Raw genomic sequence first — 72,089 nt, forward strand, 5'->3', positions numbered from 1 at the left:
TAAAGATTTCAAAGCTGACAGGGAGCACTGTTATGATCTGATGGCTCAAATGGAGGAAGGAATGCAGCAGTTGCAAAATCAACACCTTCATGACTCTCAAATATTAGAAGCCCGGAATCAGCAAATAGGGAGGTTGCTTCAGGAAAAGGGTAGAATTAGAGAGAGGATCAGAACCATCGCTGATTACATTACCATAAAGTGCTAAGCATGCGAGAACATGACTCGTACCACCTTTTTCGCTGCAGTAATGACTTTCGTCCGCCAAGTTATGAGTGATTTGGAGCGACTGCAAGGGGATCTCGCATTTAGGCCCGCGGCGAGACCGAATGACGTCCCGCGGGCACCACGAGCATTAATGTATTCTTGATTTTACTGGAGTTTGTATATTTCTTTTCTTTTGAAGTCTATTAGTTTATTTTCGATTCTATATTTTTCTTTCTATCAGAGTCTGTTAAGTCAGTTCGTGAGTCTGTATTGTCATCGTGTTAGTGGAGTCTGTTGTTTTCCTTTTTGAGTCTTTTAGTTTTGAATTGTTGTAATCCAAAGTATTTCCTTCTCATGAAAAATTGAAAATCCCAAAATATTTTGTTATTTATTTTTATATTTTATCGCCCCCAGAACTACGCTTGGTCTGATTCATGCGGGGTCATGATACGTAGGCAATCTACATAGGATTCGATCATAACCCAAAGAAAAAAAAGGAGAGAGAGAGAAGAGAAAGAATAGCCAAAAGAAGAAAAGTTGATAAAAAGAACATGCAGCCTTTGCAAAACATGTAGAAACACATTTAAATTATATAGGTGCATCACACCCCAACGTGCGACTACCTATCTGTTATTTGTTTCAAACTAACCGTTTGTTGCTATTATTCAGTCCAGGTTTTTTATAAAACGGTGGTTGGTTTTTGTGGTAACCTAGCTTCGCACCCATACTTTACTAGATCAAAGGGGAGCATCGGATTGTCTTCAGAAATGACTCTACCAACAATTCCCATCGCGGATGATAGCCCAATATTGGGCATCCCGATATCAGAATCGGCAGCTACCGAAGAGAATAGAATCCTGCGTCTTCGGGTTATGGAAATGTGGGACGCTTGGGCAAATGGAAGAGAACCACCAAGCGCAATCCCGGGATTCCCTGAACTTTTTCCTAGATTAGGTGGTACTTCCAATGTTCCAATCAGTCACCCAAATACCCCACTAGGACATCCGACTATCTCAGCTCATTTTGTGGGAACGCCTTCTGAGGTTTGCCCCCAGGTGTTCATATCTGGTGCAGCTTCAAATATCTTTACCGCTCCCCATGCTCGACCACGATACAGCCTACACTGCCTAGGCACAGTTTTGACCCCTCAGCTTTCACCTTCCAAACACCCACCTTTCAGATGGAACCTCCTCAGTTTCCCACTTATACTTATCCTCAGTCACCTCAATTTGAGTTCACTGCGGGGCAAGAAAAGACTACCAAAACTCCTGAGCAAGAAGAGATTGCGAAGAAGATGAGGAGTATAGGACAAAGCCTCAAGAACATACAAGGTTTGAGTGAGCAGAAAAGTGTGTCCTATATTAATTTATGCATGTTCCCTCATGTTCACTTACCATTGGGATTCAAATCCCCAAAATTTGAGAAGTACGATGGGCACAGTGATCCTATTGCTCATCTCAAGAAATATTGCAATCAATTGCGAGGGGTCAATGGAAAGGAAGAACTACTCATGGCCTATTTCGGAGAAAGTCTGGTTGGCATCGCCTCTGAGTGGTATATGGACCAGGATATATCCCGCTGGCACATCTGGGATGATCTTGCTAGAGATTTTGTCAGGCAGTTCCAGTACAACATTGATATTGCTCCAGATAGGAACTCATTGACAAAGTTGAAAAAGAAATCCTCGGAAAGCTTCCGGGAGTACGCAGTTAAATGGCGTGAGCAGGCATCTAGGGTAAAGCCTCCGATAGATGAGGTCGAAATGGTCACAGTTTTCCTCCAAGCTCAAGAAGCCGACTAATTCCAAAATATGATGTCTGCTATGGGTAAACCGTTCGCTGAAGCCATCAAGATTGGCGAAATAGTTGAAAATGGGTTGAAAATGGGCCGAATTCTAAGCCAATCCACCATCAGAGCTACCTCCCAAGCCATTAAGGGTGGGTCTGGAGGAGTGGCGAAGGGCAAAAAAAAGGAAGAAACATCTATGGCAGTGTCGGGTGCAAGAAAACACCGTATTCCCAGATCCTTTTTCTCATAAAGGACCCCGCAACACTATTACCCCCACCAAGACATGGCTTATGCTCCTCACTCATACACGGTCATGAATGCTCAACCTTATGTCCGTCCACAGTAGCAAGCCAACCATAACCAAGCTCTATTTACTAGAAACCAGCCTCCTTACCAAAACCACTACAACCCCCGTCCTCCACAAAACAATTTTCCCCCTCGTGAACCACCTAAAAGGCCAAATTTCACACCAATCGGCGAATCCTACTCCAGTCTATTTCTAGCGCTTGTCCAAATGGGTCTGCTACAGCTGGTTCCTCAAACTAGGCAAAACCTAACATCACCCTCTTACAGAGCTGGTGCCCCATGTGCCTATCACTCAGGGGTAGAAGGGCACGACACTAATGATTGCTGGACTCTGAAGAGAGTAGTGGAGAATTTGATAGAACAAAGGAAGATAGTGCTAAGGGATGAGGATGTCCCCAATGTGACTAATAACCTACTGTCAGCCCACAACAACGGGCCGGTAATCGGAATGATTTGTGAGGATAAGGAATTTGACCCGGGATTGAAGGCCATCATTGCCATTGCTGACGTAAAAAAGAAACCAAAAGATGCCCCGAAGCAAGACAAAGGGGAGAAAAAGAACAAAACCACCCCTCCAAAATCAGAGAAGAAAGTTGAAGTGGGGACTAGGGCAACGCCTCCCAAAGATGTTGTTCTCTATGTCCCTCGGAGCCGCAAAGAAAAGCAGATGACTTTGAGTCCTCCTAGGAGATTTGAGCTGAACAAGGCAGCCCAAATGTATGTGCCCAAGGGAGCTTATGTGATGCGGGGGCCAATTAATCCACCAAGGCTGAGTGAGCCCGTGGTTATTGGATGCGTGCCATAGAAGCCCATGACAGATCCTACCGATGTGCCCTGGAACTACAACAAAATGGTGGTGACCTATAAGGGCAAAGAAATCTTAGGAGAAGTTCAAAAAAATAACCCCGCTGAAAGGTATTCTAATTTGGAAGAGGTGAACAATGCCACTAGAAAACGCTTCCCATCTAAGAAGCCCGTGAGTGCCGAAGAAGCGGAGACCTTCTTTCAAAAGATGAAAATGGTGGATTATGAGGTGATCGACCAGCTTCGAAAATTTCCCGAACAAGTCTCTTTGTTGGCTTTGATGATGAACTCCACCGAACATCAGAAGGTATTGACCAAGACCCTTAACGAAGCATATGTGCCAGTTGAGACTTCTGTAGAATAGTTGGAGAGGATGGCAGAAAGGTTTTTTTGCAATTAACCATATTTCCTTCAGCAAAAATGACTTGCCCCCCGAAAGGGCCGCACATAACAAAGCCCTGCACCTGACAGTCAAATGCGAAGGGTACTATGTGAAAAGGGTTATGTTGGACGGAGGCTCTGGGGTAGACATCTTCCCACTCTCAACTCTACAGCGTATGGAAATCGGGATCGAAAGAATTCGACCCAACAATGTCTGTGTACGGGCTTTCGATGGTATAAAGAGGGACACAAATGGAGAGATCGATCTGATTCTGACCATAGGCCCAGTAGATTTTAAAGTAACCTTCCAAGTTCTGGACATGGACACATCCTACAATTTTATTTTGGGGAGGCCATGGATTCATGCAGCGGGGGTTGTACATTCTACCCTTCATCAGATGGTAAAATTTGAGCATGAAGATCAAGAGATTGTGGTCCACGGGGAAGTCCCATGTCTTGAGCGAGAGAAGGGAGTGAGCACATAGTTTATCAGGCCTTTGAAATTGTGGTCGCTGACTAGTACGAAGAGGGAAACTCTTGCCCCCAACCCTTTCTTTCTAATGCATCAATAATGGTGGCCAAAGAAATGATCAGACATGGCTTCAAACTAGGGAAGGATCTCGAGAAATCATTTCAAGGAATAACTGAACCTGTCACCCTGACCGCCAGTGAAAAGTTCTTTGGGATAGGCTTCCGACCCACTCTAGCTAATATAAGATGGGAAAATGATAGAAAGAATGATGGTTGGGTCTTGCCTCAGCCGGTGCCGCATCTGTACAGAATATTTGTCAAGCCGAAATACCATGAGGAAGAAGAAGATGAGGCCTTCACAGCCGAAGAGATTGAAGAGATCTGTGGGGCAATGAGGAAGATACTATATAAAACCCACATGGTCCAGCCAGGGGAGGGCTCAAGCATAGCTGAGGTGCTGTATATGGGACCTAACGCCAAGCTACAAAATTGGAAGGCTACGCCGTTCCCAATCAGGCGGGAGACTCGGTAGACCTGTCCTGCCACCTTTTCTGCATCACGAGTTATTTTAGGGTGTAACTCGGATGTTTTCTTTAGTTTCTTGTCTTTTAATTTTCCAATGTAAACCCTGTTATCTTCAAATTCCAAGAAATGAAATCAATATTTCATCGTTCATCTTTCTTCTTTCTGATTTTGTTATTTTTCTCTTTTATTTCTTCTTTCAGTTCTAATAATGCGGCTTTAAATAGCATGACATGCTTGCGGACTTCATGCCTAGATCCAAACACGCTGTATAACTGTGAAATAATGAACCAAGAACCGGAGTACGATGAAGAGGAGGCTTTTAGGGAAATAAATCGAGAATTGGAAAAATTTGAGAATAAACCTAAGTCGAACTTAAATGATACCGAGCCGGTTAATTTGGGTAGTTCTGAAGAAGTCATGGAAACCAAGATAAGCATTCACGCAGATGAGAAAACCCGGGACGCAATGATCCAACTCTTGTTTGAATTCAAAGATGTATTTGCTTGGTCATATGATGACATGGGAGGACTGAGTATTGATTTGGTGGTTCACAAGTTTCCCACATACCCAGATTGTCCCCCAGTCCAGCAAAACCAAAGAAAATTTAAAATTGATATCAGTGATAAGTTCAAAGAAGAGGTCTCGAAACAGTTAAAAGCGGGAGTGATCCGAGTGGTCCGGTACACCACATGGTTAGCTAATGTAGTCCCAGTGCCAAAGAAAGACGGGAAGACCCGGGTATGTGTGGATTATAGAGATTTAAACAAGGCAAGTCCTAAAGATAACTTCCCTTTGCCGAACATCCACATCCTTATTGATAACTGCGCCAAGCATGAGATACAGTCCTTCGTGGATTGTTACGCAGGATATCACCAGGTGTTGATGGATGAAGAAGATGCGGAGAAGACAGCTTTTACCACATCTTGGGGTACATACTATTACAAAGTCATGCCATTTGGTCTGAAGAATGCCGGGGCAACCTATATGAGGGCCATGACTACCATTTTTCACGATATGATGCACCAAGAGATAAAGGTGTATGTGGATGATGTAATCATCAAATCCAAAACCTAGGACGACCATGTTCGAGGCTTGATAAAGTTCTTTGAGCGGCTACGCAAATATGATTTGAAGCTGAACCCAGCCAAATGTGCATTTGGGGTACCATCCGGCAAACTCCTAGGATTCATCGTTAGTCGGAGGGGCATCGAGTTATACCCAACAAAGATAAAGTCTATTCGAGATTTGCCTCCTCCGAAAACCAAGAAGGATGTTATGAGTTTGTTGGGTATATTGAACTACATCAGCCGGTTCATTGCCCAGTTGACATCCACATGTGAACCCATATTCAAATTGCTGATGAATGACGTGGTAGTTAAGTGGACAGAGGAATGTCAAGAAGCTTTTGATAAAATCAAGGAATATTTGTCAAACCCGCCAGTCTTGGTCCCACCTGAGCCAGGGAGGCCTTTGTTCTTGTACCTGACAGTCTTAGAAAATTCTTTCGGCTGCGTCCTCGGGCAACATGATGTGACCGGAAAGAGAGAGCATGCCATTTACTATCTGAGCAAGAAATTCACTAGTTATGAAGCCAAGTACACTTTGTTGGAAAGAACTTGCTGCACTTTGACTAGGGTCGCTCAGAAGCTGAGGCATTATTTGCAAGCCTACACCACTTACCTCATAACCAGGTTGGATCCTTTAAAATACATATTCCAGAAGCCAATGCCCATTGGGAGGCTAGCAAAATGGCAGATCCTGCTTATTGAATTCGACATAGTATGTGTCACTCGCACGGCAATGAAAGCCCAGGCGTTAGCAGATCACTTGGCTGAAAATCCGGTCGATGATGAATACCAACCTTTGAATACTTACTTCCCGGATGAAGAGGTAAACTCAGTTGAGGCAATATCCGAAGACATCAATGCTTGGACAATGTTCTTCTATGGAGCGGTAAATGCAAAAGGTGTTGGAATTGGGGCAATCTTGATCTTGCCCACTGGCCAGCATTACCCGGCCACTGCTAGGCTTCGGTTTTTCTACACAAACAACACTGCCGAGTACGAAGCTTGCATTATAGGTATGAACATGGCAATCGACCTAGATGTCAAAGAACTGTTAATCATGAGAGATATTTGATTATCCGACAAGCTTAAGAAGAATGGGAAACCCGAGACGTCAAGTTTATTCTTTATAGGAAACATGTGAAAGAACTTGGCAAGCGATTCAAGTCAATAGAGTTCAGGTACACTCCTCGTTGCCACAATGAACTAGTTGATGCACTTGCCACTTTAGCCTCAATGCTGCCATACCCAGGCAATGCCCACATTAATCCCTTGGAAATCCAAATCCGGGAAAGGCATGGTTATTGTAATACGATTGAAACAACACCAAATACCCAACCATGGTATCATGACATCAAAAGGTTTTTGAAAATGCAAGAATACCCCGAGCAAGCCAGTGGAGACCAGAAGAGAACCATTAGGCGGCACGTAAGTGGTTTCTTTTTGAGTGATGATGTCTTGTACAAGAGAACTCCGGACCTCAACTTGTTAAGATGTGTTGATGTAGAAGAGGCTGGAAGAATCGTGCATGAGGTACACACGGGAGTATGCGGACCCCATATGAACGGGTATGTTTTAGCAAAGAAAATCCTTCGAGCGGGCTATTACTGGATAACCATGGAAAAGGACTGTTTTAGCTTTGTCCGGAAGTGTCATCAGTGTCAGGTTCATGGTGAATTGATTCATGCACCTCCCACAGAACTGCATCCCATGTCAGCACCTTGGCCATTTGTTGCTTGGGGTATGGATGTCATTGGGCCAATCGAGCCGAAAGCCTCAAATGGGCACAAATTCATACTAGTTGCCATTGACTACTTCACGAAATGGGTTGAAGCCATCACTCTCAAATCCGTCACCAAGAAAGTTGTGGTAGATTTCGTGCACTCCAATCTTATCTGCCGTTTTGGCATTCCTGCAACTATTATCACAGACAATGCTGCAAACTTGAATAGTCATTTGATGGGAGAGATATGTGAGCAATTCAAGATAATGCACCGGAACTCTACTCCTTATCGGCCCAAAGCCAATGGTGCCGTCGAAACAGCAAACAAAAACATCAAAAAGATTCTGAGAAAGATGATTCAAAGTTCCAGGAAGTGGCATGAAAAGCTGTCGTTTGCATTGTTGGGATATCGCACTACTGTGCGCACGTCAATTGGAGCCACTCCGAATCTTTTGGTTTATAGCACTGAAGTTGTAATACCCGCAGAGGTTGAAATCCCCTCTCTCCGGATCATCGTTGAAGCTAAAATTGAAAACAGTGAGTGGGTTAAAACCCGTCTGGAACAGTTAACCTTGATCAATGAAAAGCAAATGGCCGCGGTCTGCCACGGGCAGTTGTACCAACAAAGAATGGCCCGTGCCTACAACAAGAAAGTGCTGCCTAGAAATTTTGAAGTGGGGCAACTCGTTTTAAGGCGTATTCTTCCCCATCACCAGGAAGCAAAAGGAAAATTTGCTCCTAATTGGAAGGGCCCATACATCATCAGAAAGATATTGCCAAAAGGGGCATTGTATCTGGGCGATATCGAAGGGAATGATCCCGAAGCAGCTGTAAATGTGGATGCAGTCAAAAGGTACTATGTTTAGGTTTTCTGCACCGACAACCTTGTCCGATTAGGATGACGAAGGCTTTCATTCTCACTACCCAAACACTATCCACCCTTTGCAAACCCATTTTAGCCGGCTACTCTTCTTTGATTACCCTCTTTGGAACCGTAAAGTGTTATAAAAAAAAACAAAAACAACAACAACAACAACAACAACAACAAAACAGAATGCTTCCCTGAACTACGTTCGACTTGATTCCGAAAGGATACATAGGCAGCCTCTCTCTGGGGTTCAGTCACACCAAAACAAAATCCCAGTTTCCCCTAAAAAGTGAAACTGGGGCAAATGTCATAATGGTTCGGAAATCAGACCACCAGAACGGTTCTAAAGTTGTAATTCCATCCAGATTCTTTTACCCAAACTTGTCCAAGTCCTTCTGATCAATTGGCAAAGGCATCGGAATTAGAAAACACCGTTGTTGGGATCTGATATAATCAAACTGAGAGAAATAAAATGAGAGAGTCTTATCGGTGAAAACCTATGGGCACCATAAGGCGACGGTGAGTAGAGAAATTGAAAACGAGAGAGCTCATTTAGTGAAAACTCGTAAAGAGAATTATCGGACGACGGTGAGAAGAGAAATGAGAGAGGTCGATTGGCGAAAACCCGCAAAGGGCGTCGTCGGTCGAAAAGAAGACGCCTCTCACCACTGAAAGAGTCCTGGCAAGATTTCCTGGTTTTGAAACACTGGTCATAATGAGTTTATGAGAAGTTGGAAAAGTTTATGCAGGTCGGGCATCCAGTCCAAGAAGCATGTCATGTCTATTTGAAGCCTGCGTGCACCCCAGATAAGTCCTTCCTTCCTTCCCGAAAGAGACACTTCTCTTTAAATTCATTTTTCTTGCCTTTTGTTTACTTTTTCCTTGAATCCCTTTCGGTCTAACTCTGTTTCCGAAACTAATACAAAGAAAAGGTGGCAAGATTGGCTTTACAGGGCTCTGCCTTACAAAAGCTAAAGAAAAGTACACAGCCTCAGCGGGTGCATCAAGTAGATCCCGACTGGCCATGATGGTTGATACCTTGAAATCAAAATTATTGAAAAAAAAAAGAAAGTCAAAGGCAAAAGTCCTAAAGACGGAATAAAGTGAAAGGGTCGAAGCCCCATGCGGGCGAGTCGTCATGAAATCTTAAAAGTTGAGTCCCTCGGTTTGAAATAGTGATCAAGCTTCAGAAAACCAGCAAGCATCAGAGGTTCTCACCAAAAGTTGGGCCGAGATCGAGTGATCAAAACCATCAAGGCCACAAAACCAACCACCGTTTCAAAACTAACAATTGTTGTTTGTTTGAAAAAATTGAAACAGGTGCAACCCAAGGCAACCATGCAAAAGCAGGTGCAACCAAAGGAAAACTTGCGCAAAAGCTAAAAACAGCTTCGCAGTAACAATCAACACAAAAGGAAAGTTTTCCTCCAAAATTCTTTCCTGCATTTTATTGAAATAAAATGAAATGAAAAAAAAGGAAAATAAAAAAAATAAAAAAAAGAAGCAAATCCAAACAAAATGATAGCTTAGATTCCCAACCTCAATCTGTTACTCTTCTACCAACATTTAGGGCTCCAATCCCTGAGTTGAGCCTCTTTAGACATAGGGCCTCCGTTCCCTAGTCACCATTTTGCCAACCTTAGGGCTCCAATCCCTAAGTTGAGACTTTTTAGACATAGGGTCTTCATTTCCTAGTCGCCTTTTTGACAGCCTTAAGGCTCCAATCCCTGAGTTGAGCCTTTTTAGACATAGGGCCTCCATTTCCTAGTCTCCTTTTGCCAACATTAGGGCTCCAATCCCTGAGTTGAGCCTTTTTAGACATAGGGCCTCCATTCCCTAGTCGTCGTTTTGCCAACATTAGGGCTCCAATCCCTATGTTGAGCCTTTTTAGACATAGGGCCTCCATTCCCTAGTCACCTTTTTGCCAACATTAGGGCTCCAATCCCTGAGTTGAGCCTTTTTAGACATAGGGCATCCATTCCCTAGTCGCCTCTTTTGCCAACATTAGGGCTCCAATCCCTAAGTTGAACCTTTTTAGACATAGGGCCTCCATTCCCTAGTCGCCTTTCACCAACATTAGGCTTCCAATCCCTGAGTTGAGACTTTTAGACATAGGGCATCCATTCCCTAATCGCCTTTTTGCCAACATTAGGGCTCCAATCCCTGAGTTGAGCCTTTTTAGACATAGGGTCTCCATTCCCTAATCGCCTTTTTGCCAATATTAGGGCTCCAATCCTTAAGTTGAGCCTTTTAGACATAGGGCATATATTCCCTAGTTGCCTTTTCGCCAACATCAGGCTTCAATTCCTGAGTTGACATTTTAGATATAGGGCTCCATCCCCTGAACTTTTCCCTTCTAGATAGATGCAATCCTTAAAAAAAAGGGAATAGTTTAGATTTTGTTGCAAATAACTCACGAAAGTTTCCTAGTGAAAACTGGGGTAGAAAAATTTCGTTCGTTTGTTTGTTTTGGTGTCTGAGCAGGTGTTACATCGAGACACAGGGTTCGAGATGACCAAAAGAATGAGGCTCAATCCAAAATAAAGAAAAGAACAAAAAGAAGTGAATTCAAATGCCGAAGCGGACAAAGATGAGGACTGCTCATGATGTGATGAAGTCACAGGCTTCGTATGACCCGTTTTGATCCAAAAGCTGAAGAGAGAACTAGCACACGCAGCTGACGAGCATCAAGATTCAGATCGGAGTCCACAGCAAAGTCAGCTAAGACTCAAGATCAAGCTTCAAGAGATTTATAGATAGGAATCTAGTAACTTGTAGTTGATAGGCCTAGCTAGCTTAGCTTTTGATTTTTCTTTTTGGTGTAATAAGGAGGTCAACAAGCAGTAGCGGCAGCAGCAGCAGTAAAATCACAGCTCCCGGTAGTCTCAGCTACCAAAACTTTCAGAACTACACTGACCTGATTCTTTTATAGCCAAGGATATGTAGGCAACCTCTGAAGCAAGCTTCGGTCAGACATTTTTCAAAAATACTTCTCATGGAGTGCCAAGCAGGCAAAAATCTCTCATAATTGCTCATTTTATCTTTGCCCGAAAATCCTTTGTGTCTTCGAGCAAAGAGGGGCAGCTGTGAGCACGTGATTTTTGCCTCGCATGATTTGCTCCTACAAAATTCCCAAAATTGGGATTTTTCTTTTAATTAATTATTTGATTTTTAGGAATTAATTGCATGATTTTGTGTTTGTTTGCATTTTTGTGTGCATATTTAATTTAGGTAATTCATGAAAAATACAAAAATATATTGCATTTGCATTTAAGATCCAATTTTCTATTTTTAGGATAATTAGTTATTTAATATTACAAAAATGAAAGAAAATCACAAAAATAGTTCATTTTGCATTTTTTTTAACTTTTAATTTTCGAATTCGTCATAGTTTTCTTTTGAATTAGGACTTAATTAATTTTTGAGAAAAACAATTAGTTTAGTTTTGGATTTAAATCAGATTTTGTTTTTATTTTTAATTTTGTTTTTTTAAACAAAAATGTGAAAATGAAATTAAAAAGGGAAGAAAAAGAAAAGAAATTGAAGTTCTTAATAAAAGATCCGAATTTGGGCCGGCCCAAACCAAACCCACCAAAGACCAGGTCAAAATACCCAAAATCACCCTAACCCAGTCTGGTTTCCCCCATCGACTCTAAATGACCCTGTTTTTCCCCATTTAATCTCAACTGTCGAGGTTTGTTGATCTGACGGTTCAGAAGTGGGGAGGGCTTTATATAAATATGTCCAAACGCCCCCACCCCATCTCTCATCTCTCTTACACCCCTCAGAGACCCCGAAACCCTAGCCATCCGCCTCAAATCCTCCGCCATATCTGGTGGCGGCACCACCTCCGTTCAAACCCAAACCAACACCAAATCATCTCCTCAACTCCCTCTTTCCAAATCCCTGATCACCTTCCCTCGAATCCCTTTGAAACCCCTCGAATTTCAAATCAAAGCGTAGAACCTTAGCGCCGCCCTAACATTCTCTGGTGGCAGCGCCACCACCAACCACCACCAAATTAACACCCTGAAATCCCCTGCCTCCCCTCATTCCAAATATCCAATTACTTTCCTTCGAATCCCCCTCAAACTTCTCGAATATCAAATCAGAGAACTCAGCCTTAATTCCAAATTCAAAATTCAACGGGCCTGTGAGAATTTTAGACATATTGAACCATAGTCATGTGTTTTCACACGAAAACACAAGATTAAGGTCTAATCTGGTCGAAAAATCGAAGGATTTCTTCAAGTGTATTCAAGTCCATTCTAAGCCCCACGGGTATTTCTTTTTCAGTTTTCTTCTGTTAAATTTTCTTTACTTTTCTTGTCATTTTTAACTTGCATTGTCATCTGCTTCTCCCTCTTCTTTTAGATTCTTTTGCTATTCCAGTTGTAGAGTTGTTCTTTACATGCATGCTAGTTTTAAGAGGCTTTTCTTTCTGTAATTAGTATAAATAGTCTACTATTAGTTTAGTTTCAATTTCATTAAATGTTTGCTCGTTAGTCGAATTTCCAAAATTTGCTCGAATTGCCTCTGCCTCTTTATTTTGTTTTCTTTTGTTAAGTTTGATGTTGTTTGGGTTTGAGTCTCATACCCTGAAGTTCAGGCTTGGGCAGGACTTCTAAATGGGTCAGCCCAGGGTCAACTTGACCCATAATATGTCTAAGGTTCTGGGGGTAAAAACAGGGAAGCAAAGGGGTAATTGGGGTAACTCAGTTAGGGAATCTTTTGGGTAACAGATTAAGAAGCTTCTCAGGAGCTGCAAACAGAATAGCTTGGCTAGCAAGTCAGAAAATAAGGGACTAAATAGCAAAAAGGAAAATTAAGAAAGGTCTAAAGGGCAATACCTAGCTTATATTTGCTGCCCTAGTAACTTGCATATAAAGGCTACTTGAGGCTCAAAAGAAAGAAAGAAAAAAAGTGAAGAAACTCAGAAAAAGAAAACGGCTAAGAATTGAAGAAAAATCACTGTTTCATTGAAACTCTTTGGTGACTTCTTAATTTTTTATTCTTTGAAAAGATTTTCTGGTTCATATAGTTCAAAAATGGATTGAAATTGGTTTTTGGAGGTTTGGTTTTGAAGTCTGTTCTGGTATTTGCTCGGGTGAGGCTGCCTTCTGTTATTTCTGCATTCGATTTGGTTGAGCTGTATTGCGGCTGATGTTGATTGATGTTCTACTCTACTGGTACTCATTTTCTTTCCTTGTTTCAATCTTCAGGTATTCACTTCACCTCCTAATGTATGAGAATGGGTGAACTTGAAGTTGGCTTATTCAAGTTGGGATTTGTCGTTGAGCAGTGATTTAAACGATGAATTTGTACCTTTCAAGCTAGTTAATCTGTGTATTTGATTCGGTTTCAATATGTATAAATAATGTGTTTTTATTTTCGTTGTTTAATTCCTCATGATGTTTTTAAGATTTTGAGTAGTATGTTAGTATGGATATTCTGTATTAAAAAGGACATGGACATTATTTGGACATCAGATCTTGTGTTCTGTATCTATGAGTATTGAGGGGTCAAAGTGATTCTCATAAATGTTGTATTATTGTATGCTTGTTAATTCTCTCGTGGAATGTGGTAGTCAAAAAGGATTATGGGTAAAAGCAGCATGAAGCTTATTCGTTAGTTTTTCTTTACTTTAGCCATGGCTAATAACAACTCTGTTTCCTTGTAGTTTGCATAGTCTGAAGCATATTGGTTGTATTTTGCATAGTTTTGAGTTTGAAGGTCAAAAAATAAGTTTTGCTTGCTGGTAGTTGATAAATTAGACTGTTAATCGATTGCAAACCAAATCATTGTTGAAATGTCTTATAATTGCCCATCAAGGAGTAAAAAATGATTCCAAAGTTCATTTGCACATGTATTGTTCTCTATGTTTGGCTTTTTGAATTCGCGTCCAAATATTTGTCACTTCAGGCGCTCATTTGTGCATCGTGGAGACTCGTCGTTGAGTCTGTCACTTAGAACCGGCAAGTTTGTGAGTTTGGGCTCAATCTTGGGCCCAGACGTGATAGTCTCTTTCTAAAGGGACTCGGATCACTTCCTTCTTGTTGGGCCACTGGTTCGCTTGTGTTGGGGTCGAACTCCTTTGTTTAAAATAATTAACTTTTCCTCATGTGAGCTTCTAGGTAGTTTGGGTGAAACTTTTAAATACATTTAGTGTTTCGCAAATTAAGCCCATTAATTAGATTAGAGGTGGGCCGTATTAGACAATACAAAATAGTTACGGCCCTCCGAATTTTAGTTTGAATATCCTTAAAAAATGGATTTGAGGCGTGCCGCGCCAAATAAAATCCCAAATGTGTGGCCCTCACTTACCTATTTCTTTTAAAATCCTTAGAACTCGAGGCATGCCATCTAGAAAATTTCCATGGTCCTCGCAAAGTTAAAAACGCGTAGTTGCTTTAGGTGCGTTATTTTAATAACATTATCTTCCTAAACTCGGGTGTGCATTTCATGTGACTCAAATCCAAATTTTAATAACGTTGAATAAAATATGTTTCAGATTGCGGGTGCATTTCACGTGGCGCGGTCCAAAGACATGTTTTAAATGACGCTAAATCTTCTTTAAAATAAATAAAAGCGATTTTTAAAGTTAAAATACCATAGGCTAAAACATGTATTAAAATCAGATAATAGGCCAATTATAATAGTTTAAGCGATCGTGCTAGAACCACGGAATCCAAGGGTGCCTAACACCTTCCCTCGGGTTAACAGAATTCCTTATTCAGAATTTCTGGTTCGCAGACTTCAAAAGGAAAGTCGAAATTTCCTCGATTTGGGATTTAAAATAAACCGGTGACTTGGGACACCAATTAAAATATTCCAAGTGGAAACTCTGAATAAAATTGAATAAATAATCTCATTTCAAATAATGTCACTTAAATTGGAAAAACTCCCTTGTACTACCCTCGCTTGTGTAAAAAAGGAGGTGTGACACCAAGCGTGGGAGGAATTCGTCCTTCGAAACGGTTATCGTTCAAGTCGAAATACTTTCCTTAGAAGGCAATCTCTTTTAGTATTTTGTATCGATCATAGTATGTTCACACAAAGTCTTGCATATCAACAGCGCATTAACACAAAAATCTTAGAAAATTTTCAACACAGAGAAGCAAAATCCTTTAAGCCTTCATCAGAAAGTAGCTTACAATTCCCGCAAAAAGGATTAGGTGCACGTATTGAAAGAAAGTCCTTCTAAGAATGTGGAAATGCAAATTAGAGGCTCATTTGTGCTACTGATCTATTCCAAAATATATCAAATAAATCAGATTCCGCTGAAAAAGATTAATAACTAAATAAATAGAAAGAAGATACAAAATATCATAAGTGGAAGACTGTCACGACCCGGATTTCCCACCATCGGGTGTCGTGATGGCGCCTACTATCGGAGCTAGGCAAGCCAAATATTTAAAACACCTTTCCTGCTTTCTTTCAAACAATATAATAAACGAGACAAAATTTAAGCGGAAGACTTTAAATCTAAAGCAACTGAAAATCAAAAGTGCGGAAGTTTAACACACATCACTACCCAAGGTCTGGTGTCACTAGCTCACGGACTACTACAGAATACTACAAACAATGTCTGAAAGGAATACATCATGTATGTCTGATACAAGATGAACAAACGAAAAACATGGAAAGGGACGTCGCCCTGTGAACGCCAGCTAGGCTACCTCGAGAGTCCCTGGACTGAAGACAGCTCCCAGAAATCCTACTGCTGCGGTCCGTAAGCTGCTCCCTGATCTGTGCACCAAAAATGCACAGAGTGTAGCATCAGCACAACCGACCCCATGTGCTGGTAAGTGCCTGGCCTAACCCCGGCGAAGTAGTGACGAGGCTAGACAGTACCTACCACAATTAACCTGTACAGATATATATATACAACAAGTGCAAGAAAACAATAACAAGATAATACAAAGTAAAACTGGGAGGGGACATGCTATCGGGGAGTAACAGATAAAAATGAAATATCGGAAATAAGCAGAAGAGACTCCGGTTCCCATGATATATATATCATATATAAGTGGACGGCGTGCCACACGATCCCATAATATCATATATAAGTGGACGGCGTGCCACACGATCCCATAATATCATATATAAGTGGACGGCGTGCCACACGATCCCATAATATCATATATAAGTGGACGGCGTGCCACACGATCCCATAATATCATATATAAGTGGACGGCATGCCACACGATCCCATAATATCATATATAAGTGGACGGCGTGCCACACGATCCCATAATATCATTTATAAGTGGACGGCGTGCCACACGATCCCATAATATCATTTATAAGTGGACGGCGTGCCACACGATCCCATAATATAGTTCATAATATCTGACTTCATACAGTAGACCCCTTCAGGGGAGAATAACAACTCAATACCTTTAACCCGGCAAGGGTACAGTTAACAGCCCAAAATATCCCGACAAGGGAGAATATATATATCAGTATACACATCCCGGCATCCCGGCAAGGGAGTATTCACAACACATTCTCCTTTTAAATCATTCTTCCTCAACCGTTCACATTATATGAAACTTATCAAATAAACAAGGAGCTTGTGTCACATTATTCGAATTAAAAGAAATCAAGACTCACGGTCATGCTAGACTCCGGTGCATAGATAACCGTCACCATGCCTATACACCGTACTCCACATTAGCAAGTAGCAAATATCATCCTACTCCTATTCCCTCAAGCCAAAGTTAGAACAAACACTTACCTCGAATGCTCCAAACTCAACTCACGCTTCTAGTACAGCTTTACCTCTTGATTCCACCACCAATCCGCTCGAATCTAGTCATAAGTTACTTAATCACATTAATAATTACTAAATGAATCATCCCCAATGCATGAAAATAGATTTTTCAAGGTTTTTCCCAAAAAGGTCAAAAATACCCCCGGACCCACGTGGTTGAAACTCGAGGTTCAGACCAAAACCCGGTTACTCATTCCCCCATGAATCCAAATATATGTTTTGTTTTTAAATCGGACCCCAAATTGAGGTCCAACTTCTCAATTTGTAGAAAACCTAGGTTCTACCTAAAACACCCAATTTTCCCCATGAAAATCTTTGATTTGAAGTTGAAATTATGTTAAAAGATATTAAGGAATAAAGAAATTAAGTTAGAAATCACTTACCAATCGTTTTGAAGAATAAAAATTGTTTGGAAAATCGCCTCTTAGGTTTTGGGTTTTTGAAAAGTGGAAAAATGACTAAAAATCCCGAATTTATACATTTTTCTGGGGGCTGGCGCGGACCGCACAGAAATGCACCGCGGCCGCGCCGAGGAAGGGGAAAAGTGGGCTCTCTCTGAACCCACCCAGCGCGGACCGCACTGATTTGGTGCGCGGCCGCGCTGGTCGACCCTCTAAACCCCACCACGCGGACCGCACAAAAAAGCACCGCAGCCGCGTGGCTGCCAGCGCGGACCGCGCGGAAATGGCCGTGGCCGCGCTGAGCCTGCAACATCTGAACCTGTATATTTTTTTTCTAAGTCTAAGACCTCCCGGGCCCCATTCAAAACTCACCCGAGCCCTCGGGGATCCAAACCAAACATGCACACAACCTTAAAAACATCTTACGGACTTACTCGTGCGATCAAATCGCCAAAATAACATCATATACATAGGATCAAGCCTCAAATACATGATTTTCTTTCTTCAACTTTCATAACTCAAATTCTCTATTTTTAGTCCGAAACACGTCATATGACGTCCGTTTTTAGCCAAACTTTACAGATAGTGCTTAACACATATTTAAGACTTTAACCGGGCGTCAGAACCAAAATACGAGCCCGATACCTATATTTTCTAACCCCTTTTTCATTTCAAATTTTCATATCAAATTTCAGAAAAACAATTTCTTTCAGAAATTCATTTCTCGGGCTTGGGACCTCAGAATTTGATTCCGGGCACACGCCCAAGTCCCATATTTTTCTACGGACCCTCCGGGACCGTCGAATCACAGGTCCGGGTCCGTTTACCCAAAATGTTGACCGAAGTCAACATTATGCATATTAATACCAAAATTCATCAAATGTTTCACACAATTCACATATTCTAACATCAAAACTTTTTGGCTACGCGCCCGAACTGCGCATGCTAATCGAGGCAACTAAAAGTGAGGTTTTCAAGGCCTTGAAAGCGCGGAACAAGGAAGAACTACGGTGATGACCCTTCGGGTCGTCACATTCTCCACCTCTAAAAGAACCGTTCGTCCTCTAACGGACAAAAGAAAGAAGTACCTGAGTCGGGAAATAAATGAGGATAACAGCTCCGCATATCGGACTCGGATTCCCAGGTCGATGCCTCAGTAGGCTGACCTCTCCACTGAACACGCACCGAAGGAAAACTCTTTGACCTCAATTGTCGAACCTGCCGGTCTAGAATAGCCACCGGCTCCTCCTCATATGACAGATCCTTGTTCAATTGGACAGTGCTGAAATCTAACACGTGCGATGGATCTCCGCGATACTTCCGGAGCATAGATACATGAAACACGGGATGCACAGCTGACAAGCTAGGTGGCAAGGCAAGTCTATAAGCCACCTCTCCCACACGATCAAGAATCTCAAATGGACCGATGAACCTAGGGCTGAGCTTGCCCTTCTTCCCAAATCTCATCACGCCCTTCATAGGCGATACACGGAGCAATACCCGCTCACCAACCATGAAGGCAACATCTCTGACCTTGCGGTCTACGTAACTCTTCTGTTTGGACTGAGCTGTACGAAGTCTATCCTAAATAATCCTGACCTTGTCCAAGGCTTCCTGAACCAGATCCGTACCCAATAATCGAGCCTTCCCGGCTCAAACCATCCAACTGGAGACCGACATCGCCTACCATACAACGCTTCATACGGAGCCATCTGAATGCTGGACTGGTAGCTGTTGTTGTAGGCAAACTCTGCTAAAGGCAAAAACTGGTCCCACAAGCCTCCAAAATCAATGACACATGCTCGAAGCATGTCCTCAAGAATCTAAATAGTCCTCTCGGACTGACCGTCCGTCTGGGGATGAAATGATGTACTCAACTCAACCTGGGTGCCCAACTCTCGCTGAACCGCTCTCCAGAAATGCGAGGTAAACTGCATACCCCGATCCGAAATGATAGATAGCGGCACCCCATGAAGGCGAACAATCTCCCTGATATAAATCTCGGCTAACCTTTCGGACGAATAGGTGGCTGCAACAGGAACAAAATGCGCTGACTTGGTCAGCCTATCAACAATGACCCAAACTGCATCAAACTTTTTCCGAGTCATCGGAAGTCCAGTAACGAAATCCATCATAATCCTCTCCCACTTCCACTCGGGAAGTGCAATCCTCTAAAATAGACCACCAGGTCTTTGATGCTCGTACTTAACCTGCTGACAATTCAAACACCGAGCCACATGCACAACGATGTATTTCTTCATCTTACGCCACCAATAGTGCTGCCTCGGATCCTGATACATCTTCGCGGCGCCCGGGTGAATGGAATACCGAGAACTGTGGGCCTCCGCTAAGATCAACTCTCAAATCCCATCAACATTGGGCACACAAACTTGCCCCTGCAATCTCAATACGCCAACATCATCTAAGGTTACTTTCTTGGCACCTCCACGTTGCACCGTGTCTCTCAAGACACACAAATGGGGATCATCGAATTGCCGATCATGGATACGCTCCAATAACGAAGAACGAGCGACTGTGCAAGCTAATACTCGACTAGGCTCAGAAATGTCCAACCTCACAAACTGATTGGCCAAAAGCCTGAACGTCCAAAGCAAGCGGTCTCTCACCGACCGGAATATAAGCAAGACTGTCCATACTGGCTGACTTCCTACTCAAGGCATCGGCCACCACGTTGGCCTTTCCCGAGTGATATAAGATAGTGATGTCATAATCTTTTAGCAACTCTAGCCACCTCCTCTGCCTCAAATTCAACTCTTTCTGCTTGAACAGATACTGAAGACTCTTATGATCCGTGAACACCTCACACGCCACACCATACAGATAGTGCCTCCAAATCTTCAATGCGTGAACAATGGCTGCCAACTCCAAATCATGCACTGGATAGTTCTTCTCATGAACCTTCAACTGCCTCGAAGCATAGGCAATGACTTTGTCTTCCTGCATCAACACTGCACCAAGCCCAATACGAGACGCATCACAATAGACCGTATATTGCCCTGAACCTGTGGGTAAAACCAATACTGGTGCCGTTGTCAGAGCCGTCTTGAGCTTTTGAAAGCTCACCTCACACTCGTCCGACCACCTGAACTGGACACCCTTCTGGGTCAATCTGGTCATAGGGGATGCAATGGATGAAAACCCCTCCACGAACCGACAGTAGTAACCTGCTAACCCCAGGAAACTTCGAATATCCGTAGCTGAAGCTGGTCGAGGCCAGTTCTTGACTGCCTCTATCTTCTTCGGGTCTACCTGAATACCTGCTGCTGATACGACATGACCCAGGAATGCGACCGAACTTAACCAAAACTCGCACTTTGAGAACTTAGCATACAACTGACTATCCTTTAGGGTCTGAAGGACCACTCTGAGGTACTGCTCATGCTCCTCCTGACTGCGGGAGTATATAAGAATATCGTCAACGAAGACTATCACGAACAAGTCCAAATAAGGTCTGAACACTCGGTTCATCAACTCCATGAACGTTGTTGGGGCATTAGTCAATCCAAATGACATGACCAAAAACTCATAGTGCCCATACCGAGTGCGAAATGCTGTCTTGGGGACATCACACGCCCTAATCCTCAGTTGATGATAACCAGATCTCAAATCTATCTTCGAGAACACCCTCGCACCCTGAAGCTGGTCGAATAAATCATCAATCCTCAGCAGTGGATACTTATTCTTAATTGTAACCTTGTTCAATTGCCGGTAATCGATGCACATTCTCATCGAACCATCCTTTTTCTTAAGAAACAACACCGGCGCACCCCAAGGTGAAACACTGGGTCTAATGAAACCTTTCTCAAGCAAATCCTGCAGCTGTTCCTTTAACTCTTTCAACTCCGGCAGGGTCATACGATATGGCGGGATAGAAATGGGCTGAGTGCCCGGGGCCAAATCAATACAAAAGTCGATATCCCTGTCGGGCGGCATACCCGGCAAGTCTGAAGGGAAAACCTCAGGAAACTCCGGAACAACGGGCACAAAATTAATAGAAGGGGCCTCCGCGCTAGAATCGCGAACATATGCCAAGTAGGCCAAACATCCCTTCTCGACCATACGCCGAGCTTTCACATACGAGATAACATTGCGGGTACAATGACCAGAAGTCCCTCTCCACTCTAAACGGGGTAAATCCGGTAAGGCTAAGGTCACGGTCTTGGCATGGCAATCCAAGATAGCATGGTACGGGGATAACCAATCCATCCCCAATATAACATCAAAGTCGGCCATGTCCAAAAGCAACAAATCAACACGGGTCTCAAGACCCCCAAACACTATGATACAAGAACGATGAACTTGGTCGACCATAATAGAATCACCCACCGGTGTTGACACATAAACAGGAATACTCAATGAGTCACTATACTCAACGAGTCACTAGGCATAACCAAATAGGGTGCAAAATAGGACGACACATATGAATACGTAGATCCGGGATCAAATAGCACAGAAGCATCCCTATCACAGACCAGAATAGTACCTGTAATCACAGCATCTGATGACTCAGCCTCTGGCCTGGCTGGCAAAGCATAACAACGGGGTTGGGCCCCACCTCCCTGAATCATATCCCTGGGACGATCTGCTGTTGGTTGACCCCTACCTCTAGCGGTCTGAGCTCCACCTCTAAGACCTCTACCTCCACCTCTATGTCCTCTACCCCCGCCTCTAGCTGGCTGGGCAGGCTGTGGGGAAACTGGTGCCTGGATCATCGGGCGAGGACCCTGCTGCTGCGAGCTGCTGGAAGCTCGAGGGCAGTATTTGGCAATGTGACTCACATCGCCGCAAGTATAACAAGCCCTCGTACTCCAGAGCCGGTAGCTCCTCAGGCTCAGATTCTAGCAGTTCAGCCAGCTGTGGCAGCCCAGCCAGGTATTGCGGCTCAGTCCAGTGATGGTGCGGCTATGTCCGCGGATGCTTTGTGGAGGCTTGATCGTTTCACCAAGATCTTCACTACTACATATAGTGGCACTCCCTCAGAGGATGCTCAAGATTTCATATTCAGCTGTCATGAGGTTCTACGGACTATGGGCATTGTAGAGACCAATGGGGTCAATTTCGCCACTTTTAGCCTGGCAGGATCTGCCAAGACTTGGTGGAGGGATTTCTGTTTAGCCAGGCCAGTAGAGTCGCCATCATTAACCTGGGAGCTAGGCAAGCCAAATATTTAAAACACCTTTCCTACTTTCTTTCAAACAATATAATAAACAAGACAAAACTTAAGCGGAAGACTTTAAATCTAAAGCAACTGAAAACCAAAAGTGCGGAAGTTTAATACACATTACTACCCAAGGTCTGGTGTCACTAGCTCACGGACTACTACAGAATACTACAAACAATGTCTGAAAGGAAATACATCATGTTTGTCTGATACAAGATGAACAAACGAAAAACATGGAAAGGGACTTCGGCCTGCGAACGCCAGCTAGGCTACCTCGAGAGTCCCTGGACTGAAGACAGCTCCCAGAAATCCTATTGTTGCGGTCTGTAAGCTGCTCCCTGATCTGTGCACCAAAAATGCACAGAGTGTAGCATCAGCACAACCGACCTCATGTGCTGGTAAGTGTCTGGCCTAACCCCGGCGAAGTAGTGATGAGGCTAGACAGGCTAGACAGTACCTACCACAATTAACCTGTACAGATATATATACAACAAGTGCAAGAAAACAATAACAAGATAATACAAAGTAAAACTGGGAGGGGACATGCTATCGGGGAGTAACAGATAAAAATGAAATATCGGAAATAAGCAGAAGAGACTCCGGTTCCCATGATATATATAAGTGGACGGCGTGCCACACGATCCCATAATATTATATTTAAGTGGACGGCGTGCCACACGATCCCATAATATCATATATAAGTGGACGGCGTGCCACACGATCCCATAATATCATATATAAGTGGACGGTGTGCCACACGATCCCATAATATCATATATAAGTGGACGGCGTGCCACACGATCCCATAATATCATATATAAGTGGACGGCGTGCCACACGATCCCATAATATCATATATAAGTGGACGGCGTGCCACACGATCCCATAATATCATTTATAAGTGGACGGCGTGCCACACGATCCCATAATATCATTTATAAGTGGACGGCATGCCACACGATCCCATAATATCATATATAAGTGGACGGCGTGCCACACGATCCCATAATATCATATATAAGTGGATGGCGTGCCACACGATCCCATAATATCATTTATAAGTGGACGGCGTGCCACACGATCCCATAACATCATTTATAAGTGGACGGCGTGCCACACGATCCCATAATATAGTTCATAATATCTGACTTAATATAGTAGACCCCTTCAGGGGAGAATAACAACTCAATACTTTTAACCCAGCAAGGGTACAGCTAACAGCCCAAAATATCCCGACAAGGGAGAATATATATATCAGTCTACACATCCCGGCATCCCGGCAAGGGAGTATTCACAACACATTCTCCTTTTAAATCATTCTTCCTCAACCGTTCACATTATATGAAACTTATCAAATAAACAAGGAGCTTGTGTCACATTATTCAAATTAAAAGCAATCAAGACTCACGGTCATGCTAGACTCCGGTGCATAGATAACCGTCACCATGCCTATACACCGTATTCCACATTAGCAAGTAGCAAATATCATCCTACTCCTTTTCCCTTAAGCCAAAGTTAGAACAAACACTTACCTTGAATGCTCCAAACTCAACACACGCTTCTAGTACAGCTTTACCTCTTGATTCCACCACCAATCCGCTCGAATCTAGTCATAAGTTACTTAATCACATTAATAATTACTAAATGAATCATCCCCAATGCATGAAAATAGATTTTTCAAGGTTTTTCCCAAAAAGGTCAAAAATACCCCAGGACCCACGTGGTCGAAACTCGAGGTTCGGACCAAAATCCGGTTACTCATTCCCCCATGAATCCAAATATATGATTTGTTTTTAAATCGGACCCCAAATTGAGGCACGACTTCTCAATTTGTAGAAAACCTAGGTTCTACCCAAAACACCCAATTTACCCCATGAAAATCTTTGATTTGAAGTTGAAATTATGTTAAAAGATATTAAGGAATAAAGAAATTAAGTTAGAAATAACTTACCAATCGTTTTGAAGAAGAAAAGTTGTTTGGAAAATCGCCTCTTAGGTTTTGGGTTTTTGAAAAGTGGAAAAATGACTAAAAATCCCGAATTTATACATTTTTCTGGGGGCTGGAGCGGACTGCACAGAAATGCACTGCGGCCATGCCGAGGGAGGGGAGAAGTGGGCTCTCTCTGAACCCACCCAGTGCGGACAGCACTGATTTGGTGCGCGGTCGCGCTGGTCGACCCTCTGAACCCCACCACGCGGACCGCACAGAAAAGCATCGCGGCCGCGTGGCTGCCAGCGCGGACCGCGCGGAAATGGCCGCGGCCACGTGGCTGCCAGCGCGGACCGTGCGGAAATGGCCGTGGCCACGCTGGGCCTGCAACATCTGAACCTGTATATTTTTTTTCTAAGTCTAAGACCTCCCGGGCCCCATTCAAAACTCACCCGAGCCCTCGGGGCTCCAAACCAAACATGCACACAACCTTAAAAACATCATACGGACTTACTCGTGCGATCAAATCGCCAAAATAACATCATATACATAGGATCAAGCCTCAAACACATGATTTTCTTTCTTTAACTTTCATAACTCAAATTCTCCATTTTTAGTCCGAAACACGTCATATGACGTCCGTTTTTAGCCAAACATTATAGATAGTGCTTAACACATATTTAAGACTTGTACCGGGCATCGGAACCAAAATACAAGCCCGATACCTATATTTTCTAACCCCTTTTTCATTTCAAATTTTCATATCAAATTTCAGAAAAATAATTTCTTTCAAAAATTCATTTCTCGGGCTTGGGACCTCAGAATTTGATTCCGGGCACACGCCCAAGTTCCATATTTTTCTACGGATCCTTCGGGACCGTCGAATCACAGGTTCGGGTCCGTTTACCCAAAATATTGACCGAAGTCAACATTATGCATATTAATACCAAAATTCATCAAATGTTTCACATAATTCACATATTCTAACATCAAAACTTTCCAGCTACGCGATAGAACTGAGCACGCCAATCGAGGCAACTAAAAGCGAGTTTTTCAAGGCCTCGAAAGCGCGGAACAAGGAAGAACTACGGTGATGACCCTTCGGGTCGTCACAAAGACACCTCTTCAAGTTTTTATGACAGATCTTGCAACATACAGCAAAATTTCCAAGTCCATTAGATCTAAGTTGAAGACATTCTAATTGGTAAGTCAATAAAGTGGTGAATTCTTATTTGAGCTTCAAGAATCTATTCATTAACTCAATAATTTATCAAAAGAATCAATATGTTCAGTCACCATGTACATATATCCAGATACTGCATTAGCCAATAACATAATCAAAGAGACTCATGACTGCTAGACTCCTATTTTGACGGCATACAACCAAGAAAAGTTATACTTTATGCATGCAAGGATCATCTATTCAGTTTTTAAAACATATTAAGTAATGTAACCTTTTCATTGTGAAAGTACCCATGAATAAGATATAACTATACTTTAGGTCAGCATCATAGAGCAAAAATTGCATTTTCATGTCCATTTTTATCATTTCTTGCAAGTAGTGTTTCATATATGACTGTTTCAGAGTGTCTCTCGAGGTGGGACTTGTTTGAACCATTTAGAAAGCGTCTCTATCTCCACAAATTTCAAATTCTCAGACATATTGAATGTGAAGATCAAAATGCAAGTAACTGCAATCATGTAGAAAAGTCGCTCTCAAATGATAATATTAGGAAGACTCGACAAAGAAAAAATTGAGTCGTTGTAATATTTTTTAAATCTTCTAGTAGAGAAAACATATACACATAATAAACGAAAAAGATTAAATTAAAATCCCATAACATATAAATAAGTACGGAGAAGATAAACAGATAAATTTCCTCAATTAGTAAAATTAGACATCTCTTTGGATCTAGTATTTTTGGCGAATCTTGTTTTAAACATAAAGTTTTACCCTTCGTGTTTCCTTCTGGCTCCCACGACACTGAATGCAATATTTTTAAGAAGAAACTTAAAAAAGGGAAGTCTTTAGTATCTTGAAAGAAGAAATACAAAAATGAAAGTTTCAATTGAAAATACCTTAACAACTTTGGATGGTTAAGGACCAAAAGCAAAAGGAACATCATTTTTTGGTTAGATACATCCACGGAAAGCTAAGATGATCTTCCTAGAACCACTAATAATTGGTGAGACTAATCTAGTGTTCGTCTACTAAATACAGGAAATAATGATCCTTAATCAGTAGATCTGAATGATAAAAAGAATTATGTTGTTAATATCACGAAATCTTAAACATTCAAAAGGATGCGAGGCTAGTAATGGAAGGTCAATCATGGTAATATATGAAGAATCATCTTTGGTTCCTTAAAGAGCTGCAGCAAGATATGTAAGACTATGCTCCGCACAAGTTTGCATATTTAAAACTACTTTCAAGTAGGCATATAACTGAAACATTACTTTGTCGAGAATTATTTGCTCCTTATATATCCATTACTTGAGATCAATTTCTAGTTAACAACTAAAAAAAGCTCAATTTCTAATTAAGCTTCGATCTAGTATAGAATATCAACTCTATATAGGATAGAATGCAAGAGACGAATGTGTCGTACGGAGTATAGCAATTAGTTAGAAACAGAGAGTACCTAATTAAATTCAACTTGAGCTCTAAATAACTACCTGTTTGTTTTTCTTATACCAAAAATTCAATTTGTAACCTCATCAATCTAATCACAACTTTGAGATTAATGATATGGAGCATACATGTGTTGATACATTTGATTTCTTGTTATGATCCAGAAAATTCAGTCCCAAGGAAGCATTTCAACTCTCCTAGATCTTTTATCTTGAAATTTTGGTACAACACCTCTTAACTTCTTCAAACCATCTTATCATGTTCACGTTATCAGTAAGTTATTGACATATATAAGGACACAAGTTCATGACCATGTTATTGGCATGCCTTTTAGTGAACAAGGAACAGTATAAAAAGTAGATTATTTTTACGACGATATTTCCATAACTAAGATGACAATTTAAGTAATTAACTCCTCCATCCATGTAAAAAAATCAATGAGTATAACAATGTTTTCCATTAAAGCAACAGAGGATTAATTAAACTTTGGCATATTTAAATTGAACAAAAGATAAACATCCATTTTAAATTCACATTCTTTTATAATCCTTTAAAATTACAAACCATACTATGCCACAAAACAGTACAATGAAAAGTTCCAATCTCTGCTTGGGAAAATAAAGAACACAGGTTGCTCATAGGTTTCAACTGTAAGTCCAAATAGTTAAATCGAAACTTATTCCATCATTAAGTGATTAACATAGGCGTTTGTAGTTTGTTTTGTCACCATAAAAGAATAGCAGCCATAGAAATTAATCCATAAAAATGAAATCGTTAAGAGATCTTAAAATAAAGGAAAAAATAAGACAGGAAAAATAAAGATGATTTGAGAAAAATTTAAGAGAACCATACTTTGAATCGTAACAGACAGATGAGAAATTACAGGAGCATAGAGTATTCCTTAATGTCCGAAAAAAGAGAACTGAAAGGATAGTAGGATACGCCTTAGTTCTGTTGGAACCGAAGAAAGAGTTTTGAAGACACGCATTGCTAAAAGCACTTTTATGGCAGAGTATAATGACAATTCTACCCTTGGTCGACCAACTTGCCTTTTCTGTATAATAGAAATATATTTTTGTTTGTTTCTTTTCATCTTTTTTATTTTTGTTTCAAGGGAGTGGAGGGATGAGAAGTGAGTGGTAAGTTTAGGGGTCAAGAGTGATTCATCTCTTCCCTTCCATTATGTTCATGGACAATAAAATGTTTTGATGTGAGTAAACGTTGTATAATATTCTGAGCTTAACTTTATTCTTGATCTAATAGTAAAGTCAGCATCCACTCTCACACGTGTAGAATTAGAAAGATACATCTACACGTCTATTTGATTTCTTTAGAATACTCTTTTTGTAGTCTTGATGAAGTATATGAAAAATTTACTTTGCTTTTTTAGGAGTCTTTCAACAAATTATGCTTTAGGTGAGATTTGAATATGTCATATACGCCATGTTTCTATTAGTTTGGTGTAAACACGGGAGCGAATAAATTTTTATCACAAGTCAAGTCATATACACTCAAGTGAAAAGAGATGGTTGATCTTTTGCTTGGACTGTATCACGATTCTTGCTGGCAACTATTCTGGTCTTCAATGTTTTATATTCTCTCCGTTTCAATTTATGTGAACCCATTTAACTGGGCACAGAGTTTAAGAAAAGAGAGAAGACTTTTGAACTTGTGGTGTAAAATAAGGCACATATATTTTGTGTGGCTATAAATCATTACATAAACGTAAATTGTTTCCAAATAGGGAAAGGGGTCATTCTTTTTTGCACGGACTAAAAAGGAAATAAGTTCAAACAAATTAAAACGTAAGAAGTATATGTTTACGGTTTTTGATTTTTACATCGAATTATTCACTATTTTCTTGCACGAAATTTACTTGAAATTTAGTCGTCAAATTCTACTTCCAGCTAAACCATGTGTTGCAGCAGTACACCCAAGCCTCTGTCAAGGAAAGAAACTGGTCCAAGATATTATTCAGTCGAGCACGGTGTGCAATACCAATTTGCAACACTTGGAACTTAATAAGAATCAATTTTGGGCAACTGTTGAATGTTGCTTAAGCAAGAGGCAGAGCTCAAAAAGATGCAGTAAACGAGACTCTAGATTGGCTGTCTGAAGGCATTGTTGTCTTTTTTTTTATCTTTTTGTTTCTATGGAGGTATCATACGAATAAAGCTCATTTAAATACTCATGTTGTAAAGGAAACTGTTTGATTATAGTTTTCCCTACTTTTGATTTCAATAGGGGGCACTTTGTATTCTGTTATCACCTCAATTGAAAAAGAGTACCTGATATGTTTGTGCCCAGGCATCACCCCTCTAGTATAAGATACAAATATGCTATGTTATTGTATCTCACCTAGTATTTTTTTATAAACTCTGTGTTCACACATCATTGTACAAGATTCAAAGTTAATCAAAATTATAGATAAGCTAAGTTGACTTCTTTTTGTGTAAAAACGTTACCTAGATTCTTATTGATCCAAGTCTAAAATTCCTTATTTTCATGTTCATCTAATACCAAATAAAAGTTAATACTATCCTAAACTACTTCAAATAAACTCTGCCAATAACAACTCTGAAATTTCAAGAGTTCACCACGTTGAGGTCAATTTTGCACAATTATAGGGAAAAAATTACAGATTTATAGTTTATTTCAAGAGTTTCAAATACATTAATTTATCTTAAATTTGAAAAATTAACTGTAGTTACAATTTCATTGTCACGACCCGGATTTCTTACCCTCGGGAGTCGTGATAGCGCTTACTCGTGAAAGCTAGGCAAGCCGAGTGTTATAGATTCATTAACCTTTTTTACTTAGCTTTTTTAACAGTTCAATATAATAGGTGATCAACAGCGGAATAATTATAATAAACAGAAATGCGGAAGACAAAAACTAATAGTTTAACCATATACTAGTGTAGAATCCAACATACAACTCTACCCAAAATTTGGTGTTACAATGTCACGGACTATCTAGGAATACCACAAACAGTGGTCTGAAAGATAAATACAAAGCTGTCTCTGAAATACATAAAAGAAACAGAATAGAAAGATAGAAGGAGATGCCAAGGCCTGCGGACGCCTACAGGACTACCTCAGGTCACTTGATGGACTGAAGGCAGCAACCTCACTGTGGTCCAAAAGGTGCAACATCGGGATCTGCACACAGTGCAGAGTATAGTATCAGCACAACCGACTCGATGTGCTGGTAAGTGCCTAGCCTAACCTCGACAAAATAATGACGAGGCTAGGACAAGACTACCAAATAAACTTGTGCAGTTAAATCATATACAGCGAAAAAATAAAGGCAAAAATTTATAGTTAAAGATAGGAGGGAGAAAACATGTTGCGGGGGAATATCATGTGACAACAGAAAACGAATAGAGGAATTTAAAGAAAGTCATAATTCAATTATCAGCAAGAATCAAGAACTCAATAACGCGTACACGGCATCACCCTTCGTGCTTTTACTATCACCCTCACCATAAAAATTAATGGAATCGGCACGGCATCACCCTTCGTGCTTTTACCACACATAATCATAGCATGAAATTATCCTTCGTGCATTATCACTCATATCATGGCACGGCATTGTACATCGTGCGGCAGGCATTACCCTTCGTGCTTTTACCTTACAATATCGGCACGGCATCACCTTTCGTACATTAACACTCTCAAAATCATGCACGACATCACCCTTCGTGCTTTACACTCTTCCTCACCCAAGCAACAATCACAAAGCAATTTGGGCAAGAAATCAATAATATCACAATAAAATCCCGGCAAGGGAACAATAGCATAACAACAATATTCCGGCAAGGGAAACAATATCATGAGTAGTAACATCCCGACAAAGGAGATAATATCAAAAGCAATAACATCCCGGCAAATGAGACAATATCATAAACCTCTTCTCTTTTCCACAATTACTTCACAACTCAATTCTCAACTTGAGCCAACGCTCTATGATGTTTAATTACCAATAATATTTCCACAAGTCATGTTCAACAATAGAAATCATCATATAAAGCATGAACAATACGAAAAGGAATCACATCAATCATAGTATAAGACTCACGGTCATGCTTGACACCGACATATAGATACTCGTCACCACACCTATACATCGTACTCAACAATTAACACATAGCAAATAAGACACAACTCCTAATCCCTCGAGCTAAGGTTAGACCAAACACTTACCTCAATGTCACGAACACAATTTAAGCCTCAACTTACTTAACTACCGCTTTATCTCTTGTTTCCACCACCAATTCGCTTGTATTTAGCCACAACTTACTTAACGATATCAATAAATGCTAAATGAATCAATTTTAATGCATGAAAATAGGTTTTATAATATTTTCTCCAAAAAGTCAAAAATCGACCTCGGACCCACATGGTCAAAACCCGAGGTTCGAACCAAAACCCAATTACTCATTCACCCACGAGCTCAAATATATAATTTGTTTTGAAATTGGACCTCAAATCGAGGTCTAAATCCCCAAAATTTAAAAATCCTAAGTTCTACACAAACACTCAATTTCCCCCATGAAAACCCTTGATTTTAAATTGAAATCATGCGAAAAAATGTTATAGATTAAAGAAAATGAGTTAGAAATGACTTACAATCGATTTGGAGAAGAACTTTTCTTTGGAAAATCGCCCAAGAGAGCTTAGGGTTTGAGGGAGTTTGAAAAATAAAGAAAAATGCGTCTAAGTCCTAATTAACTGGTCGCAAATGTCGCAACTGCGACCTAAGTTCGCAATTGCGAATCCCTTCAGGACCTGTTGCCTTCGCATTTGTGAGGGATTAGTCGCATTTGCGACACAGCCCATTTCGCATTTGCGATAAAAGGGTCGCATTTGCGACCAAGGCCTGCCCAGGCTAGGTTCGCATTTGCGACATTTGGGTCGCAATTCCCATGGCTGAGGACTTCGCAATTGCGAAGCCTGATCTCACAATTGTGAGATCAGAGGCCTGGGCAAAAATACCAGATACCACCAACTTTTCCTAAGTCCAATTTCACTCTGTGGCTTATCCAAAATTCACCCGAGCCCTCGGGCTCCAAATCAAACATGCACGCAAGTCCAAAAACATCATGCGGACTTGCTCATGCAATCAAATCATCAAAATAACATCAACAACTATGAATTAAACCCCAAATTCATGAAATCACTCAAGAACATCAAAATTTTTATTTTCTCAAATAAAGGTCCGATTTATACTAAACGAACTCCGATTCACACCAAACTTCACAGATTCAACTTAATTATTATATAAGACATATACCAGGCTCCGGAACCAAAATACGGGTCTGATACCATCAATTTCAAACCTCTTTTCATTTCCAAAAACTCTTATAATTTCAGTTAAACAATTTCTTTCAAAAATTCATTTCTGGGGCTTGGGTACTCGGAATTCGATTCTGGGCATACGCCCAAGTCCCAAATTTTACTACGGACCCTATGAGATCGTCGGATCACGGGTCCGGGTCCGTTTACCACCAAAGTCAATTTATTCAATTTTAAAAGTCAATTTTCTTATTTTACTTAGTTTTCACATAAAAGTTTTTCGGAAACGCGCTCGAACTGCGCACGCAAATCGAGGTGAGACAAAAGAAGGTTTTTAAGGTCTCGGAACATAGAATTTTCTTTCAAAACGAGTGATGACCTTTTGAGTCATCACATTCACATAGTATGGTTGTAGCTTAATTTATTTTTTAAATTAACGTCATATTAGTTTAGACTTCTAGAAATTTATACATAAGATTAAATCAAAACTCTTAAAAAGTTAACATGAAAAAGGGGAACAATATGCATTGACGATGGATGATTCATATTTTAGGTAATCAATTATTAGTAATTTGTGGAAAAATAATAATACTATATACTTTAGAAGCTAAGAATTAAAAGAACTTTAATGGTCTCATATTAAACTCCAAAAGGAAACTTATAAAATCTGGTCAAATAAGGAAAGATAATAAAGTAAATTTTAATTGAATTTGAAATCCTAAATATTAGAATTTTCTTAAATTAAATTTTAGTTGGTGAAGTCCTAAATATTAGAAAAATAATTAAATGTCTATTTTGTCTAGTGCGAAATCAACTTTTAAAAGGGAAAAAAAGCAATGGCATTTCGATAGGGCCTTCGTGCTTTTAATATAGGGAGAAATTCAAAAATATCCAGATTTACAAGTGGTAATTGAAAAATAGCCGCAATTTCAAAAGTAATCGAATTTTAGCCACTTTTTATGTAAAGATAAATCTGAATGAAAATACTGTTCAAAATCTGGAAAAAATTTCAGCACAATATACTAGAGTTCCAGTATACTGGAGTTCCAATATAATTTTCACTATAATTATACTGGAGTTCCAGTATAATATATTGGACTTCCAGCATAATATACTGGAGTTCCGGTATAATATATTGGTCCAGCATAATATGCTGGAAGTTCATACACATGTGCTCAAATCTCCAGTATATTATGCTGGAACTTTTCGTGTGTTAGAGTTCCAGCAATATGCTGGAAGTTCATGCACGGGTGCACCAATCTCCAGTACATTATGCTGGAACTTTCCGTGTTGCAGTAAAATAGTAGCTATATTTTAATGACTTTGCAAACGCTGGCTACTTTATAATTACCAGTCCGAAAACTGGCTAGCCCATGCTATTTTCACTTTAATATAGTATAAATAGATATAAATAGAAGACATACAGACGGATAGAGAGAGATATAAATGTATGTTACTCTTCTTTTTAAGAAAAAGGTCGCATTAGTATAATTTAGTATATATCACAAAATTCAATATCTTCTTTACAATTTACATTTCATACTAAAAAAATATATGAAGGGGAGAGAGCAGAAAGGAACCTATGATTCCTTTGGAAGGATGAAATCCATATCTTGTTTTTTTGCACGCTGCTCTGTTCATGGATTTCTTTCAAAATCTTAAATAAAATAAAATGTTATATACACATTTAAATAATTAGGATAGAGGGCGAACAACTACAGAAACTAGCTACCAACTTGAATTCTGAAACTAATATGATTTCGTGCTATGTTCTCGACCGATTAAACAAAATATATGAACATAGATTCAACTACAGCAAAGGCATACACGGTTCTTTTGAAATGAGCACATCCGCGGCAAAAGGCACTGTCCGAAAACTCAGAATAGCCAAATGTAAGCCATAGTGGCTGCCAAGCTTAACTAATCTGAAAATTAAAAGGACTTTCCTGCAAGTCTAATTTGTAACTCTAAACACAAATCAAGAAAGTAAGGACATAGCCCAACCTATTGACAGCATTTTTCATAGTGATAAAAATGGATCTCTTAGAGTTTCACAGCTAAACACGTAACAAAAGATGGTACTTTTAACATCAACCGAGCTGCATCAAGAAGTTGACACAGACGAAGATATATCAGCATGCCCTCCCACCATCCTCTCTGCCTTTTCTCCCCGCTCCCCTGAAATTGTGTCCCAAGATTCTCATTGATTCAAGCTTTCATCCTCTATAAAGGAGGTGGAGTTAACAGGATAAGTCAAGATGCAGTGACAAATAAGTAGCACTTGTAATGCTCTGAAACGTGCTTACCAGTGCGAACTCTTATCACATCAGAAACGGGAACCACTGCAAAGCAAAATAAAAGAGCATATGAGTAATTCAGCATATTCTATAAATCTCCAATCATAATGACATCTAACACGTTTTCTCTTCTTTCCGACCCGCATGAAAATACAAAGACCGGAAATAACTGTATTTGTGCCTTGACAGTACGGAAGAAAAAGCCCGAAAAGATGGACAAACTTTAATACCCTGAAATAGTCTATTCATCCCATTTAAAGTTCTCTGTCAAGAGAAAAACTAGACAAGATGACTCGTGTATGATGGATTCATGAGCAGAAATTATTTACAGATCTGCAGATTATGCTTTCATTATTTCCAACTCTGGAACACTATCTACACCATGAAACAAGATATAGCTGAACATCAACAATTAAGATCAAAGAGATGTATTTTATTTCTTTTCATTTTTATTTTTTTAAGATCGAAAGGTTTAACCAACATGTATTTAATCACCTAGGCTTCGCCTGGTAGGATAACTTTGTTTTCTGATACCTGTTGTTCTGTCTCCAATAACAGTCTACTAGAATCCATGGCACACTTCACAATAAACAGTAAATCAGAGTAAAAAAGATGTATAAGCTGTGTATATGACTTTACTTCAGAGATCAACAGACATTTACTGTTAGATAATGAATGTAGACATAATTTGAATGTAGACATAATCTTATGTAATATACATAGCTAACATAATTACAGGGATTCACAGCAGATTTATAGGATTTCCTTTTTGATTCTTTCCATATATAGTTAAGGCTCTATGTACTTGTATATATACTTGTTATTTCTTGAATACAACACAAGAGAGAATTCTCTATTGTCTCTGTACTTTACATGGTATCAGAGCAGGTCTACTGCTCGCCGGAGTTGAGTCGAATCTGTTGCCGGAAATTCTTTGGCCGGAAGCTAATCAGAGGTCTTTTTGACATTTCCAGTTGACTTGTGGTGGTTCTCTGATCATAGAACCACACTTTGGGAAAGAACAACCTCAGACCAGATCTTATTCTCACTTTGTTTGGTCAGGTTTGAGTTTGGTTTATTGGTTATTCGATTTCTTTAATTCTATGGTATTTTTCTTGGTTGCCTGTGTGAGAAGCTTGCATCTTTATTTTTGACTCACTGTGGTGATCGATTAGTGACTTGATATTGTCTGTTGGGTCTTTCCTTATCAGAAACTTTGTTGGTCTCTGATTTTGTTTGAGTTGGGGACAAATTCGTTTGGTTCTCTGATTTGGTTGAGTGGATTATTAAAGTTGAATCCTTTTCAATAGATTGTTGATTTTGTATCTACCAGGATTTGTTTGAGTATTTTTTAGCTTCGGGGACCTCTGTTAGTTTAATCAGTTTGTTATTGAAAGGAAAAATGATGGTAAAGAATAATAATTCAACAACTCCTAGTCCAACAATCTTAGTTTCGGATGAGTTTCTAAAATTCCTTCAACATCATAAATCAGTTAAGGAATCTTCTTCAGTTACTGTCTTTGCTGGGTCAGATAAAACATGTCTTATCACCTCTTCCAATAAATGGGTGATCGATTCTTGTGCTATAAATCACATGACAGGTAATCCAAATATTTTTTCTAGCTTTCGCTCACATAAAGCATCCTCTCCGGTTACTGTAGCTGATGGATCAACTTGTAGCAGTGTTGGATCTGGGACTGTTAAATCAACCTCCTCTATTACCCTGTCATCTATATTAAGTCTACCAAACTTAGCCTTTAACTTGATTTTTGTTAGTAAAATTACCAAAGACCTTGTTGTGTTGTATTCTTTCCCGATCATTGTTTGTTTTTAGATCTTAAGACGATGCAGGTTATTGGTAAAGGATATATATCTGGTGATCTCTACATCCTTGATGAATGGGAGCCCATTACTATGGAATTCGCAGTTAGGTTGCCCCGGACCTTGCGGAAGTTTGATGCAGTGTGGGTCATTGTTGATAGGTTGACCAAGTCAGCACATTTTATTCCGATTGTGACTACTTACACTTCAGAGAGATTGGCTCAAATTTACATTCGGGAGATAGTCTGGTTGCATAGTGTGCCTGTTTCCATCGTATCGGATAGAGGCCCTCAGTTCACTTTCCATTTTTGGAGAGCCATTCAGAGTGAGTTGGGGACCCGTGCGAAGCTCAGCACAACATTTCATCCACATACCGATAGGCAGTCAGAGCGGATAGTTCAGATTTTGGAGGACATGCTTAGAGCATGTTGATCGACTTTGGAAGGCAGTGGGATCAGTTCTTTCCCTTGGCAGAGTTTGCTTACAACAACAACTATCAGTCCAGTATCGATATGGCTCCATTTGAGGCTTTATATGGTCGGTGATGTCGTTCTCCTATTGGGTGGTTCGAGCACAGTGAGGCTAAGTTGTACGGTACAAACTTGGTAAAAGATGCCTTGGAAAAGGTGAAGTTGATTTAGGAAAGACTTCACACAGCACAGTCCAGACAGAAGAGTTACACGGACCAGAAGGCGCGTGATCTATCATTCATGGTCTGCGAGAAGGTCCTATTGAAAGTCTTGCCGAATGAAGGGTGTCATGAGATTCTAGAAGAAGGGCAAGTTGAGCCCAAGGTTTATTGGCCCATTTGAGGTATTGAAGCGACTTGGGGAGGTTGCATATGAGCTTGTTTTACCTCCCAGCTCATCGGGAGTCCACCCAGTTTTTCATGTGTTTATGCTTCAGAGGTATCACGCTGACTAGTCTCATATGTTAGACTTCAGCACTATTCAGCTAGACAAGAGATTGGGCTACGAGGAGGAGCCAGTTGCCATTATTGATAGGCAGGAGCGCCAGTTGAGATCCAAGAGTTTTTCTGCAGTAAATGTCCTGTGGAGGGGCCAACCAGTCGAGGAGGCGACCTAGGGGTCCGACGAGGACATGCGGAGCAGATATCCGCACTTATTCAGCACTTCAGGTATGAATCTAAACCCGTTTGAGGATGAATGTTTGTTTAAGAGGTGGAGAATGTAACAACCCGACTGATCGTATTGCATTTTAGAATCATGTTCCCCTAAATAAGACTTCATGTACTTGCTTTTACTGGTTTATGACTTGCGGGAATGGTTGGTTCGGGATTTGGAAGAGTTTGGGTTGAAATCAGAACACTTGGTTCCTTAAGATTAGCTTAAAAGGCCAAGTTTGACTTCGGTCAACGTTTTGAATGACCTCAGAATCCGAATTTGAGGATTCCAATAGGTTCGTATGATGATTTCGAACTTGGCCGTACGTCCGAATCAGGTTTTGGATGACCCGGGAACGTTTTGGTGCCTAATAGTGAAAGTTGATTCCTTAAGGATTTTGAAGTTCTTAAATATTTGGTTTGGGGAGGGTTTTGTGTTATCGAGGTTTGAACGGAGTATTGAGACCCGGAATAGTTCCGTATTGTCATTAGAGACTTGCACGCAAAATTTGGTGTTAATCCGAGTAGTTTAAGTATGTCTCGTTACGTTGGAAGTAATTTGAAGAACTTGAAATTCATAAGTTTGATTCAATTGATTTTAGGGGGTGATTCTTAGATTTGGCATTGTTTCGGGCGTTCTGAGGGTTCGAGCAAGTCCGTTTTATGATTTTTAACTTGTCGGTATGTTCGGGCGGGGCCCGGAGGGCTCCGAGCGTCAATCGAACGAGGCCCGAGTTGAGTTAGGAAATTTTGGAAGGAGCTGATGCTCCGGGTTGCTGTCATAACCGCAAATGCAGTTGGTCAGCCGCAGGTGCAGCCAAACCATTGTAGAAGCGGCTACGCAGGAGCGGCCCAAGGACCGCAGAAGCGGTCCCAGCCCGCCTGGCCAATTCCGCAGATGCGGACTCCCTCTCGTAGAAGAGAGACCGCAGATGTGGTCCCCTAACCACAGGTGCAAAAATCGCTGAAGGCAGTGCCTTCATTTAATACGGGAATGTGTCATTTTTGACACATTTCCACCATTGTTTGGGCGATTTGGGAGCTTCCAAAGAGAAAGATTACACCTAGCATCTTGAGGTAAGTTTATCCTACTTATTTTGAGTTTAATACTTGAGTCTTGGGTAGATTAACACACAAAAGATTAGGAACAATCATGGGGTTAGAGCAAAACCTAGGATTTTGCAAAAAATTAGATTTAACCACGAAATTTATTATGGAATGGAGTAGAAATCATATAATATTGATCCTTAAGTTATAGATAACAACTTTCTTCGAAAAGTTTCGGAATCTAAGCACATGGGCCTGGGGTCGGATTTTAGGAAAGTTGTGTTTAGGGTTGGAAAATTACTTTAATAGTTAAAATGCAAACTCTTGAGCTTGTATTGACTAGTTTCTACCTTGTTTAATTAGTTTCGGATCGTTCGGCTCCAAATTGAGGGTTTGAGCACGTTCTTGATAATAGGAGTACGCTTTGGAGTGAGGTGAGTCTCCTTTCTAACCTTGTAAGAGAGAATTGTCCCCATATGTGAGTTAATTAATCATGTGTTGCTAATTATGGGGGCTACGTACGCATGAGGTGACGAGAGTCTGTGCGTAGCTACTATTATGTTAATTGTTTGGGTAGTTTAGGACCCGTATCATGCTATATTTGCAAATGTCTATATCCTTTCATGTTAATGAGATCACTTAGGACTTGTTAGGGGTTGGAAATAAATGTATGAGAACGCATCCACTCACTTGATAACTTGTATGAATTTATTTGACTATGATTGTGACTTATGTGCCCTCTTGATGATAGTTGATATTCGTGGATTGTATCTGGTGATCTCTACATTCTTGATGAATGGGAGCCACGGTCTGTTACATGCTCTAATATCGTGTCTCCTTTTGAAGCACATTGTCGACTCGGACATCCCTCTTTGCCTTTGTTAAAGAAGCTCTGTCCTCAGTTTCAGAATATTTCATCATTGGATTGTGAGTCATGTCGATTTGCAAAACACCATCACATCTCGTTAAGTCCAAGGGTTAATAAGCAAGCTGAGTCAGCTTTTGAGTTGGTCCATTCTGATGTATGGGGACCACGTCCGGTTGTTCTAAAACTGGGCATAAGTATTTTGTCACTTTTATAGATGATTTTTCTCGAATGACTTAGATTTACTTTATGAAGAGCCACTCTGAAGTGTTTACTCATTTTTCTGCCTTTTGCGCTGAGTCAAAACTCAATTCAATGCTTCAGTACGTACTCTAAGGAGTGATAATGCTAAAGAATACATGTCAGAGTTATTTCAGTCCTACATGAGACAACATGGTATATTACATCAGTCTTCATGTGTTGATACACCCTCTCAAAATGGAGTTGCTGAGAGGAAGAATAGGCATCTACTTGAGACAGCTCGAGCACTTTTGTTCCAAATGAAGGTTCCTAAATAGTTCTGGGCTAATACGGTTTCTACGACTTGTTTTCTGATTAATTGCATGCCATCTAGTGTACTCGATGGAAATGTGCCTTATAGTGTTCTTTTTCCGAACAAGTCATTATTTCCGGTGAAACCTAAGGTGTTTGGAAGCACATGTTATGTTCGAGATGTTCGACCATCTCTTACCAAGTTTGATCCCAAAGCTGTGAAGTGTGTTAAGGGGTATCGATGTTATTCTACTGAGCTTGGCAAATATTTAGTGTCAACTGATGTGGTATTTTCAGAGACTACACCATTCTTCTATGCACCTCCTATTTTTACAAGCTAGGGGGAGAAAGATGAGTGGCTAGTATATCAGGTTACCCGTACTTTAACAGAACAATCAGATGATACTCTTCAATCTCCCAGTTCTTTTATTGAGCATCAATCGACTATTATGCCTTCAGTACCTGCTCCAGCAAGACCTCCAATTGTTCAAGTTTATTCGCGGAGGTGAGAGACAAATGATACATGTCCCGCACCAATTCTTGCATCATCTGATTCTCCTTTGCCTGATCCTCCAGATAATCTTGATCTTCCTATTACTCTTCGCAAAGGTACACGTACTTGCAAATCAACATATGTTGTTGCTAACTTTGTTTCCTGTGACCACTTATCCTCTACGTCTAGATCTATGATTGCTTCTCTATACTCCATCTCCGTACCCAAAACAGTGAAGGAAGCTTTGAATCATCCCGGATGGTCTGATGCAATGCTTGAGGAAATACATGCTTTAGAGGACAACTACACATGGGATTTGGTAGATTTACCAAAGGGAAAGAAACCAGTGGGATGCAAGTGGGTCTTTACAGTTAACGTTAATCTAGATGGTTCTGTGGCAAGACTTAAGGCCAGACTTGTGGCGAAAGGGTATGCTCAAACTTATGGGGTGGATTATTCTGACACCTTCTCCCCGGTTGCCAAACTCACTTCTGTCCGCTTATTTATTTCTCTAACTGCGTCCGAGAATTGGCCTTTACATCAGTTGGATATCAAGAATGCGTTCCTTTATGGTGATCTTCAGGAGGAAGTGTATATGGAGCAATCATTCGGTTTTGTTGCTCAGGGGGAGTATGGGAAAGTCTGTCATTTGAAGAAGTCCTTGTATGGCTTGAAGCAGAGTCCACGAGCTTGGTTTGGCAAGTTCAGTGAGGTAGTTCAGTAGTTTGGGTTGAAAATGAGTAAGTGTGATCACTCAGTCTTCTATCGGAAATCAGTAGCTGGCAATATTCTCCTTGTTGTATATGTTGATGATATTGTTATCACAGGAAGTGACTATGCTGAGATTTCTTCCCTCAAGTCCTTTCTGCATACTAGGTTTCATAAAAAGGACTTGGGCCAGTTGAAATACTTTTTGAGAGTAGAATTATAGAAGCAAGAAGGGAATTCTTTTGTCTCAGAGAAAGTACATTCTTGACTTGCTTGCAGAAACTGGAAAGTTGGCAGCTAAACCTTGCAGTACTACAATGGTTCCTAATGTGCATCTTATGAAAGATGATGGTGATCCTTTTGACGATCCAGAGAGATACAGGAGGTTAGTTGGGAAATTAAACTACCTTACTGTGACTCGACCAGATATTGCTTTTGCGGTAAGTGTTGTTAGCTAGTTCATGTCTGCACCAACGGTCAAACATTGGGCAGCTTTGGAATAGATTTTGTGTTACTTGAAAGGAGCTCATGGACTTGGCATATTATATTGCAATCACAATCATACTCGTATTGAGTGTTTTGCAGATGCTGACTGGGCTGGATCGAAAATTGATAGAAGATCTACTACAGGTTATTGTGTCTTTGTTGGAGGAAACTTGGTATCATGGAGTAGTAAGAAGCAAAGAGTTGTATGTCGATCTAGTGCAGAATCCGAGCATAGACCTATGTCACAGTCTACATGTGAGATTATGTGGATACATCATTTGTTGACTGAAATTGGGTTAGAGCATCCAATACCAGCAAAACTCTGGTGTGACAATCAAGCTACCCTCCATATTGCGTCAAATCTGGTGTATCATGAAAGAACTAAGCATATTGAGGTTGACTGCCATTTTTTCGTGAGAAGATTCAGGAGAACTTGATCTCCACTGGCTACGTGAAGATAGGAGAGCAACCGGCTAATTTGTTCACAAAGGCGTTGAATGGAATTCGAGTTGATTACCTTTGTAACAAGTTGGGCATGATCAATATCTATGACCCAGCTTGAGGGGGAGTGTTAGATAATGAATGTAGACATAATCTTATGTAATATACATAGCTAGCATAATTATAGGGGCTCACAGGAGATTTATAAGATTTCCTTTTTGATTCTTTCCATAGTTAAGGCTCTGTGTACTTGTATATATACTTGTTACTTCTTGAATACAACACGAGAGATTTTTCTATTGTCTCTGTACTTTACATTTACCAAGTTTGACGAACTACCTATACAACACATATTTACTCACTCCTCTAGCTTGCTACAGGCCCCCTTCAATAAGGAGGCTATTGGTACTTGGTGAAGCTGCAAGCGGCTTGTATCTCTTGCAACTCCTACCAAGTTCATAACATTCTGATATTCGTTCAACAAACCACAAGCCTTAAAATATTCTACGCAGTTCTGAATTCTGATACAACAACAACAACAACAACAACAAAAAACACAGTTTGATCCCAATATGTGGGGTCTGGGGAGGGTAGTTTGTACGTGGACCCTGCCCCTACCTAATGCAGGTAGAAAGGCTATTTCCAATAGACCCTCGGTTCAGGAAGGGCAAGAAGAAGAAGAGGGAAGCAAGGAAGTAAGAAAGATGAAAGAGAAAAAAAAGGGACAGATAAAGGATAAATAGTATCAAATAATAGCAACAGGGAATACAATACCTGAGGCGAACAAAACCACATTACGTAATAAAAATCTAAGAATATGAAGGGACATGCATGCTACTAAGCCTATCGGTGAACACTATAAACTACCTACTAACCTTCTACCTTAATCCTCGACCTCCACACCCTCCCATCAAGTGTCATGTCCTCAGTGAGCTGAAGCAGTGTCATGTCCTGCCGAATCACTTCTCCCCAGTACTTCTTAGGCCTACCTCGACCCCTTCTCAAACTCTCCATGGCCAACCTCTCACACCTCCTGACAGGGGCATCAATGCTTATTCTCCTAACATGTCCAAACCATCTCAGCCGCTACTCCCACTCGATTCCTGGATAGCTTCATTCTTAATCCTATCTCGCTTGGTACACCCACACATCCATCTCAACATCCTCATCTCTGTTACTCCTATCTTCTGCATGTGGGAGTTCTTGACTGGCCAACACACAGCTCCATACAGCATAGCGGGTCGAACCACCACTCGATAAAACTTACTCTTAAGCCTTAACGGCACATTCTTGTCACATAGAACACCGGAAGCGAGCCTCAACTTCATCCACCCCACTCTGATGTAATGTATGACATCTTCATCAATCTCCCCGTTACCCTGGATAATAGACCCGAGATACTTAAAACTCACTCTCTTGGGGATAACTTGAGCATCAACCTTAACCTCTTCGTCTGCATCATGGGTCTCACTGAATTTGCACTCCAAGTATTCTGTCTTGGTTCTACTCAGTTTGAAACCTTTAGATTCCAAGGTTTGTCTCCAAACCTCCAACCTCGCGTTAACTCCACTACGCGTCTCGTTAATCAACACTATATCATCGGCAAATAGCATGCACCAAGGTACCTCCCCTTGGATGTGACACGACAGTACATCCATCGCCAAGGCAAACAAAAATGGGCTAAGAGCCAATCCCTGGTGCAACCCCATCACCACAGGGAAATGGTCCGAGTCACCACCCACAGCCCTCACCCGAGTCTTAGCGTCATCATACATATCCTTAATCACCCTAATGTACGCTACCGGAACGCCGCTAACCTCCAAACACCTCCATAGGACCTCCCTCGGAACTTTATCGTATGCCTTCTCAAGGTCAATAAACACCATATGCAAATCCTTCTTCCTCTCCCTGTACTGCTCCACTAATCTCCTTACCAGATGAATCGCTTTCGTAGTCGAACGCCCCGGCATGAATCCAAACTGATTCTCGAAAATAGACATGCACCTCCTCACCCTGGCCTCTGCCACCCTCTCCCAAACCTTCATAGTGTGACTCAATAACTTGATACCCCTATAATTATTGCAATTTTGGATATCACCCTTGTTCTTGTAAAACGGAACCATCGTACTCCATCTCCATTCTTCGGGCATCTTCTTTGTCTTAAAAATAACATTAAACAGCCCAGTGAGCCACTCCAAACCTGCTCGCCCCGCGCTCTTCCAGAATTCCACCGGGATTTCGTCTGGCCCCGTTGCTTTGCCCCTGCATATCTTACGCATCGCCCCTTCCACCTCCTCTACCGTAACCGCCTACAGTACCCAAAATCCCGCCGACTCTCGGAGTGCTACAACTTACCCAGAACAATGCGTCTATCCCCCTCCTCATTCAACAGATTATGGAAGTATGTCTGTCATCTTCTCCTAATGAGTGCCTCGTCCATCAACATTTTTCCATCCTCGTCCTTGATGCACTTGACTTGGTCTAAGTCATGGGCTTTCCTCTCCCTCACCTTGGCCAACCGGTACAACCTCTTGTCTCCGCCTTTGCCCTCGAGCTCCTCGTACAAACGAGCAAACGCTGCGTTCTTAGCCGCCGTACATAAATAAATGTGACACAATTGTTTCCATTGTAAATCCATCCTATGTTCTGGATAAGTCATCTTCTACAACTGATTTACAGAAGTATCATGTCTCTAATGCTTCATTGTCACAAGATGTTATACGGTATTATCATTTGGGACACATTTCTTATTCTAACATGAAGCATATCTCTTTTTCTTTTTTCCATGAATATGAAGCATATCTCTAATATCTCTCTATGTGAGAGTGGCAAACAGTTCCATGTGATATTTCTCCTATGGCTAGACTGTCCAAATTGCCTTTTCCCACCAGCACTAAATTGCCTTTCCCGTAAACTTGAACTTATCAACTTTGACAGTTCTAGTTGACTAATTGGTTAAGCAGGAACCCGTACAAGATCATAAGACTAATAATAGTATGATTCGCTCAGTGATAAGCACAGGTTGGAGGATATTTAGTCAACCAGACATGTTAGCAGAAGGGTCTACTACTTAACACTCCCTCCGTTTCAATTTATGTGAACCCATTTGACTGGGCACGGAGTTTAAGAAATGAGAGAAGACTTTTGAACTTGTGGCGTAAAATGAGGCACATATATTTTATGTGGCTATAAATCATTGCATAAAGGTAAATTGTTTCCAAATAAGAAAAGGGGTCATTCTTTTTGGCACGGACCAAAAAGGAAATAGGTTCACATAAATTGAAACGGAGGGAGTATTAAATTTATTGGAACTCCAGAATATCTTCTAATACAAAATTTAGAAACAATAAATATCTAGGCTAAATCTTATCATAGAAAATGCCACAATTATGACTTGAGTAACATAATTTTTAAGACTCCGCTATATAAGGGCATGTTAGGAATGACAAATTGGAGGAATCCTTGAAGTCCACAACTAGACCTGAACCAAAAGACGAAGAAAAAAGAAAAAGGCTTCCTATGTATACATATAGTTGAAATATCTAAGCCCCATATCCATGTTGTACACAAAGGTAACACCTTTATAATTGGAATATAAATCTTTGCTAGCAAAGAGCACAGAATTTAAAAGCTTTGAGTTACACCTATCCCAACAAAGACTGCAGCCTTACAAGGAAAATATGAGATACTCATTGAGCCTCATTAAAGAAACTTTAACTCTTCAATCATGGTCTCAAGCCTGGTTGGAGAAATTCCAGCACAATTACAAGCATGAGTTGGTTATCTTTGTTTTCCCCTTCCGGTCTTTCCTTTGGTGCAACATAACTGGTAATTGAATTCCAGGATTATGAAGAGAAAGACTTACAGAAGATCTTCCCATCACCAATTTCACCAGTTCTTGCCTCTTCAGTTATCTTTGCTATGACAGCTTCAACCTAATACGGCAGTACAGCAGGCTAGATCAGGACATCATTCAAAAGTATGGGAAGCTAGATGAAAAAGCATTAAATGGAGGAATCCGACTATAAACCATTAAAATTTAAGTGAAGTGAAAAAGTCATATCACCAAAATTCAGGAAGTATTCAAAACTCAAGGGTCAAAAGAACAGTTTCCCTCAACAATTTTGGGGTACAGGTTTGGAATGACCATTATTTTGGCAAAGAAGGCTCCATTCCACACAGGAAAACTGAAATGATTTTCCGAAGGATCAAAATATTTGTATGAATATACACACAAACACACACGCACACAAAAAAAATTCTTTTATGGGGGAGAGAGAGAGAGTGTGTGTGTGAGTGTGGAAGCTTGCAGGCATTTAGTCCAAAACCTGGTCTGTGCGCACAACAATCTCCATCTTAACTTTTGCAAGAAACTTGTCTTATGAGAATTCGGAGCCTGCAAAGAGCAGATACATCAAAGGCTCAAAGCTTCAGAATCTTGCACAACAATGGTCAATAAGGAGCAGCTAAAGTAACAAATATTTTCCCTACCAGCTTGTCTCTCTGTCAAGCCACCTTGAGCGCCAAACCCACGAACATCAGAAACCGTGATGCCACGAATGCCCATTTTCAATAGTGACTTCATGTTTCAGCAAGTACAAGTAAAGGCACCTTTTATCTTCGAGTAACCAGAAATATCTTACAGGAAATTCTGAAATGAATTCTAATACGTTCTTAAAAAAAATGTGGACTCTACTGTACAACGCCATATAATTGGCCTTAAGCCTGTTTCCTCTTGTATTTACTTTCAACTTATTAGTCACAAAACTTCCCACCTTCAGCAAAGGAATCACAGAATCTACAGAAGCTCAATATGTGTCAACAACGTACTAACTAAAGAACACATGCGCACTCTACTAGTCTATTTGAAGGACACATTACAAGAACCAGTAGAATTTGCATTTGCATGTAAAATATGTGAATTATGCTTGGGTTATGGGATAGATATCCATAGAAACAGGGTTAATACTGCCGTGAAGATTTATATTATTCACGTGACAAGGTTTTTGCTCTTGTTTGACTATGAACTACGAGGAAGATCAGGAAAATAAATATTAACTTAACAACAATTACTATGGCTTAGCATTACAGTACCTTCAGAACCTACTGCAAGTAGGGGCGTTCATGGTTCGGTTTGGATCGGTTTTTTCCTAAAAAGAAACCAAACCAAATAAGTCGGTTTTTCAAATATTAGAACCAAACCAAACCAATTAAGTCGGTTTTTCTCGATTCGGTTTATGTCGGTTTTTCAGTTTTTTTGGTTATTTGTCGGTTTTTTCTTATATATAAGACATACACTACCAAACACATATTCCGCCGACCACATTTTCAATGTAACACTATCAAATCAATTGCCCTTTGAGAAATCTATTATTTACCAAAATATATTGATGATAATTGAATCAAATAGTGATGAATAATTTAAGGACTCAATTAAAAATATGTTATTTTTAACACTGAATGGATTCTTACACTAAACAAAAGAAAACTACCAATCAAACTAGAATGTAAAGGTAAAGAACTATATTAAAAGTGCAAACTATTAACATTTACCATAAATTTTTTGAAACTTTGTATAACAATATACATATGTATAGGTGTAATAATAAATTAGAAATAGCTACTCTTATAGTCGGTTTGGTTCGGTTTTTTCTAATTAAAACCAAAACCAAACCAAATTTGATCGGTTTTTAAAATTCAAAACCAAAACCAAACCAAAAAGTATCGATTTTTTTGGTCGGTTTGGTTTGGTTTTCGGTTTTTCGGGTTTTTATGAACACCCCTAACTGCAAGTGTGCCTATCAAGGTACTTCGAGATAATCTCATAAACTTGTGTCATTAATGAGTCAAAGGGCAAAGGAGAACAAGTATAACCGGAAAAATGTGGAAATGCGGGTAAGAGAACAAAGGTTTGCATCTTTGACGAAGTAATAAACTTAATGGTGTTTCAGATGTAGGGTCTAAAGTATCTTGCAAATTCTTGATACAAACAAACACACAGGCAAAGCAATCAACATTCAAACACCATAAAATCTTGTTAAAGAAGATCATGCCTCGTCAGAAGCCTCTATAATGAAAGTTACAACATTAGATTTTCAGAGTCCATCTTGCATGAAAAAGCAGTAACAAAAACTACAGATATTCTACAATGTTAAGCAAATATGAAGGCTAATGTTACTTCCATCATTTTATAAACGGAATTGAAGTGCTGCTGGGAAACATATTCTCCTTCCATAATTGATAAATGTCATTTTACGACATAAATCTTCAAAAAATTTATAAATCTTTTCAGCTTCCAGATATAGGTTTTAGCCTACATTTTATATTGATTTGATCATTAGTAGTTAAAATACTAACTCTTGTCTTTCTGAGCTTTGCAAGCATAGCCGGCCCCAACCCCGATAAAGGAGTAAACCTTTAGTAGGTTGACAACTAGCATAGAAATAGTCTCACTATAACAATCCTACTGAATATCGAATGATGCTAGCCTTCTAATGCTTACATACAGCCAAAATAGAGCAGATTGATATAGACGATTCATATACTTGACCCTAACTAATTGAAAACATCTCGAATGGAGGAATTTAGGTAAAATCACATTAGGGTTTCAAGCCATTTTCTTCTCTGTATGTAACGAAAATGAGGGCAAAATATCTGATGGTTTTTCTAGATCCATTACTACATATTTATACAATGGGCCACATCTATCCGGTGCCCAATATCCAAGAGACCAACTAACATACTAACTAAGAAGGCTAAGCAGTATTACAAAAATAGCCAGAGAAAAATAAATACAACTATTACACAGCTAACCACTAATGTTACTACTTTTTATGTTTGGGACTAGAGGCTAAATACTCCATCATGCCAACCCCCCCCCTCAAGTTGGAGGGGGAGACCACCTGCAACTTGGAGAGCAAATGATGATGAAGAGTGCTTGGCAGAGGCTTAGTGAGCATATCCGCCAGCTCAATGTGCTTCGTACGCTCATAGAAGACTGGATTCTTAGCTATATGGAGGGTTGCTTGATTGTCACAAAAAACAGAAAAGGGAAGCATAACAGGCACAGCAAAATCATTCGACAACCTAGAAAACCAAGTTAACTCAGCAACCACTTTGCTCAAAGCCATGTATTCAGCTTCAGCTGAAGAGAGAGAAACAATGGGTTGTTTCTTGGACTTCCAACTAACTAGATTGTCCCCCAAAAAAATGCAAAAACCAGTGACAGACCTCCTGGTGCCAGGGCAAGCTGCCCAGTCACTATCTGAGAAAGCAGTAATAGAGAAATCATTGGAATTTGAATAAAACAAACCTAAATCCATAGTACCTTTGAGATATCTCAATACAAGTAAAGCAGCAGTCATGTGCCTTTGGAGACTTCAGAAACTGACTTAAATGCTGAACAACAAAACAAATATCAGGTCTGGTATGAGTGAGGAATAGCAATTTGCCTACCAGACTTCTATAAGACTAGGAGCAGGCAGTAAATCACCAGAATCAGCATACAATTTGGTGTTCAAATCCAAGGGACAGACCACAGGAGTGACTGCAGTGCAGGCAAACTGCTGAAGAAGATCAGAAGTAAATTTCTTTTGATTGAGAATAACCCCACCAGAAACAGAACACACTTCAATACCCAGGAAGTAATGCAAAGACTCCAGATCTTTGATTTTGAACTGAGAGTCCAAGAACTGCTTCAAAGAAGTGACTTCAACACTGTCATCCCCAGTTATAATGATGTCATCAACATACACTACCAGAAGAACCATATGCAGGACTGCCTTTGACAAACAAAGAGTAATCATTAAGGGAATGAGAGTAACCCTTAGAATATAAGGCCTGGGAAAGCTTGGCATACCATTGTCTAGAAGCCTGTCTAAGACCATAAAGGGATTTCTTCAGCTTACAAACAAGAGGAACAGAAGTAGAAGGAAAAGAAATGGACAGCCTCTGGGGTAATTTCATATAAACCTCCTCATCAAGATTCCTATGAAGAAAAGCATTATTAATATCAAGTTGAAAAAAAGGCCAATGTTTCTTAACAGCTACAGCTACTAAACATTTGACAGTAGACATTTTAATTACAGGGGAAAAGGTTTCTGTAAAGTCAACCCCTTCAACTTGAGTGTCACCCCTTATGACAAGTCTAGCTTTGTATCTCTCAACACTACCATTAGCCCTATACTTGATTTTGTACACCCATTTGCAACCTATAGGCTTCTTGCCAGCAGGAAGAGGGACAACATCCCAAGTCTGATTGGAATCCAAGGCTTCAAACTCCTTCCTCATGGCATCCTGCCAAGCTGGGAATAAGGCAGCCTGAGAGTAACTAGTAGGTTTAGATTCTAAAGGGTGGGAAGAGGAATGGGCCGCAGAGAAAGAAGGCAATTTACATACATAATCTTGGAGGTAAGATGGAGCATTATGTTGTCTGGAAGATTTTCTAATAGGAGGAGAAAGGGAAGAAGTGGGAGGAGAAGGGATATCAGGATTAAAAGGTACAGGAAAAGTATTATGAGCAGGAGGAGAAAGACTAGGTACAGGAAAAGTAGGATGAACAGTAGGAGAAGAACCGGAAGAAGAAGGAGAATGATTGGAGGGAGAGGGAGGAGCAAAAGAAGTAGGAGAAGCAACAAAAGTGGGAGGAGGAGAAAAAGTGAAAGGAACATCATTGGGAGGAGGAAGTGTGACATAAAAGGTGGAGGTTCAAAAGAGGGAGGAGAAGTAGCAAAAGTAAACAGTGTTCATGGAAAATGATATCCCTGGATACAAAGCATTTCTTGGTATGTAGATTGTAAAGTTTGTAACCCTTCTTGGCAAAAGGATAGCCTAAGAAAACACAAGGAATAGCCCTGGGATGTAGCTTGTCCCTGTGAGGAATTGGCACAGTTGAATAAGCTAAACAACCAAAGACCCTCAAATGGGAATAGTTAGGTGACTTCCCCTATAGACTTCATATGGAGACCTATTCTGAAGAATTCTAGATGGAATTCTGTTGATCAAATAAGTAGCAGTTAGCAAGCAGTCCCCACAAAAACTGACAGGAAGTTTGGACTGAAACAATAGACCCCTACATGTTTCTAGGAGAGTTCTATGTTTTCTTTCAACCACACCATTTTGTTGAGGTGTGTGAGGACAAGTTATTTGGTGAATTATCCCAAGTTCAGCAAAGTAGGAAGAATTAGCTTGACTAGACCCCAATTCCAAAGCATTATCACTTCTAATGGTTTGTACTGACACCTCAAATTGGGTGTGAACCATGGCTAAGAAGGCTTTGATTAAGGAGAAAGCCTTACTCTTGGATCCCCAATAAGTGAGTCCAAGTAGCTCTAGAGAAGTCATCAACAATTGTAAGAAAATACTTAGATCCAGAAGATGTGGGTGTATGATAAGGCCCCCATGTATCAATATGTATCAATTGAAAGGGTTTAGTGGTACTAATACAACTACTAGGAAAAGGAAGTCTAGTTTGTCTAGCAATAGGACAAATGGAACAAGGAAAGGATTGCCTAGGTGGCAAAGAAGTTGATAAGATAGATATATTTTTCATAGCAGTAAAAGGAATATGTGCTAATCTTTGATGCCAAATGTAATCCAAACCATTCATAGAAACATCAGCACATGGCAATGTTTTATTAGTAGCAACAGTATTGTTAGGATTACATGGAGAGACATTACTAGAATCAATGCTAGAATTACAAGAAGAGATATTATTGCATGAAATAGAAACATAACTAGAAGAAAATGGCACTGAGTCTGCTGGTCTTTTCCAAGCAAGCTTGTATTGGCCAGCTTCCTTCTTACCAAGTTCCAGAGGCATCTTCGGAGAAGGGGCCTGTAGCATATGCCACAGACAAGAAGTAGAAGTGAACAAAACTATACAGTGCAGCTGTAATATCAACTTATGAACAGAAATTAAGTTGTGTTGAAAGGAATGGATGAATAAAACATTGTGTAGTGTGATAGAAGGAGTCAAAGCAAAGAATCATGTTGAAGTTACTTTTACTTTGTATCCATTGGGAAGTGTGACAAGATAGGGTACTGTCAAAGGGACAATATTAGTAAGTAAATCTTTGTTAGAGGTCATATGATCAGTTTCCCCTGAATCTATTATCCAGGAGATAGAATTAATATGGGTGAGCATGCAAAGTTTAGAATTAGAAACAGGACTCTTAGTCAACATAGTACCAGCAAAATTTGCAGAACACATAAGGTTGGATGAAGAGCTGGTGGATTCTCCCAAGTTGGAATGTTGCAGCAGACTGATCAATTGTGCATACTATTGCTTGGTCAACCCTAGAATGACTGAATTTTGAGTTTCAATAGCTGGGGTAATAGAAGTTGGACCCTCGTTGAAATTAGGAGCAGAATCAGAATTGTTGAACTCAGGGTTACCATGCTCAGAACCAGCAGCACTATGTGCAGCACCTCTTTTACCCTTGACCACCTTAGAATTTTGTGGAAACCCATAAAGATTGAAGCATTTATCAATTAAATGTCCAGACTTCTTACAGTACTTGCAGAACAATGTCACCTTGTTCTGTTCAAAATTTATCCTTTGAGGATACTGCCTTGGAGGAGGAGTGCTATGATTGAAGGCTGGGACAGGACCAACACCAGGATGAGAACACATTTTTGCATTAGTGTTCACATTAAAGGACATTGAGTCAGAGTTTAACCGGGAATTAGATGGGACTTGTCTTTGTTTTTCATCACTAAGTAAGATGTTATAAGCACTATCAAGAGTTGGAGGGGGCTGCATCATAAGCAAATTGCTCCTAACACCCACATACACCTCATTTGAACCCATTAGGAATTGGAAAAGCTTGTTCTCCTCATCCTCCTGTTGTAGGAGCACAAACACACCTTTGTGCATGATTGGTGCAGATTACCCCTAGTTCATCCCATAGTTACTTTAGTTTATTAAAATATGAAGCTATGTCTAAAGCACCTAGAGATGTTTAGGCTAGTTCACGCTTGAGTTCAAAAATCTTTGCCCTATTTGCAGTCCCATACCTAGTTTGGAGTTGAGTCCAAATACTTTGAGCAATGTCAGAATATTGCACACTCTCTGCTATTTCAAGGGAAAGGGAACTGGTTAACCAGGAAATCACCATATTATTACATCTGTCCCATATTTTCTGTTGAGGTCCACTAGTAGTTGGTCTGGTGCATGTACTATCTACGAAGGCTATTTTATTCTTAGCAGAGAGGGCAACAATCATCTTCCTCTTCCAACCCCCAAATCCACTTCCCTAAAAAGGAGCATGAACTAGAGAAATTCCGAAAATATCAGAGGAGTGAACAAACAAAGGACTAGAGGGATCAGGAGAAAAGTTCTCAGTCTCAGGAGTTCCCATTACACCGTTCGTCTAATACCTAACTAGTGAAGTTAGATAGTGTTGTAATCAAACAATTTTAAAAAGAAAGGAATAAGATTACCGGCCTTCTTCGCTATCGCAGAAGAACGACCTTCAAAATCGGACCTTTTCACCCACAAAATTGAGCAAAAACCCTAATTTCTTCACCGCCCAGATTGAAATCAATTGAAGAACACACGTCGGAAAATTGACCCAAACATTGAGAAGAAAATTTATACACCGGTGGAAACTAGCTAGAAATGAAGAATCAAACCAAAATTCGAAGGAAAACTCGAATCAATGTGATGACCAGAAAACCTCCATACGTTGATTACATGAATGCGGGGTAAGATCGGACGTTGAGGATCGATGAGAGAAGTCAGAAACACCCGCTCTGATACCATGAAAACATCTCGAATGGAGGAATTAGATTATTAGGGTTTCAAGCCATGCGAAGAGAACATTTTTCTTCTCTGTATGTAACGAAAATGAGGGCAAAATATTTGATGGTTTTTCTAGATCCATTACTACATATTTATACAATGGGCCACATCTATCCGGTGCCCAATATCGAAGAGACAACTAACATACTAAGAGCACGTTTGGATTGGCTTAAAAAAAAATAGTTTTTCAGCAAAACTAACTTTTAAGCCAAAAAGTAGTAAGTTGGGATTGCCCAGCTTGTTGTTTTTGACTTGTTTTAAGAAGTTTTTAACTTATTTTAAGCACTTTTTGACTTTGCCAAACATTGAAAAAAGCTAAAAAGAGCTTAAAAGCTTATTTGACCAGCTTAAAAGTCAATCCAAACACCCTCTAAGAAGGCTAAGCAGTATTACAAAAATAGCTAGAGAAAAATAAATACAACTATTACACAGCTAACCACTAATGTTACTACTTTTTATGTTTGGGACCAGAGGCTAAATACTCGATCATGCCAACACTAATTTGGTATCGAGGCTTAGCTGCTTGATTGAATAATACCGATTAACAAACTAAAATCAATTAATAAAAACAGCATGCACATGGTAACTACCAGTCCTTACCGAAGAAACCTGTTGAATCCTCCATGGTCTGATCCATTCCAAATTTTGGCAGCCGTATTTGAAATAGGCAAAAAAAAAAATTATCATGCAAAGTATAAAGCCAGAGGGAGAAAGGGAAGAGGGTAGAATAAATTAAATAAAATAGAGAGTAAGTCCATAAGAAAAGTGAGTTGGGTCACCTTAAGATTGCTTCAATTATGTAAAATTTTGAATCCGGGACATAATCTGAAACAGAAATAACCAACGTACCAATTAAGAAATACTCTAGAAACCGAAAAATCGATTCAGTAAAATGAGGAGGGCCCGAGGTGAAGTTGACCTGGAGAGAGCTGGGTTGTGATACGTGGACGAAGAGAAGCATTTCTGGTACGTTTGAGGGTAAATTGAGAAGGGAATAACGACTTATTGTGAATTGAAATGGATGCAATGTGGGGAAATTTTACGAAAGGATAAGAAACTGAAGGAAAGGAAGTGTTGGATCTAGAAATGGAGGAAGACGCGAACGCCATTATGGAGTCTGGTAGAGAAGCAGAAGCAGGAGTTATCGATGAGATCGACGTGAATTGGAAAGCAGAGTGAAAGTGTGCAAGTATATGGCGACTTGCACGTTTTTCCAATACAAGAATTTTTAATTATTTATTTTTTCCTGGTAATTCAATAATTCAATTTAGTTAGTTCAATGTACAACTCTGTCCATAGGTCTTTACTGCAATTCAATAGACTTTATTGTATTTCATACCAACATTGCAAAACTTTGACTGAATTATTGTACTTTATTAATGGCTTTTAATGTTTGGGAAAGGTGTGTGTTTTGTTATATGATGAATATTCGTCTTCGATTTTTTTATTTTTTTAAAAAGTTTATCTTGCATTCTTTTTTGAGTTAATGGCTTATATGGTCACTCAACTTTGTAAAATTAACCATTAAAGTCATATACTAACTCTTTTTGGCTTTCAAAAGTCACTCAACTTTGGGTTATTGGTCATCAAAATCATATAACTTTCTTTTATCTTTTAAAATCACTTCGATTTACCTAGTTCACTTAAAGGTTATTCTTGTCAAATTTATATTTTCCGGTGAGATTTAATGACATGGCAAAAATTTATTTTTAAAAGTTATTAGTAAAATACTAATTTTAAACCTATACTATTTTAAAACTCAAACCACTCGTTTACCCAATACGTGACATGTCCCACATATATGGATCAACTTTAACAGCTTCTCTGTTCTCTATGCAACTATAGTTAATTTGAAAGTTTTAATACTTTTGGACAATGATTTAAATCATTAAATTTTTTGGTTTCCATCTAAAAATTATGTTACACTAAATTTTCAACAATCAAATCTTGCAAATATATTTTTAAAAAATTCGAAACTCATTTAAACATATTTGAGAATTTTTATAACTCCTAGATTTTACAAGAAGTGTTGTTAAAGTTAAACAAGTTTTAAATAATATTAAATCGTATCATATAATTTTTACGATAATGATTTGTATCATTGGAATTTTTGTTCCTTGCACTTGATTTAGAGCCTAATGACAACAAATTTAAAAATAATTTAGAGTCACATATAAACTATAAACAATGAAGAACTACAATTTTAAGTAGTTGAAAGTATAACCTAAGTTTTTTTTTTTTTGGTCAGGAAAGATAACTTATCATTACTTAGAGAAAGTTACAAGGAGGGTGAACTGGGCCCCATTGAGAGTACATAAGTAGGGTCCCCGCAGGGATTTTGTGCTATACTATGACTAACTATCATACTAGGATCCACATGGGGATTAAGACAAAAACTAGAAATACTAGAAAAAGTAGAACTACTACAAGCGGTTGTTGGGGCAGAGGGGCAAAAGGGGTTTTGGGGTAGCTGTGATCAAAAAGGTGTGTGTTGCCTCCAGGGGTTAGCTGTGATCCATTTTTAGCTAGTGCGTCGGCAACCATATTGGCCTCCCTGTAAGTGTGACTAAGGATGGGATCACCCAGCTGCTGTAGAAGCCACATGTAATCATGAATTAAGTGAGTATACTGTGGATGATCATGTTGTATTAAGGTGATTACCTCTTTGACGTCGATAAAAGTATAACCTGAGTTATAATAGTGTGATATAATCGATTTGAATTTTTTCATGTGTCTTCGTAATCATCTATTGAATGTTGACCTTCGGAATTTTATCTTGCTCTTCTCATAGTTGTGTTCAATTTTTTAATAAGTAGTTCATTTAAACATTTAAATTTGATGTGATATAATTTTTGAGTTGGGAACTGAAAAATTCAATGATATAAATCAATGTCTAAAAGTACAAAAACTTTTCTTTGGGTTTCCCACCTGGTATCCGGTACCCGCATTGGAGCCCGACTATTCGCACCGAATTCACACCGCGTAGGGCCCCATTCGGGGGGAAGCGCTCCCTGTTGATGGATATAAATTATTCATGTAATTTTATATGAAAAAAATTAAGTTTTAAAATAAAATATAAATAATAATATCCTATCCTTGCATTTTTCTAACAAATCTTGTAGGAAAACAAAATTATGAAAAAGAAGGAAAGAAGCTAAAAGACAAGAGAATGAAGCAAAGCCACAGTTGCACACATCATCTTCATATTTGCAAATGTAGAATATACATATGGGCTTATGGAAAGAAACAATTAGAGATGAAAAGGAGTATAGTTGCATATGTGGAATCAAGGTCACATTCGCATACATGGAACCTACATTGGCAAGGCTAACCTATGAAGTCATGAATGGAAGCAAAAAAGCTATAGATGCATATGTGGAATCTATATACACAAAGGTCACATTTGCATATATGTGTTACCCAAATACCGGTCGTGATGGCGTCTATCACATTGCTAGGCAAGCCAACCAATCAATTAACCACAACCCGTTTTCCTTTAACAATAAGCCATTTTTTAACACAGGTTTTAAATTCCAATTTCATTATAAGTGTTTTAAGCAACAAAAGATATCTGGAAGCCAAAATACCAGGAAACTACACAGCCCATAAATCTGGTGTCACGAGTCTAGAGCCTCTAATACAAGTCTGAATACTTACTACATCAATAGTCTAGAAAGTGCGGAAAAGATAACAAGATAGGGAGAGAAAACAGGGCTGCGGACGCTATGCAGCTACCTCGAAATCTCCGGCAAACGCTGAATCAGCTGAAGATCCTCACTAGGCCGCTCGGGCACCTGGTTCTGCACACAAGGTGCAGGGAGTAACGTGATTACGTCAACTCAGTAAGTAACTAAAGTAAATAAGGGCTAAAAGTAGTGACGAGCAGTTCAAAAGCATATAACCGAATAATCAACAGAATAACGGAACAACTTTACAGTTAAAAATCAGTTTCGTTATAAAATCAATACTTCCAGTTTAAAACATTTGAAATCAGATACTTAGCAATATATCCAACATAGACTTATTTAAAAGAAGAGTGAAATCGGTGAAAACATCATAACAGGGGCCCTCGGGCAAGGAATCACTCAGAGTATGGCCTCTCGGGCAGTCTCTCAGTCACTCGTGACTCAACTCTCGTCACTCAGTACTCACTCTCTGCACTCGACTCATTAATATCTCATAATAATAGAAATCATAGTAACCGCTGCGGCGTGCAGCCCGATCCATAATTTATAGTCGACTACGCTCACTGGAGGTGTGCAGACTCCGGAGGGGCTCCTACATCACAAGCGTCATATTGCTGCGGCGAACAGCCCGATCCAATATATATATCGTTGTTACGTGCAGCCCGATCCATATAAGTATCGCTGCGGCGTGCAACCCGATCCATAGCTCACATATATATAAATATCCTCACAATTTGGTTCTTAACCTCTCTCAGTCCTTAACCTCACAGCCTCTCGGGCACAACAATAGAAATTAGGGAACTCAGCCCAAACAGCCCTCACAATTAGGAGTAGAGTAATAAAACCAGTTTTAAACATTTGAATAGGTAAAACATGACTAAGGATATGCCTCTAGCATGTAAAGTGAGGAAAACAGTCAAAATGCCCCTAAGGGTTTCTACAGGTCAGCACAAGGCCCCAACATAGCATACAGCCCGTAATACAGTATAAATATCCAATATACGGAATAATATAATGTTTCCAAACCAAATACGGTGCACGCCCACACGCTCGTCACCTAGCATGTGTGTCACCGCGTTTATCAAAACAAGTCAAATACCGGGGTTTTGTACCCTCAATTCCAGATTTACAATAGTTATTTACCTCAAACCAATGAAAATACTACTCCACGACGCCTTTGCCCCTCGAATCGGCCTCTACTCGCGTCGAATCTATCCAAAATCATAATCACAGCGTCAAAATATGCCAAGGGAACGAAACCCAAGCGAAAATAATCAATAAATGGCACAAATCCCGAAATTACCAAAACCCGACCCCCGGGCCCACATCTTGGAATTTGATATTTTTTTACATCAACGGAATACTTATCCTCCCACGAGCCTACACATATCAAGAACACTGAAATCAGAGTCCAAATGACCCCTCAAATCCCCATTTAAAGGCTTCTTAAACTCAAGCCCTAATCCCCAATTTTTCTTCCTTAATATCCACTAAAACCATGATTAAACAATGAAAAAATGATTTTAAACCCAGATAAATAATCTTAGGGAACTTACTCAACCGATATCCTGTTATTCTCCTTAAAATCATGCCTTAGCCTCTTTCCCGTCTTTAAAAATGATGAACTTAGCCAAATTTTGCGTAGAAGACAATATATACCCTCTAGTGCAGGGATTTTCATATCTGCGACCATTTTACCGCGTCTGTGGTACCGCATTTGCGGTCATCTAGCCGCTTCTGCGGCTTTTCATTAACTTAGCCCCAACCCTCATCTGCGATGCCTCAGCCGCACCTGTGCCATCGCAGGTGTGGTCCATTAACTGCTTCTGCGGTTTCCTAACTCTCCAGCTCAGATCCGCTTTTGCGGTTTTCCTTCGCCGCATCTGTGAGATCGCACCTGCGGCCCCCATTCCGCAAGTGCGAAAATACCAGAAGCAGAAGATTTCTGCAGCTTCAACAACATCTCAACTCCCCGTCAACCTCCCGAAATCACCCCGAGACCCCCGGGACCTCAACCAAAAGCACCAACATAACCCAAAACCTTATTCAAACTTGTTCCAATCATCAAAACACCTCAAACAACATCAAACCACCAAAAACACATCGGATTCAAGCCAAACTTTCTAAAATCTTCCGAATTTCGCTTTTGATCAAAAACTCAACCAAACCACGTCCGAATGACTTGAAATTTTGTACACACATCCCAAACGACACAACGGAACTACTGCAACACTCAAAATTCTATTTCGACCCCTATATCAAAATCTCGCCTATCAACCGGAAATCGCCAAAATATCAACTTCGCCAATTCAAGCCTAAATCTACTCCGAAACCTCCAAAACTCATTCCGATCACGCTCCTAAGCCCCAAATCACCCCCGAAGCTAACCGAATCATCGGAACTCACATCTGAGCCCTATAACACATAAGTCAACACCCGGTTGACTTTTCCAACTCAATCTTCCTTAAAAGAGACTAAGTATCTCAAACCTTACCAAATCCTTTCCGAACCCTAACCAATCAACCCGATCACATATAGAACCATTATACAAAACAATTAGAAACAGAAATGGGGGAAACGGAGCGGTAACTCATGAGACGACTGGCCGGGTCGTCACAATATGGAACCTACATTTGCAAATCTAACCCACGAAGTCAAGAATGGAAGCAAAAGAGTCATATGTGCATGTGTGGAATCTATATTTGCAAAGGTCACATTCGCATACATAGAACCTACATTTGCAAGACTAACTCATGAAGTCAAGAATGGAAGCAAAAGAGTCATATATGCATGTGTGAATCTATATTTGCAAAGGTCACATTCGCATACATGGAACCTACATTTGCAAGACTAACTCATGAAGTCAAGAGAGAAGCACAAGTGTCATAGTTGCATATATGGAATCTACATACACAAAGGTCACTTCGCATACATGAATTTCACATTAGCAAAAGTGGAACATGACAAAAGCTACTCATCTTTTCCTATAAATAGCAAGTTATCTTTGTATAAGCATATCCAATATTTGTAAGACAAGAATTAGTCTTGGTCTTCTTTTCTTGTAGTAAAAATATTTCTAATTTTCTAAATATCTTTTTTAGCTTTTATTATATCACTTCAAGAAAATCACGTATTACATGGGAATTTTTTCGAGGATTATGTGGGAAAATCTGATGGAAAAACCTTCGTACGTAATTATTACCTGTGAAATTCACAAATCCCCAAGTACATTACCTACGAATTTTCGAATCCATATGTAGATTACTTGGGGTTTTACATTTGCATGTAAATTTCTTGCGGATTTTTTGGTAGGAAATTCTAAAAATTCCATTAAAAATTTTGGTAAAAAGTTTATGAAAATTAGGAGTTTTCTTGCGGATTTTCACATGGAAATATCTGCAAGTAAATCCCCATCAAAATTCCCAAGTAAATCTATATAATATTTTAGACAAAAAGAATTAAAATTACTGCTGTAGTATTTTTGTTATAAAGACTCTACCATACGTATATGCCCCCACACATACTGAGATAATATGGCACCACCCCCCACACTTTTAGTTTTAGTAATCACTAGTCACTAATCAATTGTCAATCCACCCCCTGCATTTTGTAACTTACTCAATATATATACAAATTTATTTATTACGTTAAAACACAAGAAGGCTTCTACCACAGAAGCCATTTACCGTCGAGCACAATTCCAACGTGCTGATATGGGACAAGATGTCCCCACTGTAATTTCAACGTAGTACTATTTTAAATTTTCCCTCATATTATTATTATTATTATTATTATTATTATTATTATTATTATTATTATTATTATTATTATTGGTATTAATTAAGGATTTCATAAATCAAACAAAAATTATTTTTAGAAGTAAAAGCAAGTGAATTAAATTACAATTATATTACTTTTAGTTTAATGATATTCTTAGTTTTTTTTAAGTTTCATTTGTATTACTGGAATACCACATTAATTTCTTTTTATATAAATAATATATTGACTAACAAGAATTATTGTACACCATAATTGGTAAGAATTATTTTGTTAATCCTAACAACATATATACAAGATTAAGTTTTTTAATATGTTAGAAGTTAATCAAGAGATGATGTGAAAAGTAAAATCACATGATCACTTGAAAATAAGTTCCAATACTAAAATTTACAAACTAATATCATTTTATACATACTACACTTAAAATTTATCATTTTAAATTCATGTAAAAACAATAACATACCTAAGATAAAAAAAATTAGTTATATTTTTATAAATGTAAAATATTTTTCTCTGCTTAAAAATTAAAATTAAATTGTACACTTATGCACAATTTAATATATTTTTTGATGATATTAACTGAAATATGATAGATATAGTTGTATCTTACTTTTGTTATATCATTTTTTATCGACCATATTAAAATTTTAGTTCTTAAAATAACAAAATTTATAATACTTATTTTTTTATTAAATTTATTTTAAAACTTAATGACTGACTATGTTATATTTAATGGCTTGCAATGTTCAATCCGAATATATACATCATTAAGTCTTATATAGAGTCAACATTTTAATAATATTTACCTTAATAATCGATAAAAATATATAATAGATAAAATTAATACGGAATGATGTGTTTTGAGTTATAAAATAAAATTTAAAAATATAAGCTCTTCAAAATATTAAATATTGATCCTATTTAGTTTTAAAAAAAATAACAGATGACGTAGCTAAGTATGAAAACAATTCAGATAACCTTAAAAGATTATAATCTATCACGTATTCGTTTCTTTTATTATGAACTTTGTATGAAAATGATTGTATAGGTACTGTGTATTCTAGATATATCAACTAAAAGAAAGCTCGACAGATAAATTTTATAGCTAATCAGCAAAATTTCATCGCGCAATAAACGATAAATTATCAAAAATCATATCCAATTCAAGGTCTTATATATTAGTTAACCAAATATAAAGAAGAATAGAGATCTTATTTGATCTTCTTGCAACAATTTTACAAAACTAAGTTATTATCGCCATCTTCTAAACAACATGACCATAAGAAGTTATATAAAATTTGTCAAATTCAATTTGTATTTAAAAAATTAGAAGAGATAGAAGTGATTAAAAAAGAAAGTGGTCAACGACTACGTAATCCACACAAGTAATCTCTAGTTAATTTCTTACGTAATAACATTTATAGATAAATCCCAAGCTATATCACCAAGAATAAAGTTTTAGTAAAATTACAATAATAAAATCTCTATGCAATTCCCCAAATAAGTAGATCCCCAAGAAAAATATTTTAACCAAATTCATATCGACAAAATCTCTAGGTAATTCCCCAGGTAAGAATATTCCCAGGTAAATCCCCAAGAAATTATTCCTAACTAAATCCGCAACAATAACATCCCTAAGTAATTCCCCAGCTAAGAGAATTCCCAAGTAAATCCCCAAGAAACAATTTCCAACTAAATTCGCAACAACAATATCCCCAAGTAATTTTCCAAATAAGAAAATCCCCAGGTAAATACATAAGAAAATATCCCCAACTAAATTCGCATGTAAAATTACCTAAGGGTTTTCCTTCGGATTAACATAGGATTTTTTCCCCATTTTCTTTATTGGTTTACATGCGAATTTTCCTACGAAAATGTACCCGCCAATTCGTTTCCCTAGGTAATATATTTGGCGCATAATGACACCAAAGTTACCTACGGATTTTTTAGGAAAATATTTTTTGCATGTAAAATATTTTAAATTTAGGATTTTTAATGTTTCCCATAAAAATTCATAGGTATTATCAGCGAATAAAATCCCCAGGTAAAATTTCCATGTAATTAGTACTTTTCTTGTAGTGACTCCATAATAGGGTAATCTCTTTTCGTTGGGATAGTTGATGAAGCTTGATATATTTTATAATACTATCTCAGTTTTTATATTCTTCACACACACACACACACACACACACACACACACACACACACACACACACACACACACACACACACACACACACACACACACACACACACACACACACACACACACACACACACACACACACACACACACACACATATATATATATATATTATTTCTAAGTTATTCATATATTAATTTTGTAATTCTCGCGGAGCAAAATTAATATATAATAACCGATGAATAAATAGTAGAGTGAAAGTAATTTTTCAGTAAACTATTATTTCAAGTCAGTATTCTTGCTTGCCTCAGTTTTAATTCTCACGGAGGAATTGCTGTAGGCAAAATTATTGATCCTTGGTAAAAATATTCTCACGAAGTTTTTACTTTCTTTTAGCACAATTCAAGCAAAAAACATATTTCGGTTTAAATGTCACATGTCTTAAATTTATTAATTAACATAATTCTCACGGAGTGTTATTAATTGGTTATTTCTTAGTGAGCAAAATATAATTGGATTATAAATAAGCAATTATTCTTTAGAAAAATAAGTATAGAAATTGAGATTTTATTATAGTAACATTATCAAGTGAATTCAATGATTCTCAACTCCTTTTTAAATTATAAATCTTCCAAAAGTATTTGTTTTATTTAAGTAATTAATAAGTTTTAAACCACACTCACTTTTCATCAATTTGATTCTCTAAAATAGTAGTTAAAATATTACAAATTTGTAGCATAGGTTATCCAGTCTCTGTGGGACGATATCTTAAACTATATTAGAATTTGACAGAGCACGAGCAGGAAATTCCAATACACATTGGCCTCGTCACCTGCCAAAGATTTTTCCATACCTAGGGCTCGAACTCGAGACCTCTGGTTAAGAGAAGAGCAGTCACATCCACTGCACCACATTTTTTGGTGATAAAAATACAAAAACTTTCAAATTAACACACAATTACATAAAGAGCATAGAAGCTATTAAAGTCGACCCATATGTATACAATGCGTTAGGTATTGGGTAAAGGGAAATTTTCGTTCCTATACCATATAGGAAACTATATTACCAAATATGTTCATAGTTTGCATATTACCCTTCATGCTAATAGTATTTCTACATAATATAGACCATGCATTAAATAAGGAATCATTGTAGTTGTAGGCTTCCTTATTTAGACGCACTAAAATTGGGAGATTAAATATTCTTCCAGATCTTCCAAACGCAAATCACGCACATTAATCTTCTTCATCAGTTTCATTTCAAATTTAACGTCTCTACATTAAACGCAATTATTCTTCTACAATTCAAAAACGAATTGATTATTCTTCTACAATTCAAAAATGAATTGATTATTCTTCTACAATTCACAAATCAAAAACGACTAAATTTTCTACAATTCTTCTACATCAAACGCAATTATGTCCAAATTTCAGTAATACAAAGCAAAGGAAAAGAGAGCAGCAATTCTACTATAGACAACCATTAAAAAGCTTTGAAATTTTGAATTCAAATTTGGGTTTTCAAAAATCATTATTTGTTTGGATTGTGTGTTGTTGCAAATAATTAGGAATATGGCTTGAAGTTTATATCTCAATTTTGAGGGGTTTTGGTGAAGATTAGACTTGGTTTTGGCTGAAATTCGGATTGAAACTCGAAGAAGAAGAAGAAGAAGAAGACATGACATACATTATATTGCAGAAATTGTAGAAAAATTGTAGTTAAATTGTAGAAAAATTGTATTCTGTTATTTATTTATTTAACTATTGTATGAAAGTTGAACAACATTGTATAAAAATTATATTTAAGTGGTATTATATTGTAGTTGTATATAACTTAGTAGAAATAATGTACAAAAATTATAGATAAGTTGTATAATATATAATTAGTTGTATGAAAATTGTTTTTAGATGTATAAATCAGATACAAAATATACAAAAGACATATTGTATAAATTTTGTATAAAGTTTGTATGTAAGTTTTATGTTATTGTAGTTGTATTTCACTGGGTGGAAATAATGTGTGAAAGTTGTAGCAAGTTGTAGATAAGTTGTATTCCTCTATAACAGGAGATGTTGACATATCAAGTAACTTTAGTGTTTCAGACGAACATGCATGAAAATAAAGATAAATTTTGTTATGAACAGTTTGTAGAATTTTGTAGATAATTTGTAGAAACATTGAAATTCTGTATTTTCATATTAATTTTTCAAATGATATGTAGTTTTGTTGTAGATTAAATGTAAAAAACAAGCCATTGTGAGTCTTATTTGGCTCATTCCTCACATTCAACCTATTCTACAAATTCACGTCTCTTTAAATACAATACATCCATACTTTCTTGAATTTAAAGGTATAGCAATATATATAACTTAAAAAACATCTTCTCTTCTGCACAAGTTAGCTCCAAAACAGACGAAGTGGAATAACAAGCTCCCATAAAACCTTTTAACACAAAAACACAAAAGCTCAAAAATAAATAAACAACAGTCTACAATTTTTCTACAATTGCTGCAATATAATGTATGTCATGTCTTCTTCTTCTTCTTCTTCGAGTTTCAATCTGAAATTCAGCCAAAATCAAGTCTAATCTTCACCAAAACCCCTCAAAATTGAGATATAAACTCCAAATCATATTCCCAATTATTTACAACAACACCCAATCCAAATAAATAATGATTTTTGAAAACCCAAATTTGAATTCAAAACTTCAAAGCTTTTTAATGGCTGTCAATGATGGAATTGCTGCTCTCTTTTCCTTTCCTCTTATATTACTGAAGGAACCCGAAATTATAACCATCAAAAGTTATTGTTGTGTATGAACTTTGAAGATTTGACTTCAATTTTGACTGGTTGTAGAAGGAAAAACCTTGATTTTGGACGTTAATGGTAGAGAGCTTCAATTGTTTTCCTGGTTTTAGCAGAGGGAATAATGGTTTGAAACGTGGGTGTGTGGTGATACGTGGGTGAGGGTGTGGGGTTGGGAGAGAGAAACGTGCAGGGTGGGGATTTGGAGGAATATACGGTACCATAAATTTAGGAGTGATATGAGGTACAATTAATATATAGTTAAAATACCTTATGGTATAGAATTGGTAATTAGGTATACTAAATGTAATTATATCAAACTTTAAACATTGAGGGTAATATAGTTTCTTATATGACATAGGAATGTAAAAATTCCTTGAGTAAACATGTAATTTGGGTGTAAACATGTGATTTGGGTTTCAAAATAGTTTAGGTTTTAAATTAGTATTTTAATAATTTTTTAAAATATAATATTTGTTATGTCACTAAATCTCATCAGAAAGTACAAAATCCGGCAAATCATTTAAGCTAATTAGATAATGTTGAGTGACTTTTAAAATACAAAAAGAAGTTATATGATTTTTCCAATTTTACAAAGTTGAGTGACCATCTGAGCCTTGTTCTTTTTCCATGAAGGCATTTTTTTATCTAACTTTGAAACTCTCTACTATTCTTTGATTTCATTTTTTTCAACAGCAATCTACCCTCTTAAAAAGGCAAATACAATTAATGTTGGTGATTAGATACACCCCTTGATATTAATCACGGGAAACACAAGTTTTTATGAAAACAAGTTCATATACTTAATTAAGGGATTTTTTTCATTCCTATACCCTATTGGAAACTTTATTACCTTAAATGTCTGTGTTTAGTTAATTACCTGGCATAAATAAGTTTTGTTTACAAAATATATACAATTCATCTTAAAAGGCTCTCAATCCATTATTTGTGCATTCAATCAAAGGATTTAGTTACACCCTTTTCCTTTTTTCTCTCTTCTTTCTTCTTTCCCCTCTTCTCTCCAGATGCAATTGAATGTGCACCACGCTGTTTAATACTAACAATTTCATCCCATATGGGACTTAATTTATGCATTAAGTTTCTTGAAAATTCCCATGAGCCATGGAAAAATATAGGCCAGGAAAAATATAGATTTTTTCTTGAAAATTCCCACGAGCCATGTGTAACGACCCGACTGGTTATTTTGAGCAATTGCGCCCGATTCGGCAGTTTGAGGCCTAGAGCAGCTTCACATTATGTATATCGACTTGTATGCATGGTTGGATTCAGTCTCCGGATGAATTAGAGTTGAACTGGAAGAAGGAACCTAGTTTTGGATGTTTAAACAGTGAAAATTTGACCAGAATTGGACTTTTGAGTAAACGACCCCGGAACGGGTTGTAGGTGATCTCAACAACTTTGTATGATGATTTTGGACTTAGGCGCGCGTCCAGATTCGGATTTGGAGGTCCGTAGGATAGTTTGAGGTGTTTCGACAAAAGTTTGGAAAATGGAGAAGTTTGACCCATAGTTGACTTTTGTGATATTACGGTCGGAATGCGATTCCGAGAGTTGGAACAGTTCCGTTATATCATATTGGACTTGTTTGAAAAATGTGGCGTCATTCCGGGTTGAATTGATAGGTTTCGGCACGAGTTTTGGAAGTTGGAAGGTTTGAAAGTTCCTAAGTTCGATTCATAGTGTGATTCATTGTTTCAGCATTGTTTGATGTGATTTGTGACCTCAAGCGAGTCTGTGTTAGGTTATATGACTTGTTGTGTGTTTGGATGGGGTACCAGGGGCCTCGAATGTGTTCCGGATGGGCTACGGGTCATTTCCCCTTGTTTTTGAACTTCTGTTTTCTACTTCTGGTATCCTCTTTCGCGATCGCGAACCGCCTTCCGCGATCGCGAACCGCCTTCCGTATTCGCGAAGCTTTGTTGCTAACCACCTGAAAATCCTTTTTCGCGTTCGCATTTAGAGCCTCGCGTTCGCGAAGCTCTGCTTTATCCCTCATCGCGTTCACGTTTGCGTCCGCCCTCACGCGCTCACGTAGTTATGTTGTTCCACTCTTCGCGTACTTTGCGTTTGCGTACTAGTTCACGCGTTGGCGAAGAGCAATCTCTGGGCCATAATATTTTCCTTCTCCGCGTTTGCATGCGTGTTGTCGCGTTCGCGAAGCACAACTAGGCAGCCTTCATTTTTCTTCTACTCGAACGCGATACTTCCCCCGCGTTTGCGATGCTTTAAGACCTGAGCGGAATAAATAGTACTCTATTCCGAGAGTTTGCCATTTTCACCTTTTTTGGAGTTCTAGAGCTCGGTTTTGGGCGATTCTTTGGGGATTTTTCAAGCAAAATTATTGGGTAAGTGTTCTTCACCTAGAATTGATTATATTCCATGAATGTGTATTCATTTTTATCATTTAGTTTGTGATTTGGGCCGAGTAAAATATTGGTTTTTTTGAAGAAAATTCCTAAAATGAAAAATCGTGATTTGAGGGGCCAAATGGTATCGAAATTTAATAAATTTTGTATGGTTGCACTCATATTGGAATGTGTATTCGGATTTTGTAAAATTTGTCGGATTCTGAGGCACGGGCCCGGGGGTCGACTTTTGGACCAAATTTTGGATTTTGTTAAAGATTGAAACTTTATGATCCAGAATAGTTTCTTATGTGTTTTATTTGTGCTTTGAAGTTAATTTGGTTAGATTTGAGCCGTCCGAGGTCTTTTCACTCGAGAAGTGCATTTTAGAGTATCGGTTTGTCGACTTTGAGGTAAGTATCTTGCCTAAGCTTGTGTGAGGGACTTCCTCTTAGGATTTGAGTTTTCCATACTAATTGTAGTCCGTGCATGCGAGGTGACGAGTGTGTGCTCGGACTTATTTGTGGGAAATTTGCTCTAGGGTTCTTAGGTCCTTATGTTCATTATGTGCAAAGTATTCCGTGATGATTGAGTTTCCTAATTGCTTAAATTATCTCTATATACTCCATATGGTGTTGCTAGCTTTCCTCTAATTCCTGCGTGTTACATTGACCCTTATTTGCCTTACTTGAAGTAATTGCCTTCCTTATTGTTTTGATACTTCTTGATTGTGAGTTCCTCTATGACTTCGTACAAATAGGTTACATGTCCAATTGTTGTGGATACCGGTGTAATTATCATGTGCTTATTATGTCTTGTTGTTTAGTTGAGGTTTTATTGTAAAGTTAATTGTTGGTACAAGTTTGATTATAGTTGATTCCCTTGCCGGGACATATTTGATTCTTAATGTTGGTTCCTTACCGGGATGTGTTTATTCTTGTTGTTGACTCCCTTGCCGGGATATGTTTGTTTCCTTATTGTTCCCTTGCCGGGATTCTTTTGTGATTGGTGTTGATTTGTATATTGGGATCAGATTGCACGCTGCAACATCATTATATGATTTGGGTCGGGTTTGTCACGACCCCGGTTCGCCCTCCTTGTACCATCGTGACGGCACCTAGCCTCTACGACTAGGTAAGCCTAAACTAGCGGAAGATAACCAAACTTGCGGAAGTAAAACAATTTAAAAACAGAAATAAGGCAATAACAGTGTCAAATGTGCCGCTCGGCATGCACCATATTTATATAGTAGGCCTGATCAATGGTACCTGGATCTGCACATGAAAAACATTCGCAAAAGAGGCATGAGTACACTACAACGGTACTCAGTAAGTGCCAAGCCTAACCTCGGTTGGGTAGTGACGAGGAAGGTCAGGGCCCTACTGAGGCTAAATAAATATCAAGATCAACAGTATAGAACAGAACAGTATAAATAAATACGGCAGTAAAATAACACAGGATGTACCGGACAATAATGACTATATAGAAACAAGGTAAACATGGAAAATAAATACAGCTCAACACCAATAATAACCATCGGGGATCTCCCAGGATACCGTCGTGTAGTTCCATATGTACATATCCAATGGATCTCCCGGGATCCCGTCCCGTAGTCCAACTCATAGTGAGCGGGAATCTACAGGAATCCCGTTCTGTAGTCCCAAATGTAAATACCCAGTACTGGAAGAATCTACCAGGTGCATTCCCGTAGTTCCATATAACTGTGCAGGGGGAACTACCGGGAATCTAACCCGTAGTCCCAAAGTAATTATGCAGGGGGATCTACCGGGAATCTAACCCGTAGTCCCAAAGTAAATGTGTAGGGATCTATCGGGAATCTAACCCGTAGTCCCAAAGTAAACAGACAAGGGTGAGCTATCGGAATTCCACATCCGTAGTCCCAAAATAAATACACAACATCAGCAGGAAGATATACAGAAATGACAAAATTTCATATTAAGGAAATAAGTGATTCTAGCCCAGCATGCTGCACAGAATTCAAGTAAGGCAGGTTGAATCAAATAAAGCAGTTAAGTCACTTAGACATGCTTTCCTAAGCTAACAACATGCTTAATAGTGCAAGAAATAGAAACAGGAAAGGAAACATACTAGTAATTATTTAAAGAAAATTGAATTTCCAACAAGTAGCACAAGTACGCACTCGTCACCTCACGTACAAGGCATTTCAATTACCAAATATACTAATCCTAAGGGGAAGGTTCCCCACACAAGGTTAGACAAGCCACTTACCTCGATGCCACAAACACAATTCACGATTCAACTATAGATTTACCCCTTGATCCCACCACCAATTCGCTCGTATCTAGTCACAAGTAACTTAATTACATCAATAAACGCTAAATGAATCAACCTCGATGCATGAAAATAAGTTTTCTAAAGTTTTGCCCAAAAAGTCAAAAATCGCCCCCGGGCCCACATGGTCAAAACAAGAGGTTCGAACCAAAACCCGATTACCCATTCCCCCACGAACCCAAATATATGATTTATTTTAAAATCGGACATCAAATCGAGGTCCAAATCCCCAATATTTGAAAAACCTAGGTTCTACCCAAAACACTCAATTTCCCCCATGAAAATCATTGATTTTGAGTTAAAATCATGTTAAAAGATGTTAATGATCGAAGAAAATTAGTTAAAAACGACTTACAATTGATTTGGAGAAGAAGAAGCCTTTGAAAAATCGTCCTAGGGTGTTTATGTTTTGAGAGAATATGAAAAATGAGTTTAAAATCGGTTATGTATAAAAGTTGCAGGTTGCGGGTATGGGAAATGCGAACAGGGGTTCGCAATTGCGAACTCTGACCTCTGCTATGTTGGGAAATGCAAAACAGGGCTCGCATTTGTGAACCCTTCAGGAAAATAAGACCTTCGCATTTGCGAACATCATGTCGCATTTACGACTTGGGAATTGCGAACAATGGGTCGCATTTGCGACCCAAGGCTGAACAGGAATTTTCGCATTTGCGGAAGAATACTCGCATTTGTGAGCAAGGGCCTGAGATGTTTTCGCATTTGCGATCCAGCCTTCGCATTTGTGAGCGGGTACACCGGCTAAAATTCTGCAATTTTCTAAGTTCAAAATGCACCCCGTGGCCTATCCAAAACTCATCCGAGCCCTCGGGGCTCTTAGCCAAATATACACACAACCTCAAAAATATCTCACAGACTTATTCGTGTACTCATATCACCAAAATAACATCAGAAACCTCGAATTAAACCTCAATATCAATAAAATTTCTCAAAACTTCTTTAAACACCGAACTTTCCAATTAAGGTCCGAATCACGTCAAACGAACTCCGTTTCTTACCAAACTTCACAGAATTATCTTAAATCATATATAAAACTTGTACCGGGCGTC

At 39.0% G+C, this 72,089-nt stretch overlaps 1 long non-coding RNA gene and 1 pseudogene across 1 annotated transcript; one reads left to right on the top strand and one right to left on the bottom strand.

The window, feature by feature from the left end:
• Positions 1-33,986: 33,986 nt before the first annotated feature.
• LOC107763680 (nitrogen regulatory protein P-II homolog) lies at positions 33,987-55,153 on the bottom strand (annotated as a pseudogene).
• Positions 35,147-39,734, top strand: LOC142176404 (uncharacterized). Its single transcript, XR_012704977.1, has 2 exons — positions 35,147-37,608; positions 39,487-39,734. It is a non-coding gene; the product is annotated as an uncharacterized LOC142176404 (long non-coding RNA).
• Positions 55,154-72,089: the final 16,936 nt, after the last annotated feature.

Source organism: Nicotiana tabacum, chromosome 22, assembly GCF_000715075.1.
Source record: "Nicotiana tabacum cultivar K326 chromosome 22, ASM71507v2, whole genome shotgun sequence".
NCBI classification, from domain to species: domain Eukaryota; kingdom Viridiplantae; phylum Streptophyta; class Magnoliopsida; order Solanales; family Solanaceae; genus Nicotiana; species Nicotiana tabacum.